Source organism: Triturus cristatus, chromosome 5_2 (assembly GCF_964204655.1).
Source record: "Triturus cristatus chromosome 5_2, aTriCri1.1, whole genome shotgun sequence".
Lineage (NCBI taxonomy): Eukaryota > Metazoa > Chordata > Amphibia > Caudata > Salamandridae > Triturus > Triturus cristatus.
Window position 1 is genome coordinate 952,415,744 of NC_140588.1, and position 72,089 is coordinate 952,487,832.

Genomic DNA, 72,089 nt, shown 5'->3' on the forward strand with positions numbered 1-72,089 from the left:
CATAAGAGAATCCTGCAATGTCAGCAGAAATACTTGGCAGAGATGCGCGCGCAGCCGCATGACGTGTGATTGACGTGCAACTAGAGGGTGAAGGGGACTTGACATTTAGCTCTACATGTGGAGACAGAAGTCTGAGGGGTCATGTCAACCTAATCCCAAATCATATCTAATATCTTATGTTTTAAAGAACTGTATTATCCAAAAGGAAAGGTCTCTCGGACGGAATCTTTTCTATACTGACTGTTAGTGCGTGTACAAGCGTCTAAGTGTCTACATGAGATGCGAGGGGGCAGGAATCTTCCATGGTAACAGGGGCTATGAATTACTTGCATGAGGACAGTGAGGCCTGGCCCTTTGCACGGTAGCTGGAAGAATGTTTACCTAAACTACTAGACAGGAATGCATCGGATGAGGAGCGGAGCAGATAATCTTGAAGGTGAAATACAGTTTTTTGGCAGGCAACAGGCTGGATCAGGCACCGTTAGCCGCGCAGGGAGTAGGACAAAGTTCATGGATACAGATGCATGCTTGGACTGGAGCTTTCAGAGGCAGAAGGCAGGAAAAGGCTTGATGGCAGAATCCAGGGCCTACTCGCCTGAATCTGTAAAATGTGGAAAGTGAACCACATAAAGTCGGTGGCCTTTCATACTTAGGAATGGAATATCTGACCCATTCATGGTGGATCTGAAAGAGGACATGTTGACGGTGGACGCACATGTATTTGCGTCTTCAAAACTGGAGCTGGAGGGAACATACATGTACTTATAACATGCACATGGAGCCGTTGGGGTCTACGATAGGGGACATAACTGATCACAAAATTCATATTTCCTCATTCCCTCCTTGTCCCCTACGGACCCTCAGGAGATATCAATCTTCATCAATCCATCGATCTGTTCATATAGCATCATTTGTTCTTCTTTCTTCTTCCGGGTTTTTGAACGAAAACTTGGAGGTGGGATGCACGATGTGGCACATAGGCCACAAATCGCTGGCCCACATTGTAGACATAAGCAGCAACTGAATAGTATGAGAAAGCCAATACCTAGGAAGGATAGGATCCTCCATCCCCAGGCTGACAACATGCTCCAGAACCAGCCGGACCAAGTCCAGGTGCCTGGGCTCTGGTGTATCTGGCTTATAATCTTATGAAGGCGGGTTATGGCTTTATATACTGACGGTGAATTTTCTGGTATGAAAATGCAGCAACTTGATCCGATGACCCTACAAGCTCCGCCCCTATCGGCCAGGATGACGTCAAGGACAAGACGATTTTGAAGCACAACAATCCGCATAGCAGACTGCTCTTCTGTTAAATTGCCTAAGGCGGAAGTAGTCTCGTTTACTACTGCTTTAAGGGTTCTAGTTAATCTACGTATCAGTTTACTATTAGTGACTGTTCCTATATAAGGAAAGAAACCTTTATTGAAATCTGTGTATTGCTTCCATGCCGTTTCAGTGTAATCGACAATCGGGAGATCTCTCTGCTGTCTATTGTGTACTAAATGGGTATTTCTGTGATAATCAGGAGGAGCTAGGAAAACTGGTGGCAGAAGGAATGCTATGTAACAGGTACCATCCCAATCTAGAGGTAGACGTATATATGCGGTCTGGCCACATATGAAGTAGGAATGACGGGAAGCTCTAAATGTAGATTTGCCTTGATCACTGAATTTTATTACAGTGGTGCATTTACTATGGCCCACGTGTATGGAACCATTCTTTCTTACACATAATTCCCCTTTAACTGGGAATACTGACATAGCGGGCAAGATTGGTGTGGCTTCGGATTCAACATTCAGGATCATGAGGTTAAGTGTAAAATTACCTAATCCATATACTTCATTTTCTAGATCAGTTCCTGTTCTTTTGGGAAGTCCCTTCTTGTTAGGGTAGCAGACTTTAAGCAAAACTAGGTTCAGGTTTCCCCATACCCAGTTGTCTTGATAAACTGCGGAATTTGAATCTAGGGAATTAATCAAACTAAACCATGCTCCACAGGAGCCATTGTGTGTGAACGGATACGGAAAGAGGGGCAAAACTCCCTTATAGTTCTGATAGGGAGGGAGTCGGCCACATATCCAACAATTAGTAGCATTGCTGGTCTGATGGGAATGATGTAACATACTAATGAATGTGTTGTTGCGCAGCGCAAATCTATAGGACAACTCATGCGGAGGTAATTCGCTAAAAGAATGTTCAGCAGTAACATTGTAAGCACGTTTAGAAATAGGGTAATACATATGCAGCAATATACTAAAAATGATGATCAGAAGACTGAGAGAAAACAAAATTAATAATGTTACTGTGCAGTGACTACGAAGTGATTTACAATACGCATGCTTTTTAAGCTGCATCTGTTGATTTCTTTCTCTATTCCGGTCTAGAGGATACATGTCAGAGACAAATTCAACCGATTCACCTTGGAGAGGACTTAAACAATCAAATTGTCTGACTTGCTAGACCGTAATTTCAGTTTATAAAGTTCTGTTTTCGAGGGTTCAACCAAGGGGAGCTTTGAGTCTGTCTGTGAGGAAATGCAGGGCTCAGTATCCACACTGGACGGTAGTCCATAAAATTTCTTGATATGACTCGAGTGCAACCACCCTTTACGTCCCTCGATCTTCACGGCTGTCCTTGTTGCTAGTAGAACAAGCTTTGGCGATTTCCACCTAGGCTCCAGTTGGGTCTTCCGGTCGAAATTCCGCACTAGGACCATATCACCTGGAACCACGTCATGGGGCTTTACCTCAGTGTTATCGGGAAAAGCTGCAGCTACCTGTGAACGACAAGATTGTAGTGCAGACATCAAGGAAGCCAGGTAATCTGTCAGCATATTACAGTCAACATCATTGATTTTGCGAGGTATAGGCGTCCCCCACATATTTGGTGGTCTACCAAAGATCACCTCGTACGGGGATAGCCCTGTTCGAGAATGTGCTACCATTCTCATATAAAAGAGTGCAACTGGTAAGGCTACTATCCAATCGACACCTTTTTCTCTACATATTTTGGACAATCTAATTTTCAGAGTTTGATTATGACGTTCCACGAGACCTGCTGCCTCGGGATGTCGGACACAGTGGAATTTCCATTGGTAGCCTAACAAAAGTGAAACGTGTTTCATTAGTTCGGATGAGAATGGCTGGCCGTTATCTGAGTAGACAACACGTGGCAAACCATACCGTGGGAAGAATTCTCGAACTAACTGTTTGGCAGTAGTCGGGGCAGTGTAATCTGAAACCGGGTAGGCTTCTGTCCAACGGGAAAGAGCACAGACAACTACGAGAACATATTTGAATCCTCGACATCGTTCCATCTGGATATAATCCATCTGGAGGACTTCAAAAGCATGATCGGGAGGTTGAAATCCACCCTGCTCTACGGGGATGCTTTTACCTGGATTAAACTGACAACATATCATACAGGTACGTACTTTCTGTTTGGCTGCTGCTCGCAAGTGTTTGTTGAACCAAATGTTTTGAATGCTGTCTAGCATAGCTTTTTCTCCTAGGTGTGCTGGACTGTGTATTGTGTTAATGATGACTTGAACCATGGAATCGGGAAGAAACCATATAGATTTTTCCTTCGTCATCCATCCTTGATCCGTTTGGATCCCTCCTAATTCAGTCCATTTCTTTATTTCTTCTGGTGTAGCGTGTGTCTGTATGTCAATTATATCAAGGGCGGGATCCTTAACTGTCATGCAATGTGTTGGTGTCGGAACAATTGTCTTTGTCGCGTCAGTCGTATGAGTCTGGTTCTGAGCAGTCTGTTTAGCTGTTCTGTCAGCTAGGTCATTACCCTGGGAAATGATATCGGTAACTTTTGTATGAGCTTTGCATTTCATAATCGATATTGCAGTAGGTAAATGAATCGCATCTAATAGGGCTTGAATGAGGGGTCCGTGTTGGATGTGGGCACCGTGAGAAGTTAAATAACCTCTCTCTTGCCACAGCACGCCGAAGTCATGGACGACTCCGAATGCATAACGTGAATCTGTGTATATGTTGACTTTCTTATTTTTGGCTTGAATACAAGCTTGTGTCAGAGCGATGAGCTCTGCTGCTTGAGCTGACAAAATGTTAATACAATTTGTTTCAATGACTTCAGTGTCTGTTGTGACTGCGTAAGCGGCCACTAACTCTCCTGTACTTGTTCTCATACATGAACCATCTACATACAATGTCAAGTCTGGATCTAATAAAGGGATATCTGTCAAGTCTTGTCTGGGTTTTGTCGTGATAGTAATGACTTCAATACAATCATGTGCTAATGGATCTGTTCCATTTACTGGCAAAAGTGTGGCAGGATTTAACGTATTACAACGTCTGATTTCTATGTGTGGCTGAAACAATGTCAATTCGTAACCGGTGAGTCTCGCTATAGTCAAGTGTTGTGTTTGTGTGCGGTTCAAGAGAACCTCTACTGCGTGTGGTACTTGTACTGTCAATTGATGTCCTAACACTATGGCATCGCTTTGTCTGATTGCTAAAGCTGTTGCTGCCACTGATTTCAGGCACGCAGGAAGAGCCTGAGCTACTGGATCTAATGTACTAGAGAAATAAGCACATGGTTTGTGTGATCCTGCTTGTTCCTGAGTGAGTACTGACAAGGCAGTACCTTCGCGTTCTGTAACAAATAGTGTAAACAGTTTATTGTAACATGGTGTTGCTAAAACAGGTGCTTGGCATAAAGCTTTCTTTAAGTTTTCAAAAGCATGTGTATGTTCTTGAGTCCAAGGGAGGACAGTCGGTGTGGCGGCCTCCTGTGTTGTCAACTGGATGAGTGGTTTTGCTAGAAATGCATATTGAGGGATCCACTGCCTACAGTATGAAGTGAGGCCTATAAAAGCCCGCACCCCCTTTTGTGTCTTGGGTGGTGGCATGTTAGCAATTAACTGGATGCGATCGGGTGTAAGCTGTCTTCCCTCCTTGGACAGCGAGTGCCCAAGGTAGACAACTCGCGGGACACAGAATTGCAGCTTAGAAGGGGACACCTTGTGCCCCTTGTCGGCCAGAAATTTTAAAACCGTCAGTGACGCTGCTTCACATTCAGGTTCGCTTCGGGCGGTGATCAGCAGATCATCGACATATTGAAGCAAGGCAGTGTTAACTGGCATGTGGATACTGTCAAGTTCTCGTTTTAGTGCTTGGCTATAGATGCTGGGGCTTTCTGTAAATCCTTGAGGTGCGCGTGTGAATTTAAAACTTCGTCCATTCAAACTGAATCCGAACAAATATTGACTTTCCGGATCTATCGGGACGCTAAAGAAAGCATTCTTGAGATCAATTACAGTGAAGAACGTTGCTTCTGAATCAATAGCAGTTAGTAATGAAGAGATATCTGGGACCACAGGGTATTGTGGTACAATACACTTATTTAATTCGCGCAGGTCAATAACTAATCGATATACTGGTGACGCTTTTGGATCCGTTCTTTTAAGAATCGGAATTATCGGGGAATTGCATACATTGGAGTCAGTTTCGACAACCACTCCTTGTGCAATGAGTTCGTCAATGATTTGCAGTAAGGCCGCAACAGCATCTGGTGGTAACCTATATTGTCGCATTCGTGGTAGTACTACTCCTGTTTTTAGTGTGACTCGATATGGTGTAATGTTCATGCAACCAACATCAGTGGGGCCTTGTGCCCATAAATGCGTAGGTAAGCTCTGCAGCCGGTGATCCATGTCTCTGGACACGTAGTGACCTTTAAAATCTCGTAAAAATAATCGTACTCCTTCCGGAGAACAACATATTATAGCTCCTAGAGCTTTCAATGTTTTTATACCTAACAAGTTTTCTGGACATGATTTAGTAAGCAATAAATCTGTAGTTCGTGTCAATGGACCAACCGTAAGTGGAAGGGGCTGTGTTACGTCATTAATTATAGGTTTTCCTGAGAATCCAAGGGAAATATTTTGTGAGCCTGAGAGGGGTGCCCCTGGAACTTCACTGCGTCGTATAGTTGTTCTGCTTGCCCCTGTATCAAGTAAAAACTTTCTGTCTTCCCCTAATAGTTCACTATGTACATAAGGTCCCTCTTGATCTACAGGAACCTCAATAAGGGGTAAGCCAACTTCCCTCTCCAGGCTATTTCATGTGTATCGCTGATAATCAGGATAATCTGCTTGTGCATACTGGTACATCTGTTGCGTTATCGCTTGTGTGGCAGCAATAGGCTGCGCTGGTGGTGGTGCTACGGTCTGTTGTGGAGCTGCCTGTTGCGGAGCTAGTTGTTGCGGAGCTGACCTATGTTGTGCATGCTGAGGAATTTGTTGTTGATTCTGATCCTGTCTAGGTGGACGTGGTCTTTCCTGAGTTCTACCCGTGGCGATATTATGTTTCAGAACTGGACAATCGTGTATATAATGACCTTGTTGTTTACAATAGTTACATGTCCCTTTAACTGGACCTGTTGAATCACCCTTTTGGTGACCATCAGCTGGAACTGACTGAGCAACAAGCATTTTCATTTTTGTATCTTTCATACGTCTTTGTTCGTGTTCTTGTTCTTCTCTAATTCTATTGTGGTGATATTGTAACATCTGTAACATCTGTGACGGGGTGTTACCCTGCCAGGTACTCTCAAATTTCAATACTCTATTCTTAACTTGTGGTAGGGAATTTTCAACTAATTTTGTCACAAACAAATGTGGATATGACTCGCTACTTGCTTTTATGCCACTATTTATACCAAAACATTTTTCAAATCGGGAATAGAAATCACTAGTGTCTTCATCTTGCTTTTGTTTACAGGCTGAGATTGCACCCCAGTCCTCCTTTTTCGTAGTTAATAAACGTGGCAGTACCTGCACTAGTAATCCTGGTAGTGCTGTAGTCTTTTCCCCAAGCCCTGCTCCTGCAGCTCGGGCCTTTTCTTCGTTTTCTAATGCTGTCCAATCTATCTTTTGGTCTCCCACCTCCCATTCCTTTTCTTTGAGTTTCTCGTAAATACCGGCAGGCATTAACACTTTCAGTATTTTCATAATGTCGGGGTAGGTATACTCTCCCATGAGTAGCATGTCTTTTATCTCACGGTGGAAACCTGCTGGATCCTTCTCATGGCTGGGTACTACTTTCTTCATTTCTAATAATTCGATTTTAGTTATAGGCGTGTACACAAACACGCGTGTAAAGTTATTACCTTCACCTCTGATTGGGTGTACTTCGCGTAACGGATTCAGTCTATCTATGTGATACATTTTTCTTCCCATAGTGGGAACTGGAACGTGTTCTGGGCACACGAAAGTTATATACTGGTTTCGAAATTCTAGAATTTCTTTAATCAAATCAGTACCTGAACCTCTCCATTTATTCGTGAGTAATTCGGTCAATATGTCAGGTAAGGGTCCAGGATCGGAGTGTTGACTTTTATATAATATAAGGAGGTGTTGAATCATGTATATACTAGCTAAACGCTGTTCGTCTGGGGCAAGATTCAGAAACGTGTGTGCTAGTGCATCATCACTGTATTTGTCGGGACAGTCAACCCATTGTACTGCTGACCTGGCTAATTCTTGTTCATCCATGGAATCGAGCATATGGTACCCCCTTCAGTCTCGGAGTAGTTTATCAGCAGCTTGGAATAGGTGTTCAGGGGACCTTGTATTTAACATAGAGGTTTGAAAATGTCTATTACATTCTGGACGTATCGGACACATCGGATCATTGAGGCCTCTAGTATTATTATGGGGTCTTCCTCTACCTACGTAAGCTATCGTTTCTATTTGTTCTGATTCTTGCTCCTCCTCTCCCTCTGATTCAATTCTGTCTGCTTCTCTTCTTTCTTTATGTATTCGTTCTACTTCCTTGCGGATCTTTCGGCACATAACTACTATGCATGACTGTTTATCATGTTTCTCGTCTGATATGTTCTGACCCCATTTGGCAAGTCTTTGCATGGTATCATGATCTGCCCCATGCCTGTCTTGGTTCCTGATCACGCAGTTTATGAAAAAACGTAGTAGTTGTCTTTGTACATCCACTTTCTGGTATTCCATAGCTTCGTTAATACTTTCTGGGCCTCGCCCTGTTTGGACAAAGTGATATATATTGTCTAGGTGTTCAACCATTCCTGGTATCGTCATTAAATACAATGTAGCTCGTCTTATACGTAGTGATGATATTAGCAATCTGTCCTGTTTACCTGGCACTGGATCGTATCTACAATCCACAAGATGTTCTCTAAACATGTCGGATGTCACTAGATGGGGTGTACGTTGGAGTGCTAAATCTCTAAGGGTCTGTTTATTTCGTGGTGGTGTGGCAAACATGTCTGTCGTACCTCCTGTAGCACCGTCTGAGGTGCTAGGCACGAAAGGATTCGTTGGGCGTAAGATAGAAATTGTAGATGCGGGAAAAACAGTAGAGACGGACGGACCTGTTGGAACTAGTGCCGGAGTTTGTTGCTGCGGAGATACAGACGGATGCTCTTGGTGTTGAACACCATCGGCAAGCGGTGTGTGTGGTATGGTATTAGCATACTCGGGAGCTACGTCATCTAAATAGGAGGAAAGGAAAACGTCCTTTGCTGTTTTAGGATGTGCTTTTATCGGGAGCAATGGAGGAGTCAAGTCTTTTGGTATTTCCGGGGTAGCCTTAGGTAATCCTTCGGCCAGAAGACGATACATACCATTCATAAGAGTATTTCTTTGTCTATCTACTTGTTCTGTTTTTACTCGGGTACCTTCCTCTATTAATAAATTTTCTCGGGTTTTATTCGAATGCTCCCTACCTTTCTCTTCCTGTCTGAGTGCCTTTTCTGTACGTCTATATGATTCTTTACGCCATAATTCAATGGCATCTTTCTGTGACTGTCTGGCTTTCTTTTTCCATAATTCTTCTTCTACTCTCATGATGCAGTCTGCATCCCAGGTCCCCGCTGCGGGCCATCTTTGACTCTCTGGTAAATCCTTGGTGTAGTCCACCCATAAATCAAGAAATAACACGGCATCTAGGCCATGCTTATGATACATAAAGTACCCTGGAGTGTCCCTAGGTGGGATGGGAACAGCTTCTTCGAGTACCCCTTTTCTAGTTTTGATCTGTCTTAATTTCGAAAAGAACGGCATTTTTTTTGATCTGGTTACTTAATCTTAAACAACCTTAATACAAATAAACACAATAATGAACAGTCATTCACACCACAATATATAGAACGTATTAAAACATTTAATATTTAACATTTAACGAATAATGATGACTAATAAGAAACTAGTTACTGACATAATACTAACACTAAATAATACTTGATTGTATGCAAGACATACTAGATATACTGCTAAACAGTACAGATACACTGCTGAAACAGTGCAGACCGGATTTGTGTACCCAAACCCGTCTTGACCGGCACAGACTATGTGCACGTTTAAATGCCTCCCCGGCAATGGTACTCACCGGGTAGCTCGGAACGGAAGGCCTCGGAACTGAACTGAAACTGGACCGGACTGGACTCGACTCGACTGGACTCGGAACTTCGGAACCTGGTGGGCCTCTGTATACCTCGGATCTTGCTCTCTCAGCTAGGCTCTGGTCGAGATACTTCGCACTTCTCACCGCCTCGTCTGGGTGTTGATCGCAGCCTCAGTCACCCCCGCTTGGCCGGAGGGAGATACAGGAAATCCTGCGGGTACGCGTTTTTGTCCGTTCAGCTGTGGCAGGAGACCGGGCCTGCAATGCACCGCCGGCGCGTGAGATGAGAAAGTGTCCCTGTTCGGGCGCCAATTTCTGTGGTAAATATTTCATTACCGGTACTATTTTTTATGCGGTAAAGTCTAGTAAGAATAACTCAGTAAATATAAGAGGCAGAATCCGTGGTATTAGAGGTTCTAAAAGGCTTTATTCCTCTATAAAGGAAATACAATTCGAATTGCAGGCTTCACACTCCATCACCATGAGGGTTCAGGAAGGAAGGGCGTACATTATTGACAAGTAATGGTATTTATATGGAAAGCATTACATTAAGACAGATGCAAGAGGCGTAACAGCTGATAATACAGATATAATACACATACGTAATGAAAAAAAGGCGTAAACATGGGTGTAACTAAAATACGTCATTAAACATGATGTCACAAGTGGGTGGATCCATAAGAGAATCCTGCAATGTCAGCAGAAATACTTGGCAGAGATGCGCGCGCAGCCGCATGACGTGTGATTGACGTGCAACTAGAGGGTGAAGGGGACTTGACATTTAGCTCTACATGTGGAGACAGAAGTCTGAGGGGTCATGTCAACCTAATCCCAAATCATATCTAATATCTTATGTTTTAAAGAACTGTATTATCCAAAAGGAAAGGTCTCTCGGACGGAATCTTTTCTATACTGACTGTTAGTGCGTGTACAAGCGTCTAAGTGTCTACATGAGATGCGAGGGGGCAGGAATCTTCCATGGTAACAGGGGCTATGAATTACTTGCATGAGGACAGTGAGGCCTGGCCCTTTGCACGGTAGCTGGAAGAATGTTTACCTAAACTACTAGACAGGAATGCATCGGATGAGGAGCGGAGCAGATAATCTTGAAGGTGAAATACAGTTTTTTGGCAGGCAACAGGCTGGATCAGGCACCGTTAGCCGCGCAGGGAGTAGGACAAAGTTCATGGATACAGATGCATGCTTGGACTGGAGCTTTCAGAGGCAGAAGGCAGGAAAAGGCTTGATGGCAGAATCCAGGGCCTACTCGCCTGAATCTGTAAAATGTGGAAAGTGAACCACATAAAGTCGGTGGCCTTTCATACTTAGGAATGGAATATCTGACCCATTCATGGTGGATCTGAAAGAGGACATGTTGACGGTGGACGCACATGTATTTGCGTCTTCAAAACTGGAGCTGGAGGGAACATACATGTACTTATAACATGCACATGGAGCCGTTGGGGTCTACGATAGGGGACATAACTGATCACAAAATTCATATTTCCTCAAGTCCGGACGGCAATATTTTTACGGCACCCAAAAAGTGCCGGAAAAGCGAAGTACGCCGCGAAACGAGCAGATTAGGGGGCCCGGTACGTGCCGTACCCCCCCAGCCCCCGTGAGTATGCACCATACCCCCCCAGCCCCTGTGAGTATGCGCTGAACCCCCCCTGCCCCCGTGAGTACGCGCCGAACCCCCCCAGCCCCGGTGAGTACGCGCCGAACCCCCCCCAGCCCCCGTGAGTATGTGCCAAAACCCCCCCCCAGCCCCCGTGAGTACGCACCGAACCCCCCGTGTATGGACACCCGTGTACGTACGAGTCGTAACCCCACCCGTGTATGGACACCCGTGTACGTACGAGTCGAACCCCCACCCGTGTATGGACACCAGTGTACGTATGAGTCGAACCCCCACCCGTGTATGGACACCCGTGTATGTACAAGTGGTTCCCCCACCCGTGTATGTACGGTGCGTACCCCCAGCACGTAGCGCTGGGGGTACGCACCGTACATACACGGGTGGGGGTACGACTCGTACGTACATGGGTGTCCATACACGGGTGGGGGTTCGACTCGTACGTACACGGGTGTCCATACATGGGTGGGGGTGCACACCATACATACACGGGTGTCCATACACGGGTGGGGGTATGACTCGTTCGTACACGGGTGTCCATACACGGGTGGGGGTTCGACTCGTACGTACACGGGTGTACATACACGGGTGGGGGTACGCACCGTACATACACGGGTGTCCATACACGGGTGGGGGTACGCACCATACATACACGGGTGTCCATACACGGGTGGGGGTATGCACCGTACATACACGGGTGTCCATACACGGGTGGGGGTACGACTTGTACGTACACAAATGTGTATCATTGCAAAGTGTCCATCCTTTATTGCATTTTAAATACACAGTATAGTGTCCAGATGATGAAGTAGGTCCATCGTGGAAAACAATAGCCACTGTTATAAAAGTTCTTCCTGAAATTGACACTTGACCTGCCACAACATTTTTAATTTTGGTTTCCAATTTTGTTCTATCTGCTCTGCAACATTGTAGCATTAAAATTATATATTGTCCAAATTTTTCTATAAATAATGTTGACAACATTTCTGATTTACACTGAGTACATTCCATATCTTGATTAGCTGATTTCACTAATTCATTGAAAGACACTGTTTTGCAATCTGGTATTGTCAAATATATGAATCGTTCAGTGTCTATTTTAGTGGTAGATGAAAATGAACAGCTGCCACATGTATGATCCCATATGTAACATAGTCCAAACAGATTTTCAATTTATATTCCTTCATCTTCTAATACTGCAAGCATAAGCATAAGAAATTCCTGAGCGTCTTGCTGAACATTCTGTGTAAATTGTGAAGAACCAGAACATATATCCAGAGGATTACGCATGCCAGAAACAGTATGAATTTTCAATGTTATCAGTTTTCAGCTTTTCAAAAACATAATGTAACAAAGAACAGAATCTTTTTCCTCGATTTTTCATAATTGCATACCGTAGATTTTCTAAATAAAATACAACGTTCACGATTACATTAGCATAGCAGTTGATACCTGAACTATTTTCTAATTGATATCCTACAATATTAGCAACCATGTCCACTTCCATTTTCCTTTCCAGCCTCATCATTCTTTTCAGTTCTTTTCTTCTTTGTAACCTCACTAGAATGTTTGTCATATTTTCATTTTGGACGTATGAAATGATTTTCTTAAATAGGATATTCACCTGTTAGGAGCATAGAGTCTTCTTAACCTATTGCATTCTTTAACACAATTAACATCTGCACTAACTTTTTCCTCATCAAAATTAATCAAATACAATCCAGATAATGTTCTTACTCGAGACAATGCAACATATGCCATACCCTCTTTAAACACAGAACTTCCAATGTTTACCAAAGCATTGTCAACACTTAAACCTTGAGATTCATGAATAGTCACTGCATATGCTAAACAAACAGGAAACTGTTTTCTACGAACATACAAAGCTTTAACAAGCAAGAAACGAACACCACAACGTCCAATCTGTTTCACCTCTTCAATCTGATCAAATTTAATCTTCAAAAATTCAATTCCATCTCTATTTGGATAACTAACAAAGGCAACAACTTTCCCCATTGCTCTATTTACTAAACCTTTCTCAACATCTAAATAACGCCATAATATTACCCGACAGTTTTCAGATACATACAAGGTATTTTCCAAACCAGCAGTCTTAGATATTGATTTTTCCAAAGAGTCTAATTTTAACTGTAATTTCTCTGACAGAAGAATAGTTACTCCTTAATGTTCTATTTTATCAGTAGCTACCATTTTCATTATTGGTTGCTTCTCCAGTTTCAACAGTTCTTCATTGAATGTAGAGCATTATTTCAGTGTTGGCATAAGGCAAATTATAGCCTTCTTTTATGCAATTTTTTTTTAGCTAGTTTCAGGTGCAATGTTTTCTTTGGGAAACAAGTTTGTTAGCAGCTGACTTTCTAAAGCTTCTTTGACATCCTTTGTTAAGACACCAATTGCAATATTTTGGAGAATTTTTCCATAATCTTCATAATTTGCTTGTTGCATGTTCTTAATAAGTTCTTTATATTCAAAATAAGTCCAAATATTCACATTTCCAATACTTCCCAATGATTTTTTAGTGTCTTCATGAAGAAGGGTGTTAAAAACTGGTTGGCCTTTCACAGGTGTGAGTTGTAGTAGATCACCGAATACAATTACATGTTTTCCACCAAATAAAACATCGTAATTTGTTTTTAGAATCTGCTGCACTCTCAAATGTCCAAACGCAAGCATTAAGTTTGAAACCATGCTTACCTCATAAATTATCAGAAGTTTCATTTTCTTTAGTACTCTTGAAACTTCAGAACAAGCTTCTCCAGATTGCTTGTGATGTTCCAACTTGTTTTCATGTTCTACTGGTAACATAAGTAAACAATGTAATGTAATCCCTTTGATATTGTGTGCTGCTAATCCAGTTGGAGCAGTTACAACACACAATAAAAGTGAATACGTTGTTTTTTGTATATAACTTGACAAACATTTAAACAAGAAACTTTTTCCTGTTCCATCTTGCCCACTGATATACATACGAATAGGGTTAAATGATGTACATTGGCAAACACTCTTTTCCTGCAGTAGTCCGTGTTCTATTTGTTGAGTAACTTGGTGATATATTTCTTTCTGTTCAGTATTCAGTTGTTCTTCTAAGTTTTTCAAATCAATATTGTCCTGTTGTGCTTGTTGCATCACTGTTTCCACTTCAATCATTGCTATTGCTGCCTCATTTTCAAGTATGGCTTCTCCTAGTGGATCTTGACTTTGTGCAGCAGAACTCTGACTATCTTGAGAACTATCTCTACCTATTTCATCTGCAATAGTACTTTCTTGAGTAATCTCTTCGTTCAACATTTGGAGATAATTTGGAAAAATTGTACATTCAATGCTATCTTTACATGCATTGAAAGAATCTTCAAGGGAGTCAAAATCTCCATGCAATTCCATTTTACTCCGGCAAGGTTTGAAGAGTTGCAGAAGAGCTAAATAGAAAAACTCCCTTTTATCTGGAGTATCGCAACTTAGTGTCCTGTGATTAATCAAATTTCTTTTGGCATGCTTTACCAAACATCCTTCAGATCCAATTACAGCATATTTGCCTTCATTTATATTTTCCGTAACATTTTTCTTAAAGCTGTAATGTTGCAGTACTTCATATAGCCACATCTTTTCCAGGTGTGGACTTCTATTTGGATAGTATGTATCCAACATATTTGTTTTAAGAATATCTGTACTTTCTTTCTTTCATTCAATACTAAGTATTCAATTTCTTGTACAGATTTCAAAACTCGATTTTGTGTTGCAGCAAGACCTAGACTTATCCAGATGATTCCTCTTGACTTTGAATATAAACTTGCTGATGTAAATCCATCCGAACATTCGTAGGATCCAATTTCTCGATGTGAAAGCATCTTCAAGCCGAAGCTGTCCATTTTTTTGCTAAGTGTCTTCACTTGTGAAATGTCTTCCCATATTTCTTTCAATCCTGTCTTCTCAGATTTCATAATATATGATGTAACATACCGAGCAACAGCAATTGAGTTATCTGCAACATATTGTATATCCATATTTGCATTCCACATCATCAAAATCACTGGATTGTAATTATTAATGTACTTTGATTCTTCTGTTCTTTTTCTATTATAAGTATTTTTGGGTGATTTTCGAGTGATAGTATACCTCACTGCTGACATAAAACTGTTCACTCTTCCTTGAGAAACTACTGGACATGGAAAACCAAATCGACATTTTGTGTAAAATTTTTCCTTTGACTTGTATTTCCCTCGACAATATTTTCGAAATCAATGATTTTTAAACCGTAAAATTTGCTGTCTCAAGTTGTTTCCTGCTTTTTCTTTGGTACAGGTAACATATTGTTCAATAAAAGACAAAACAGTCTCATCACTGTCAGTTACAAATGTTGGTATATTCTTGAGCCAGAACAGCATATGAATATGAGGTGCACCTATAGCTTGATATTCCTTTCTCCAAAAGAAATCAATAACTTCACCTATAGGTGGATTCTTTTAATTACAGATGGAAGACATCATAGTTTCAAACCTATGATTAAAATATCTATACACATTTACAGGATCCAGGGAACACAGTTCTCCAGCTGTCTTCAATTAAATATTCTCAATATTTGAATTTGCGTGTCGTAGAAAATCTAGTAATTCATCTCATGCGTACTCAGCACAACTAAGTGTAACAAACCACGTAGGGGTTCCTAAATTCCTTAACATACATTTCAGTTCCCCATGACGTCGATACCAATATTCATTAGTGTCTCGTTGACATGCCATCAAATTAATTAACTGTGTTTCTAATTGTTCGTCTCTTTCTTCAACTTTGTCCATGAATTGCTTTGCAGAAACATCCGAAATATGAATCCCTGTTATTAATATGTGATTCACTGCATATGAAAGTGCAGAAAGGTCACTTTCAAATAAAAGATGAAACAAATATGGAATACATTGTCTAAATCTTGCATCTTCTGAGTACTGTCGTAAAGTACGATATTCTGAAGCTGGAATCTGAACAGGTCGTTCATCAGATGGTCCACCTTTTCCAGTAGGGAACAGCTGTGGAAAACAGCGAGCTTCCAAACTTTTTTCCCATACACTCATGAGAGTTTATTTTGCTTTTTTCATCTGGAACAATTCAATACTGTCTCCTAACACTTCTTTTGAGTGTAGAGGGTGTATAGTGTAATGTTCATTAATTTCTTCTGTTCTGGACTTCTCCACTTTTTCGATTTGTCCACTTGTAATGTCTGTTTCATCTTCTAAACATATTTCTTGTTCTTTAACATTTACAGTTTTATAGTAAATGTTGTTTTGCACCAGATATAATGTAGCCTTTTGGACTTTGGTGACATCGACTAACTCTTGCCGTACTTTCCTACTCTTTGTAGGTACACCATTAACAAGAATGAATACAGGTTCACTTTCCTCTCTTTCTACACCAACAGTTTCAAAATGTTTCTTAAAATCTAAAGGTAAATACACAACTCTTCCTTATAAACCTCTTTGTAGATCTGTTGGAGGCAGCTTACATGTTTTAGGCTCCATACAAATTATAGCCTGAAACGGGTGCACAGATTGAATAAGGATGGACTCATATGTATTTAAATCTTTAAGTTCTGGAGGTATAGCTACTAATTGTAGGTCATTATGATCAGCTCTAGCTGGCATTTTGTTCTCTTCTAATTTATTGTAACAATATTTACAAATACATTGTTGACTACTCAACTCAAAACGACCTTCCACAAACAAAGAAACAGCAAATTCCCTCCATTTATCATTGTTTTCCATTTCACTTTTTAAAAACACATCTACCATCCTAGATTGAATTTTATAGTGAGTACGTCGGCAACAAATACAAATACAGTTGGGAATTTCACCAGAAACTACTTTAAACTTTGTTATTTCTTTTCCAAACTTCACATCAGAACTATCTTCCATCCCTTCTTCAACACCTACACTTATCAAACTCTCACGTTCACTACACTCCTTTAGACCAGCAAAGAAACATAACTCTATATCATCACAAACTTTTTTTACATCCAACACTGAACCATGCAAAAGAGCTGTATTAATGTCATTTAGACATAATGAAGGACTTTTCCGTAGTATAATCTTCTAACTAACTTCCACATTTTTTAATTATGTACTGCTAACATTATTAAATGATGAAAACAACTTTGACACACTTTCCTAGAAAGACAATCGAGAGAATGACCTTGCAACCCTGTATTTTTTCTCCCTTTGCAAGGATCCAGTCCTTGTAATATCTTAATCTTCTGTTTCACAGTTTTTTCCCATTTTCTCTTAAGAAATTTAGTAATATATCAATAGATTCCTGTCGTATACTACAAATACTACTACAATGTCATGTAAACACTGGAGCCTGGGTATGTCTTCCTTGCACTTCCTCAGCTATTATTTCTTCCACATTTCTAAAAACCATCTTTTCTTTTTCAATTGGAGAACCATTTTTAAGTTCGTAACAACGACCACAGGTAACAACTGCGTGAACAAAGGTATTTTGTTGAAAATAGCTTTCTTCATTAAAAAAAAGGTTCCATACTAGAAGTATGCTTCCATTCCCCAGAAAATATTTAACAAAAGTTAGTTCTGTTTACAATTTGTTTTCTTTCACATTTGTCCTTCATAGACTTCATTATTGTATTTAAAGTTTTCAATCTGTTTAAAACTAAGATAAACAATTTTTTTTCTATTCAAACACGCTTAGAATCTCCTCTTTTTTGTTTGTAAAATGCTGATCTTTTTTGATATCTTACATTTTTTAAAAATTTTTTGTAATACTCTATTTTTATATAATCTTTTTCGAATCTCTAAAAATTGTTTCTTCCTCCTTTCAACATATTTTTTTCTGATAATCCAATTTTCCACATTTTTGTACATTTTTCTTTTCCTTTTGTTTCACTGTACATCTTTTGTGTCTCTCTTATTTATTTTCAGAATTTGTTAGACTCTTTAAAACGTTTTTTTACAAATTCTTTACTTCTCTTACAGAAGGCTTTTTCTTTAAGGATCCATGTTGTACTTGATCTAATTGCTCCCTTGCTGTTTTCTTTACATAGGCCTCTTTTCTTTGTTGTCTTTTTGTTTGCTCTTTTCTTGTCATTGTAACGCTGTCTTAATAATTATGCAAAATATCTGTAAAAAAAGAAGTTTTAAAAACAATTTAGTATAATTAAAATAATTATATTGAAATATTCACATGTTTAATTATAAAAAATATATACAATAATACTACCCCAATGATTAGAGCAGTGGAATGGTACTACCTGGGTAATTGGAAGAGTGCATGAGTAGTGTGTAGGAGATTAGAGTACAGCATGGATAGTACACAGGTGAATGTAGAAGTGCATGGTCAGTACCTGGATCATTGCATGAGTATATGGGTACTGCCTGGATGATTACAGTACTGAAAGAAGAGTGCATGGTGAATTTACAAGTGCTTGGGTATTGTCAGAGTGACTGGATAACTGCATGATACTGGCTGAGTGATTGGAGGAGTGCATGGATAGTGACAGAGCGATGGCTGGAGTGTATATATACTGCTCAGGGGATTGTAACAGTGCATGTATTAGTGCCTGGACTATTTCATGACTACATGGATACTGGCTGGATGATTATAGTACTTCATGATGAGCACATGGTGAATTTATAACTCCTTGGGTATTGGCAGAGTGATTAGAAAACTACATGGTGCTTGATGGGTGATTTGAGGAGTGCATGGGTATTGACAGGGTGATGACTGCAATGCAAGGCTAGTGCTTAGGGGATTATAGCAGTCTATGATTTAGTGCTTGGATCATTGCATGAGTACATGCATACTGACTGGATGATTATACTAGTGTAAAGAGACTGCATGGTTAATTTATAACTGCTTTGGTATTGGCAGAATGTTTGGATAAGTACATGCTGCAGGATGGCTGACTGCAGGAGTGCATGGGGAGTGACAGGAGAATACTTGTGGTGGATAGGTCCTACCCGGGTAATTGGAGGAGTGAATTAGTAGTGTGTAGTTGGTTAGAGGTCTGCATGCATGGATACTGCACAGAGGTTTGTCGCAGTGCATATGTTAGTGCCTCCGTCATTGCATGAGTACGTGAGAAGTAACTGGATGATTACAGTACTGCAAACAGAGTGCATGGTGAATTTATAACTGCTTCGGTATTGGCAGACTGATTGGATAAGTAGATGGTGTGAATAGGTGATTGGAGGATAGCATTGGGACTGCCAGGGGGATTGCTGGACTGCACAGGTACTACCTGGATAATTGGAGGAGTAAATCAGTAGTATGTAGTTGGTTAGAGGTCTGCATGGATAGTGCACAGAGGATTGTCGCAGTGCATATGTCAGTGCCTACGCCATTGCATGAGTACGTAAGTAGTAACTAGATGATTACAATGCTGCAATAAGAGTGCATGGTGAATTTATAAGTGCTTGGGTATTGGCACAGTGATTTGAAAAGTATATACTGCTGGATGAGTGATTAAAGGAGTGCATGGGGACTGACAGGGGGTTTGCTGAAGTGTGTGAGTACCACCTGGGTAATTAGAGGACTGAATCAGTAGTCTGTAGGTTGCTAGAGGTCTGCATAGATAGTGCACAGGGGATTGTAATAGTGCATGTGTTACTGACTGGGTTATTGCATGAGTACATAGATACTGACTGGATAATAACAGTAGTGCAAAGAGAGTGAATGGTGAATTTATAAGTGTTTGGGTATAGTCGGAGTGATTGGAACACTACATGGTACTGAATGGGTGATTGAAGGAGTGCATGGGGAGTGACAGGAGGATTGCTGGAGTGCATGGGTACTGCCTCAGTAATTGGAGGAGTGAATCAGTAGTGTGTACGTGGTTAGAGGTCTGCATGGATAGTGCACAAATGACTATACCAGTGCATGTGTTAGTGCTTGGGTCATTGCATTAGTACATAGGTAGTGACTGAATGATTACAGTGCTGCAAAGAGAGTGCATGGGAATTTATAAGTGCTTCAGTATTGGCAGACTGATTGGATAAGTACATGGTGTGAATGGGTGATTGGAGGAATGCATTGGCACTGACAGGGGGATTGCTGGACTGCACGAGTACTATCTAGATAATTGGAGGAGTGAATCAGTAGTATGTAGCTGGTTAGAAGTCTGCACCGATAGTGCACAGAGGATGGTCTCAGTGTATATGTTAGTGCCTACGTCACTGCATGAGTACATAAGTAGTGACTGAATGATTACAGTGCTGCAAAGAGAGGAAATGGTAAATGTATAACTGCTTGTGTGTTGGCCGAGTGATTGAATAAGTACATGGTGCTGGATGGGTGATTGGAGGAGTGCAAGGATACTGACAGGGTGACGGCTGCACTGCAAGAGTAGTGCTTAGGGCAGTAGTGGCCTGTGGTGGGAGTGCTGCCGGGCACTGATGTGGGGTGGGGAAGGAGCAGGGTGGGGGGTAGTAAATTGCGGAATACAGCCACACAGTGGTAAGTAAATAAACAAATCCATAAAATGAATTTTGTTGCCGGGGTCATTGCATGAGTACATAGGTAGTGACTGGGTGATTACAAAGAGAGTGCATGGTGAATTTATAAGTGCTTTGGTGGTGGCAGACTGATTGGATAAGTACATGGTGAGAATGGGTGATTTCAGGGGTGCATTGGCACTGACAGGGGGATTGCTGGACTGCACGAGTACTACCTAAATAATTTGAGGAGTGAATCAGTAGTATGTAGCTGGTTAGAAGTCTGCATGGATAGTGCACTGATGATTATACCAGTGCATGTGTTAGTGGCTGGGTCATTGCATGAGTACATAGGTAGTGACTGGATGATTACAGTGCTGCAAAGAGAGTGCATGGTGAATTTATAAGTGCTTCGGTATTGGCAGACTGATTGGATAAGTACATGGTGTGAATGGGTGATTGGAGGAGTGCATTAGCACTGACAGGGGGATTGCTCAACTGCACGAGTACTACCTAGATAATTGGAGGAGTGAATCAGTAGTATGTAGCTGGTTAAAAGTCTGCACGGATAGTGCACAGAGGATTGTCTCAGTGCATATGTTAGTGCCTACGTCATTGCATGAGTACATAATTAGTGACTCAATGATTACAGTGCTACAAAGAGAGTACATAGTAAATGTATAACTGTTTGGGTATTGGCCGATTGATTGAATAAGTACATGGTGCTGGATGAGTGATTGGAGGAGTGCAAGGATACTGACAGGACGATGGCTGCACTGCAAGAGTATTGCTTAGGGCAGTAGTGGCCCGTGGTGAGAGTGCTGCCGGGCACTGACGTGGGGCAGGGGAGGATCAGGGTCGGGGAAGTAATTTGCAGAATATGGCCACACAGAGGTAAGTACATAAACAAATCCATGAAACGAATTTCGTTGCACGCGCTGCATCACCAAATGCGATGCAGCGCACGCAACGAAATTCGTTTTATTTCTTTGTTTGTGTACTTACCTCTGTGCGGCCATATTCCGCAGTTTACCAGCCCCTACCCTGCACCTCCCCTGCCCCATGTGAACGCCTGGCAGCAATCCCACCTCGGACCACTCCTGCATACAAAGTGCCTGAGTGATAATATCTCTACAATCATATCTCACACCTCACTTTTGTGCTGCTGCTTTATCATTTTACAACTACTTATAATGTTTCACCTAGCCAAATATAAAGCAGGAACCGTTCACATGTCTCTGCTATAAGTCTCACCATATTCCTGAAAACATGCATGGATATATATATACCTTAATACTATGTACACCTCATATAAATTCACAAAACAAACTTAAAATTTAAATCAAACACAACAAATGATGTGGTATACCTCTCTAAACTCTTTTAAAAACTAGTCTAATTACTAATACTTTAACTGAAGATATACACTACCAACTTGAAAGCAACACCTAAAATTATGCGGTATCCTACACATGTACATATCCACACACTGAAACAAACTACCATAATCAGTAATCCAAATTACACAATATTCATAATACTAGACAGAATCTATATCAAACAACATTTAAATACATAACAACATGTCAAAGTTCATGATTTATATTTTACCTTTAAAAACAAAGCCAACACTTAATACACTTCACAAATGTATAAACACCTTACAAATTGATTTGTAGATATGAAGTATCAGAAACTCAGAAAATATTTTCGTATACACACAATCAATATGTATAGCACGTCTCTCAGCAAAGCAAAACCAAAAATGGCAAAGTTTCCCTCTCTATCTCCACACATATACATGTAAATAACAAATCACATTGCTTTCCAGATTATTTCAAATTCTAAAACACATTTCTATTTGTACACATATCAACCCTTGACAAATGACTTCTAACTGAACCCAAACTGCTGCTGTAATGTTATGAAGTTGCGACTCCACCGTGCTCCGAAGGTGATGGCACCGCGAATCTATAAGGTAGTTCCAAAATATATTACAAATAATTTTACCAATTTTTTTTATAACACACCACTTCAAAACATACAACTGAATTGGAAAATCTTACTGCAATAACATGTTACTTTTATTTTGATAACAAATTCACGTTTTAATGCCACAGTTAACTTTCAACCCTACCCCATTATGCTTAATACCATAGTAACATAGTAACAGTTCATGGAACACTCAACCGAACTCACAGGTCACAAGTTCATACAATGTTGCAAATACAAACATCAGGTGTGGTTGACTTTACAAAATATGAGCTTATTCTATCTACTTTACCTTTCAAATATTTTTTACTAACCAATAAGAAACATGGTATTTAAAAACAGAAACATGCACCCTAATTTTCACTGTACAATGTTCTTACACAACCAATCATTCCTCTTCTTCAAAAACTGCATCTTATACACCATTTTAGATACCTCTCATTCTAGCAACTGCCTACTTCATCTACAGACATCTTTTCAGTGCATCCAGACTTCCCTTCGAGATCCTTAGAGTGTGGATTGTGGGACACAACTATGTTTTCTGGTGCAAAACACAGAGGTATTGACAAAGATCTAGCTTTACCAAATGTGAACATTAAATGGTTTGGACAAAGAGGATTAAAGTGGCATCAATTAATGCCTCTGGTTAAAACCTTTTTACATCTCCAAGCCCCTGACCTCATGATTGTGCACTGTGGTGGCAATGACCTAGGCACATTGACTGGGGTAGTTCTGGACATGCTAATGAAGGACACCTTTGCCGAATTGATGTTGCTTTTCCCCAAAACTGTCTTTGTATACTCTAACATATGCCAAAGACAGAAATGGAAGTGGTCCAATCAATTATGTCCTCAAATTGAGAAAGCTAGAAAAAATGTCAATTAAGCTGTTTCTGCTTATCTCAGAGACCATAGAATAGGCTCCATATACAACAACAATCTGTGTTTCGATATGCGTGGCATCTACAGGAGTTATGGTGTACACTTCACAGATAAGGGAAACAGAGTCCTTCTCAATAACCTAAGGCTCTGCATCGGCACTTACATGTAGCTACAAAAATCTCCCTATAAAAACAAGGGCTCTTTTTAGAGCCACCCAATAACCCAACATATAACCTAGCTTTACAAATTTGTTTTGTTAATTATTTATGCTTGAAATGACGCACCCATCGTGTTCACACTAAGGGGCCGCGCACCCATCGCGTTCACACTAGGGGGCCATGCTGAGAGCTAACATACAGCTCCTCTTGCCCAAAAGCAATCATGCTTTGCTTCATTGAACCGAGAGCAGGTTTTCCTCCTCTTGCTTCAACGAAGCAACCAGGGTTTGCTATGACAGTGTGCGAGACATGCTTCCACCCTCTCATAGCAATCAACAATGTCCCAAGGGTGAGCTCCCCGGGACATTGCAAGAGGAGTTGTGGTCCCCAGGGCCATCAAGGGCTCGAGCAAGGGAGCAATGTGGCCCCCCCTCTATTTTCAAAACCCCGGAGAGGTGGTGTTCCCTAGGGCTTCGGGAAGCCCACGAAGTCCTGCTGCATATTTAATCAAAACCCTGGGGGTGGCGATCCCAGGGGCTTGGGGGGGCCTCGGACACCCTCAAAAATTACAAAACAAGCCCCGGGGAGGTGGCGGTCCCCGGGTCTATCTGGCCCACCTGGGGGCTCATTAAAATGAAGTGGGGCAGCCCCCACGTAATATTTTTTTTGTCCGGATTTGCACACCCAGCACGCATTCTAACATTTTTATTTTTAAATAAAAAGTTATTTTTGGGCCTGGGGGTCTTTGTGGGACCCCCGTGAGCAGGACTAGGGGGTCAGGATATTTTTCCCCTGCCCCCTTTTCTTCTCTTTTAATCTTTTTTCAACTGTTTTCTTGTGACTCGGTTCTACCGAGTCACAAGATGGCTGCCAACACTTCCTGGTTTGGAGTGTTGGCAGCCAATCACAGTGAAGCTTGTGGTCGTGGCACCCAATCACAGTGAAGCGCTTGGTCGGGAGGGTGCACTAACCCACCGCTGCCCCAGATATTGAAACTTTTATTTTTTTAATTTCTCAGCAACTACTAAACGGATTTACACCATATAAAAGAAAAGTCGCTTTCGGAGTCAAGCACCACCTTTTTGCCAAATTTGGTGTAATTCTGTTCAGCAGTTCGGGCTGTAGCCTTGCCTAAAGATTCCTACGGAAAAATGATTTTTTGACGTTTATTTTTTGAATTTCTCAGCAACTACTGAATGGATTAACACCATTTAAAATTAAGGTTTCTTTCTGAACCAAGCTCTACCTTTCTGCCAAATTTCGTGTAATTCCGTTCAGCAGTTCGGGCTGTAGCCTGTAATAAAATTTCCAATGGAAATTAACATGGAGAAAACACTTTTTAGGACCCCCCTTTTTTCTCAGCCCCCACTTGATGAATCACCCCCAAACTCTCAGGATTAGACCTTTTATTTGGAGGATTTCACGAAGATTCGTAAAACGACGCCAAAGCTATTAGCAAATCAAAAAATGCTTTTCCTATGGAAACTAGGTTCTAACTATAACTATACTGGCGACCATGAGCAAGACCCGTGGGGGGTGGAAACGTGTAGGTGGTGGTTTGCTGATGACAATTGCACATTTGCAAAAAAAAAGATTACTTGCAATCTCTGGCGTGCGGTTTCTTCCTTGTGAAGAAGAAGTTGGTGAAGAATTCAATACGAGGAATGGTCTGTCTTCGACACCGGCACCCGCTGTGCAACAGCACGCTTTCCTTGGGGCCAATTGGTGTTGCATATATATATATATTCACTGAAAAAACCATAGGTTTCACACATGTTATAGTTAGCGGAAATTTTACTGATAAAAAACCAGTGAAATTCCCCCGTTATAGTTAGCGCAGGCAACTATAACTCACGCGACCGCAATCCTCTGCTGATGCTAATACTGTATTTAGACACTTATTTGCCCATGTCTTCTTCCATACATTTTTAGCTATACATATATTACAAATATTTTTTTTTCATAAAGACACATATGTCATCAGCAGAAGATTGCAGTCGCGTGAGTTATAGTTGCCTGCGCTAACTATAACGGGGGAATTTCACTGGTTTTTTATCAGTAAAATTTGCGCTAACTATAACATGTGTGAAACCTATGGTTTTTTCAGTGAATTTGCAAGGTTTTTTAAATGCTAATTCCTAACTATAACGTGTGTGAAACCTATGGTTTTTTCAGTGAATTAGTACGGTTTTTTAAATGCTAAGTTTTTTTCCCTTATAATAAGCCCTGTACATTTGGTGGCCTTCGGCCACCAAAAGCACAGGGGGTGGGGTAAGTGTGGATAGTGTTTTTTGCCCTTAACAAAAGCGCTGTACATTTGGTGGCCTTCGGCCACCAAAAGCACAGGGGGTGGGGTAAGTGTGGATAGTGTTTTTTTTATTTTTATTTTTTTACCGTACGCTTACGGTAAGCGTACGGTAAGCGTACCCCGCGAAATTGCCGAAAAAAAAATAAAACCGTTTTTGCACTTGGGGGATGTTTGGGGACTCCCTCAACATGACTATGTGGGAGGGAGTTGTCAAAACAGCCCCTTTACATGTTTTTGGGCTTGATATTTTAAAAATCACTCTCAGTGCGAGAGACAAAATGGCGGCCGCCGCTTCCTGGTTTCGGCCGATTCGAATGTTTACTAAGATCTAAGAGCCAATCAGAATCGCGCTCGCGCACGCCACCGTACGCTTACCGTAAGCGTACGGTAAGCGTACCGTAAGCTGGCTCAGATATATATATTGATTTAAAGGCTATTTTCTCAGAATCTACTGAACAGATTTACACCAAACCTACAAAAGGCACTTCCTTGACCTAGGGACTACCTCTCTGCCAAATTTTGAGTAATTCTGTTCAGCCGTTCGGGCTGTAGCTCGTTCTAAAGGTCCTATGGAAAAATGCATGGGAAAAACGCGTTTTGGGACCCCCCTTTTATCTCAGCCCCCGCTTGACGGATCCCCCCGAGACTTTCAGGGTAGGAGCGGAGCGTAGCGCCCCACCTATTTTGAAAAATTTGCGAGGATTCGTCGACCGGCGCCAAAGTTATTCAAAATAGAATGTTGAGGTTTTCCTATGGAAACGTGGTCCTAACTATAACTACCTACTGGCTATCGCCAGTAGGTAATATATATGTACATATATATATATTAGGAATAAGCATTTAAAAAACATCAGAAATTCACTGAAAAAAACATAGGTTTCAGGGGTGTTATAGTTAGCTGGACTTTTCACTTGTACAAAACCATTGAAATTCCCCCGTTATAGTTAGTTCAGCTAACTATAACTCGTGCGCCCGCAATGCACTGCTGATGACGTCACATATTACATCACTCATGACATGGTCAGTGACATCAGTCATGACATCACTGATGACATCTCAAATGACATCACTGATGACATCACTGATGACATCATCCAGTGAATGTCTGTTTTTCTGAAAATTAAATATGTTTTATATATGTATATCTCAAGGTCGATCGAAGAATAAATGGGTATATAAGTGTCTAAATGGATGATTTGTTTTTAAAAAATTGATTGTCTAACTGACTGATTAAGTGTATCATAGTGAATACATGGCTTAGTGAGTAATGTTTAAATATGTAAATATCTGTATCAGTCTCTCACTTTGTGTATAAGTGGCTGCATGGGTTGGTGAGTAGCTACATGGGTGTCTATATAGGTTATTAGTTGGTTTTTTGAGTATCAGTCTGAGTGTCTGCATGGTTCGGTGGGGGGTATTACGTAGTGCATAGGTGCATGAATGAGTGACTCACTGTTTGTATGCGTTGAAGACAGCATGTGTGCAGGACTGTATGGGTGGATGAGTGTGTGTATGGGTGTGTTAGTGAGTGAATGACTGTCTCAATAGTGTCTTTATGAGTAACTACATATGTTTTAAACTAGTATATGTGACTATTGGTGTATATAAGTCAGTATATGTGAGAGTGAGAGATTGAAAGAGTTCCTGTATGAATAAGTATGTGTTTCTATAAGTGATTGTTTAAAAGACTAAGTATGTGTAAGTTTCCGTAGAAGTAAGTGTGGTGGTGTGTGTATAACTGTATATGCAAGTAAATGTATGTTTGATTCTTTATTAGCATGAGTGACTATGTGTGTGAGTAACTCTATGGATGAGTGGCATTGTGTAACAGGATGTATAGGTGTATGAGTACATATGATGAGTGAGTACATGTATGAGTGACTGTATAGGACTGTTAGTGAATAAGTGGATGTGTATGTGGATCTTAGAATTACTGAAGAGGTTGTTGTAACTGGTATTGGTATGTCCATTGTTTTGAAAATTTTAGTCTCTATTTTTGAATGTGTGTATCAAAGGTTATATTAGGGTGAGAGGAGGTCTGCCACTCTATCACAAGGATGATGTCATCAGTGATGTCATTTGAGATGTCATCAGTGATGTCATGAGTGATGTCACTGACCATGTCATGAGTGATGTAATATGTGACATCATCAGCAGTGCATTGCGGGCGCGCGAGTTATAGTTAGCTGAACTAACTATAACAGGGGAATTTCAATGGTTTTGTACAAGTGAAAAGTCCAGCTAACTATAACACCCCTGAAACCTATGTTTTTTTTCAGTGAATTTCTGAGGTTTTTTAAATGCTAATTCCTAACTATAACGTGCCTGAAACCTATGGTTTTTTCTGTGAATTTCAAAGGTTTTTTAAATGCTAATTTCTAACTATGCCTACAGAGATAGGACATGTGAAGAAAGAAGAAAAAATGCACAGAAAGAAAAAAAAGAAGTGCAGAAAGAAGCAACAGAAGTCCTCAAAGACGAAGAAAAGTGCAGGAAGAAGGATAACGTGCAGAAAGAACAAAAAGAAGAGCAGAAAGAATCCTTGTTGCAAAATCATCCTGTACCCTCAACTTTTTCAGACTGATACTGGTGGTAACTGAGTCTGACTAACAAGTCCTAGAGCCAGTGCTATGTTAAAAGACACTTAGAATACAGTGAAAACACCTACATACACTAGGGAACATTATGCGTTGGGGTCCCCCTGTGATTAGCATGACCTCCTCTGTAAGCCCCTAGTATATAATAGGGCAGGGGGATTAAAACTACCTCTTAAAACAGGCCACAGGGCGTTTTTGCACACATTAACTCAGGCCCCGTCCCCTCCCTTCACCACTGTGTAAACACGCCCTGTGTCCGTTTTTAGTTGAGAGATTAAGTTCATTTGAATCCTGAGGGTCCCTAGGGTTCAACTAGCCCACTAGGTACCTCCAGTAAGTGCCACAGAGCTGCGTTGCAGAGAGGTGTAAAAAGTGGCACAGCCTGGACCACCTCTCTGCAATGCAGCTCAGTGGCGCTTACTGGAAGCACTTGGTGGGCTAGTTAGCCCCCAGGGGCCCTCAGTATTGAAGGGAAATTATATCCCCAATTTAAAACGTGCCATAGTGCGTGTTTGCACACGTCACCTCAGGCCCCGTCCCCTCCCTTCACCACTGTGTAAACGCGCCCTGTGGCTGTTCTAAGTTGAGAGATTAAGTCCCCTTGAATCCTTAGGGTCCCTAGGGTCAAACTAGACCACTAGGTACCTCCAGTAAGCACCACAGAGCTGCGTTGAGAGGTGTAAAAAGGGGCTTGGCCTCAGAACACCTGTCTGCAGCGCAGCTCCCTGGCGCATACTGGAGATGCCTGTTGGGCTAGTTGGCCCTCAGGGACCCTCAGTATTGAAGAGGAATTCATTCCCCAACTTACAACTCGCCAGGGGGCGCGTTTGCAGAGTGCTGCAAGGAGGGGGCGTGGCCTCCGGCACGATGCCAGTCTTTTATTTATTTTTATTTTTTAAGAAGGGGGGACCCCCAATCCCCAGGGCCGGCCACAGTTTTTTATTATTTTAAAAAAATATATATTTATAGACACACCTAGGACATGCTGGACAAACCGTACGTACCTATCACCATGACGATTTGAGTGATGTTCATTAAAAGGTGACTATGCATACAATGAATCCACGTGGAATGTATTTACACCACTAGTGAAGCTCTGACATGTCTGATGCCCTACCGTGCCTAATCCCGGTAGACACCCTTGTCGTTTATTTATACAAACATGGGTAGCTATTGACGGGCACATTTAATACACATGCACACCAAGCCTATCAAAGGGGATTCGACAAAAATTCGACCAAAACTATGTAAGATACCCCACTCACGGTTAATAAAACACACATCCACTGCCGGATGTGTAATACTTTTTATTTTACTCTCTGGAAAGTGGACGAACATCACTTGAGAGTCACAGCGCGCTCCTGGCAGAGCCCAATGCTGTGTTACACCTACCATTTGCCTGCCGAGTGCACACACACCTCTGTGTTGTATTCCACCAGCTAGTGCATATGCTATGACACACTCTAGCCCATGTGCACTGTAACACCACCCCGTGAATATGTCATGCCACACTTGTCTTTGCACGGGTTATATTGCCCCATCTAACGTGCCTTCCTCGATGCCTATGTTATAACGCACAGTGCTATGCCATACATATTACAATTTGGGATCCATATCTTTGTCACAGTGCATATGCAACATTACACTCCCCAGCACATATTTTATATTACAACTTTAGAGACTAGTTAGGTTACACAACGCTGCCCTGTGCATATTACACTCCAAGGCGCACATCGCATAGCACGCGCTAGTGCCTGTGCTATCTCGTGCTCTCCAATGAATCTGTCATTGCGCACAATGTATTGCATATTATATTTCATGCCCGGTTCAACTTTTATCACACTTTTTGGTGCATAATTTATACCATACACTATATCTAGTTTTCATTTTCAATCGTGCTCTCAGGACTATGTTCTATATAACACTGTGTTCACCTACCCTTTTCACAGGCATTACATTTTGCGATAGGGGGTGGAGGGTCAGGGGGTGTTTCTGCCAAGTGAGCCCGGAGTCACAGTCACAAACGTCATCTTCTTCCTGAATAAAAGTGAGATTATGCTGCATACTTGTTCATATTTTAAGTAGTTCACACAGGCACACGTTTTAAAAACAATAAAGTTCCTAACACCCGCCTTCTCTGAACAGTTAGCTTGCTGCCCCATCCCCCTCCTCCCTATCCTCTGTTGTGTGAATCCATGGACTAGCCTCCTCCCTCCTGCCATGCATGGTCTGATGTGCTGCCACTGCCCTCAATTTAGTATGATGTACCAGTCCCCTCCTCCTGCCCTCCATTGCCCAATTCTATGCCCCATCATTGACCTCCGGCTTAAACTCTGTGCTTAGCGTGCTGCCCCTATTCTCCTTCCCCCTTCCCTCCGATGTCTTTGTGCATGCCCCTGCTCCATCCTTTTTGCCCACCATGTTCCATGGACCTGCCACTCCTATCTACTCTGAGTGTTCTGTTGAGCTGCCACTCCCCTCCCACCTGCCTAGCATTGTCAGATGACTGTAACCTGTCACTGCCACCTCCACCATGCCTGTCCACATGCCATGCCCCTATCCTCCTTCTCCTGTCCTACATGGTCCGTTGTACTGCCACACCCTTCTGCCCTCCCTGGTCTGTTGTGCTGCAACTGCTCCTCCTGCCTGCCCCGTGCGGTCTGTTGTGAGGCCCCTTCCCCTGAACTTTCTTGTCTGTGCACAGGTCCTGACCCTCCCTTCTATCCTCCATCGTCCTTTGTGCATGCCCCTGCACCCTCCTTCTTGCCCATCATAGCCATTGTGCTGCCACTAACCCTCCCACTTGCCATGCATGGTCTTCTGTGCTGCCATGGCCCCTCCCACCTTCCCTGTGTGGTCAGTTAGCTGCCCCGGACCCCCCCACCTTCCCTCCATGGTCTGTGTGTATGCCATCACAGTCTCACTGTTGCTCTTCATGGTGTGTCTTGCTTCTAGTGCCCATCCTGCCTGACCTCCATGGCTATCTTGCTGCTCCTGCCCTGCCCCCTTGCCCCCAGCCCTCTGTTTACATGTGCAGACCCCTACTCCCTCCCTCCTGGCTTGTCTGTTCCATTGTAATGCCCCTGATCCGTCCCTCCTGCCCTTTATGGTCTGTTATGCTGCATCTTTCTCTCCTGTCTGTCCATTATGGTCAGCTAGCTACCATTGCCTCTTGCCCCTCTGTTCTCTGTTGTCCATGTGCATGGTCCTGTCCCCTCCCTCTTGCTTTCTATGGATTGTTGTGCTGCACTCCCGTCCCGCATGCCCTGTGTGGTGTATTGTGCTGCTGCAAACCCTGATGCCTGCCCTGCAGGGTCAGTTTGGTGCACCTCTCCATGTCCCTCCTGTCCTCTGTTATCCAAGTCCATGTCCCTACCCCATTTCCTTCCATGATCCAATGTACCATACTTGCGAACATTTTGAACTTGGTAAGAGGGAGATTTTGAAAAAAAACTGGGGTATTGATTTTCCCCTTTGAGTTACATTGAAAAAGAGGAGATTGTAGACAGGAGACAGATCAAATAAAGCCCATTTGAGCTTAAAAACATTGGACGTTTCCTGGCTGAATCGGGTCTGTTGGCATGTATGGTTGTACTACCATTGCCTCTTCCTTCTGCCCACAATGGTCTATTACATTGCCACAGCCTCTCTTGCAAGTCCTGTATTGTTGGTTTGTTGCCCCTGCCCCCCTTTCCACTGCCCTCCATAGTCTGTTGTGCTGCCATGGCCCTTCCTGCCTGCTCAGTGTGGTTAAATTGTTGCCTTTGCACCCTCCTACCTGCCTTCAATTTTCAGAGTCTGTGCCCCTGGCCTCTGCCTCTCAACAGTATCCTAATGAACAACTAGATTGCTAACATTCGATATTCATTACAAAAGTGTGGAACGCCTGACGTCATCTTGATGTAATCAAAACTGTAATACCTAGAGCATTTCCTTTAGAAATTACATATATGAGAGGGTCTTATTGGCATCAAAATTATGGTTAGTGCTCTAAAAGACTAACATAAGGACATATTTTCCGAGTTTTCAAATACCGACAAAGCACTTTTAAATTATTTGTTATCTTTATGTTTTTTTATCCAGTTGACCACTTGATTAAATGTTGCACTTAGGAAAGAGGATGTGGTGTTACTTCCAGAACTGCAGACTTTGCAACTGGGGAACCAGGTTGGAGTTTCTGCTTCAGCTCGACATTCTGTGATTCTGGTCAAATCACTTGGTCTCCCCATGTCTACAACCAAAATGAATTTGTTCTTGTGTGATGTAACCAAAGCCCATGTAAAGCACTCCAATACCTGACAAGTCTGCACTATATAACACTGCAAAAACACAAAATAATAAGTGTTTTGCACAATTCTGTCATTGGGCTATATTCGGGCTACATCTGGGTGATTTTGGGCTACATTTGGGCTCTTTTGTCTCCGGTGGCCATCTTGGGAGATTTATTTGTTATGAAGTTTCCTAATTTCCTCATGTACTGCAGTCTCCTCAGTAGGAAATGCTTTCAGTTTTTTACTTTGATTCCATCATGAAGGTATTCAGATATGTCACACATTTTCCATAAATTCTGAACGTTAGCACTCAAGTTGCTCATTAGATCACTGTAGTAAAACTACTGTTCACCATGGAAGTCTGCTCCTGGTATTAAAAGTGCATGTTTCAGTCTGCATGTCAGAATTTTTTAATGAAATAGAAGAGGATTTGAGAAGTCACTCAAAATGTGCCCTCATTTTCTTTCTTCAGCATTAATCATAATTTCTATGGCAAAATGAACCCCCTCATTGTGTTCCTTTTTAAATTAAATGTTTTAAGTGTTACCAGTTTATTCCAATCAAGATGGCTTCAGGTGTGCCATACTTTTGTCATAATGAAGACAGTAAGCGCTCTAGTTGTTTTTAAGAACACTCTGGTACATTCTGTCATTAGGCTATACTTGGGCTACATCTGGGTGATATTTGGGCTACATTTGGGCTCTTTTGTCTCTGGTGGCCATCTTGGGAGACTTATTTGTTATGAAGTTTCCTAATTTCCTCATTTACTGCAGTCTCCTCAGTAGGAAATACTTTCAGTTTTTTACTTTGATTCCATCAAGAAGGCATTCAGATGTGTCACACATTTGCCATAAAATCAGAATGTTAGCACTCTTTTTGCTCATTAGATCACTGTAGTAAAGCTACTGCTCACCAGGGAAAACTGCTGCTGGTGTTGAAAGTGCATGTTTCAGTCTGCATGTCAGAATTTTTTAATGAAATAAAAGAGGATTTCAGAAGTCAAAATGTGCCCTAGTTTTTCTTTCTGCAGCACTAATCATACTTGTTATGGAAAATTAACCCCCTCATTTTGTTCCCTTTTAAATTAAATGTTTTAAGAGTTACCACTTTAATCCAAGCAATATGGCTAAAGGTGTGCCATACGTTTATCATAAGTAGGACTGTTAGCGCTCTAGTTGTTCTTTGGAACACTCTGGGAAGCTGCAGTAGAACACAAAGGAATCAACTGACAGTCTCTGCCCTTGTTGGATGTACATGTTTTACTGAGAATGTCAGACTTCATTCTCACATGACTGAGAAAGATAATGTGAATTTACAGAAAATAAGCTCTCAGTTTAGCTTATAGATCACCTTCCAAACCTCTGTGGGAAAAGCATGAGAAAATATTTTTCTCTCAATCATGATATCCCAGCAGAAGGCTTTTTCACATGTGAAATCACCTTAGAACATACCCCAATTCCTAAAATGAGTATGGTACCATCAACAAATGATTTATAATGTAACTAAAGTCTTAAAACCTTCTATTACCTGCAATGCTTTTTAATGAGGTGCTATCATGTATATTGGTCCCAAGATGGCTACCAACACTTCTTGGATGAAGTGCTGACAGCCAATCAGATCTCAGGATGAGATGTGTGGTTAGGCTCCGCCCACATATATATATGATTTTACTTTTGATTTTCTCAGGAACTACTTAACAGATTGACATCAGACCTGCAAAAGGCACTTCCCTGAGCTGAGGACTACCTCTCTGCCAAATTTCAAGTAATTCTGTTCAGCCGTTCGGGCTGTACCTTGGACTAAAGGTCCCTATGGAAAATTGCATGGGGAAAACGCGTTTTGGGACCCCCCTTTTTTCTCAGCCCCCGCTTGACGAATCCCCCCAAGACTTTTAAGGGTAGGAGCGGAGCGGAGCGCCCCACCTATTTTGAAAATTTCGCGAGGATTCATCAACTGGCGCCAAAGTTATTCCAAATAGAATGTTGCGGATTTCCTATGGAAACACTGTCCTAACTATAACTATCTACTGGCGACCGCCAGTAGATAATATATATGTATATATATATATATATATCCGAGGTAACCTTTTTCCAACAGATTCTAATAGCAGGCGAATCGGAAAGCAGGAACGGACACCTCTTGTATGGTGCAGAATTTTTATTATTTAATGCGCTAAGCCGCCATGACGCGTTTCGGTCTCCCAAGACCTTGATCACATGACGCGCTGACATCCCTTTCCTCAATTTAAAGTGCTAGTGCAGTAAACATGGACAACAGACATTTCAATTGGAATCAACCTTGAAACACATATTCCTGTTAATACATATGTAAACATCGGTCACTGTGCAAAAATGAGCATATATTGTGCAACTTGATGCGTTTTATAAATAGGTTAATCAAATCAATAAATATCAATTTAAAAACCATGATTATATATAAAATCGCACACAATGTTAAGCAGATCCTTAATTGATATATTTACACTGTGCAATCCGAGCGTTTTTTGTGCAAAATAATGCATTATATAAATAGGTCATCAAACTTAATAAATATCAAATCTTAAAAACCATTTATATAGACACGAATATCCAGCTAAAATGTATATAGTGGACCTTCAATTTATATATTTACACTTATTAATTCCTGCATAATGCAAAAAAGATACATATATTTTTACTAATGTGTGAAAAAAGTATCCGCTATGCGTTTTGTATTAATTGCATGACCAATGTCTTACATATACGTTAGTCCGTAGATCACTTGTACATGCTATATATATATATTCCACACAAAACTGGATGCCTGCTATGAAATCCACCAGCCCACTCCAACAAGTAAGTAAAGTTTTGTTTATTTTAAATTGACAAGAGAACACGTTTCGACCACGTCCGTGGTCTTGGTCACCTGACCCTTGTGCTGGTCAGAGCACCTTTAAAGAATCATGAGTGGCCAAATATACCAAGTGCCAGTTTTAATAAACACAAACAAAATACTCGCATTTCTGTGAGAGTAACATGTGTTTGAAAAGAATGTTGCAACCATACGTAATATGAATTGGACAGATATTGAGACATATTGTGTGTTCTTGGTTGTTCCTCATCCTGTATGTTTCTCACGCTAGAGTTATCGGTTTAGTACTCTGGTATGAAGCGCTAGAATTCTCATTGTGAAATATACAAAGATGGAAGTGATAGTGGCATATTGCTAAGTGCATGCTTGTTGTGCAATGTGAATTATGGTGGTCTGGTCTTTTATCACAGCTTTGTATAGGTTTAGTACCTATTTTGTGCATGGTGCATATATGGTGAACTATGGATAGGCTTGTGATTTACACTATCAATGAGTGCCGAATAGGTGGGTCAATCTTCCACTCTAGGTGCTCATACATTTATTGCAGTTATGTGTATTCCTCCAACACCATCCACGTTGTCTCCCTGTAAATAAGAGTACAAACATATGTGTTTCATGTGTGTCATGGGAAATATTCAACACATTACACCATAATTCTTGTTTACTGTACTGCCACTTACTCTAATATTTCAATATTCACTCAACAAGATTAACAAGTTAAACACATACTTCCTGGTTGCAAACAATGTTTGTGTGCCTATTCACATGTGTGAGACAAGTGGGGAAGAGTGAGCCGGTATATAGGGACAAGGGGGAAGGAAGGGAATGGGTGTGTGAGGCTTGTTCTAACTGATTCTGCTGGTGGTGTAGCGTATCAAAGATGAAAATGCATTTCTTCATCTATATATAACTCTCCGGGAAAGTTTACTGCCTGATTGCAGAATGAAACGTGACTCCAGTTTTCAGAGAGCTCCCACCCTGTTGCCACCTCTGGGGTTCAGGTTTATACTGTCAAGTCCAAAGAATTTGGCTTTGGTCCAATCCCCGTAGTGTTTTGCTGTGAAGTGTCTGGCTGTGCTATAGCAATGATCTTTATTTGTTATAGCTCTCCAGTGTTCGAGGATTCTCTTCTTTACTAGAATGGTGGTAGAGCCAATGTACCACAAGTTGCAGGGACAGACTATGACATAAACTACAAATTCAGTTTGACATGTTATAAATTTGGAAATTTTCCATGTGGCTTTGATTAATTTCAGTGTGGTTTCCGTTACATTTTCGCTATGTTTACATGCTTTGCAGTTGCCACATTTACGAAAGCCCTTGGCTTGTTTGAGCCAACTAGATTCTTTAGTTTGTAGGTGGCTGTGTACCAACATGTCTCTCAGTGAGGTCATCCTTCTATATGTGATAGAGGGGTTGGGTCATATTTTGTTCCTAAGTATGGGGTCCTGCCTTAAGATACCCCACCTGCTTTTTAGAATCTTATGTAAATGTTTTGCCTGACTGCTATATCTAATTATGAAGCGTACCGGTTCATGACCTCCCTGATTTTTATCAGCTGATATTGTGGATTTGGGTAAAGGGTCTACTCTTTGTGAATCTTTGACTCTCATTTCTGCTTGTTTAAGTGCCTTCATGAGGTAACCTCTCTCCCTGAATCTGGTTTTCATGTCTCTGGTTGTCTGTTCGGATGTTGCTGGGGTGCTGCAGTTTCTCTGTGCTCTAAGGAACTCGCTGTATGGTATCCCCCGCCTAAAACTGGGTGGGTGGCTGCTGCTTCCATGGAGGATGGAGTTCCCTGCGATCTTTTTTCTGAATAGGTGAGTATTGATCTTTCCTTCTTCAATTGATAGTTTTAAATCTAGGAAATCTATTGTATCCTTGCTGTAATTTCTGGTAAATTTCAAATTCACATTGTTATCATTCAACAAGTTAATCAGTCAGTCAGTCAATAGAGCTTTATTATCGGCCATAGACCATGAAAGCAATGTAGGCACAAAAAGAAAAAGTACAACAATACCAACATACCATCACAAAGGATTACAAAGACGAATAACAAGTACATTTAAAAAAGTTAAAATAGGGCCAAATGATCCTATACAATAAAAACATAGTATATACATAATAAAATCAATTCATATTAGTACTGGGTCTATAAGGACGCAGATAACGGAAGTAGTTGATGTTTAATTTTGGCACTTCGAGCGCACCACATGGCCCATAGATATCTAGAAATTGCAAATACAATTAGGGGTCTAGTGTCAAATTTTAATATCCTAAAGGCTTCCCTAAAATCTCTCAAGCCCAATAGATTACAGAGCGGGATAATCCATTTTGCTCTGGCCCTAACATAAAACTGGCAAAAAAGCAAGACATGCAAGTCTGTCTCCTCACACCCTACACACCCTACGCATAGGCTAGAGTCCGCTGGAGCAGCCGGCCACTTATTTGTCACAGCCCGCAGAGGAAGTGACCCATGTCTCAGTTGAACATACAACTTCTTTGCCAAAGGAGGCTGAATGACATCCAGACATTTCTCATAGGAATAGTGGTCTTTTGCCTCCAGAAACCTGTTAGTCAACCTGCCCAAAGACGGGTTAGTAAGGAGAAGATCCAATTGATGCTTATTAAGTAAAGTGACCAGATCTCTCCTAGGCAGTGAAGGGCACACCTGCTCGGGAGCGGACCAGATGTCGCCCCTGCCCAGTGACTGGCACGCTTGCATAACGTATTTTAGCCAGGGAATTTTCCCAGCCCCCCTTAGGGACAATAAATCCCTTAGATCATCCCTATTACTTTGCAACTCCGGGGTAGACCAGAGCCGCCTCCAATACAAGACAGGGCGATTCGAAATAACCCCCTGAATGGGGGATAAACCCAAATCTAGGCGCAAGGGGAGTAATGGTGTGCTCTGCGGAAGGGCCATAAGGCGCCTAATAAATATATTCTCAGAGATCGTCAGAGAATTAGCGGTCAAATGGCCCCATAACTCCACCCCATAAAGGGCCCCGCCTCTCGCCTGGGACCTATACATTTCTAGAGGCGGGCCCAAAGATTTAAGTGGAGACTCACTAAAGACTTTTAGAATACCACCAGAGGATTGAGCGAGCTTCAGATTAGCCTTGGCGACCTGGGCCCCCCACCCCATTTTGTCGTTAAGTGTTACACCTAGGTAATCGAAGGTGGATACTCTCTCCAACTCCACTCCATCCAGATGGGGGTGCGTACAGCTTGAGATTTTTGCGTTAAAAACCATGAATTTGGTTTTGGCCATCTTAATCTCCAAATTCCTAGATTTGCAAAATGAACAAAAAGCCTCCAGTGTTCGCTGTACACCCATGGAGGTTTTTGATAACAATAGGGTGTCATCAGCGAACATCAGGGCAAGGATATTCCGAGCTGCCAAACTGGGGGAATCCAGATTCCTTGCCCCCAGGAGATGGTCAATTAAACCGTTAAGGAAAAGGGAGAAAAGGGTAGGGGCCAGCACACACCCCTGCCTCACTCCCCTTTCCACTGGAAATGGGGCCGTAAGCTCCCCATTTCCCCCGTACCTCACCCTAGCGAAAGTGCCATGATGTAGCTGTTCAAATAAATTACACAAGTATATAGGAACTCCCATCGCCCTCAGGATGGCCTAGAGCGTGTCCCGCTGAACCAGATCAAATGCAGACCGGAGGTCGACAAAGATTAAATACAAACTGCCGGCCCCAAGGGTCACCATTTTCCCAAAAACCAGCTGGAGTCTAAACAGTTGGTCTATAGTGGAGACCTTACGGCGAAAGCCCGCTTGTAGGGGGTCAGAATTTGTTGGTCATCGATCCAGCTCTCCAACCTGGTTAATAGGATGCGAGCAAACAATTTCTGCAAGACATCAATTAAACTAATTGGTCGGTAATTAGCCGGATCAAGGGGGGAGGCCTTTTTATGAATAGGAATGATCTCGGCCCCCAACCATGTTGCTGGGACTTCCATACCTTTTAAAATGGCGTTAAATAATAACCAAATATAGGGAACCCAAACTCGCTGCTCACTCAAGAATAAATGCCCAGGGATTCTATCCAATCCCGGGGCTTTCCCCGGGGCCAAACGTTTGAGGGCCAATTTAATTTCATGTATTGAAAATGGAAATCACTCATCCTCCCCCAGCAAATCTGGAGGCAATGGGTTCCCAACAGAGGGGCCTTGGTCCACCACCGAGGGAGCATTCAGGAGGGCGTACAATGGCCTAAAGTGGGCTAACCAAACCTCTTCACTTAAGTTTGGTGAGAGAGCGGAAATCCCTTCTGTCGACCCTGATCTCACTAAAATCCAAAATGCTCTATAGTCATGCCTATCCAGTGCTTCTTTTATGTTGTCCCATCTTAATTCCTCCCACTCTGACTTAGCCGCCACAGTTATGGCTTTATATGCAGTTCTCGTGAGCCTAATGCTCGAGGCAAGGCCAGTTTTAACCGAATTACCGAGGAAATCCCTACCAGGGGTTCGAAGTGGGAATTAAAATCACCCCCGATAATTCTATGAGAGGATGGAAGAGAGCACGATAGAATCTCATCAAGGGCCTCTAGCATAGATAACCCCAACTTATTGGGGGGACGACGCAAATATAAATTAATAACCAGCAATGATGAACCATCCAAGAATATAAGGGCAAGTGAAAGGAGATCTGGGGAACGAGAGTCAACTACATTCACTGAACACCCCAGAGACAAAGATACCCAGATACACAAACCCCCTGAAGGTCTTCCTTGAGGGCCCTGAACCGCAGGTACGTGGAATGAAGCAAAACCCACCCTATTCGGCGGATGGAGCATCCAGGTTTCTTGGAACAAACACAGATCATATTGGTCCATAACTTCCCCCACTCTGGCACACCCAGCTTGGAGCTCAGCCCTGCCACGTTCCAGGAACCCACTGGTGGGCCTAAGGAGGCCTCTGATAGAGGGCTGGGCGGGGAGAGGGGAAATAGGGATAGGTGAAAACTCTACGCAGCTGGCCAACTCAAGTCCCACCAGCGGCAAACTTGTGCATAGGTTGGGACCAGTTAATTGGAAAGAAACTGGTCTCATAACTACTTCCTTATTTACTACAACCTCCTCAGAAACCCCTAAGGCATGGGAGCCAGATGTAATAGGCCATGGAAGTTGCAAGAGTCAATCTACGCAACTCAAAGCACTATAGCGATTTGCTATGTGTACTTGATAATTGCCCGCCAGAGTGTCATTGGAACTGCGAAGTGGTCTAAATCCACCAAGAGAGGAAACCCTGGGATAAAAATACCTCAGAGGTAGAGGGATAATCTCACCCATATCACCACAACCACCCCAATCTAAAATATGCTTAACCACACCAGGGTCCTTAAAAGTGATAATCACACACTCCCCACCGATGTCCTTCGGTTTTGCCCCCAACCAGGTTACTCTTGTAACTAAGAGAATTTCCCCCTGACCTGCTCTCATTAAGGGTCTGTGTCGGTTTAACCAGTGAATTGTTTTGTTCTTTAACTCAGTATGAGATTCACCATGTTCCCCCGACAATGGGGACACACCTGTAAGCACAACCACATATGGAGAGGCCTCGGAGGGTAACTGAGGGTAAAGAGTTAGTCGGAAATCTCCAACATTTGAGGGGTTAATATTTAAATTTTGGAGTGCCCGGCCCCCGGTCCTCTGTTGGTTACTAGTGGAATTATGGGATAAAGGAGAGGCCAAAATGGGTAGGGTAACTTTATCCCGTAAAACCCTGGGGCTGGTAACAGGACCAGGCTTTAACATGTTAGAGGAGCATCCAGGGATGTTTGCTGTTGACAAACCCGACATCTGGGAAGCGTTTCGTACCCCCTGGCTCGAGCTAGGATCGTGTATCAGATTGTCAGTGTTTCCTGCAGCCATTGTTGGCTGGTCATTCCTGCATGAGGCTGACAGGAGGGCTCCCCCTTGACACTTATTATTAATCAAGGAAATAATTTTGTCAATTCTACTTGATAACATTTTAAACTGTGAATTGATGAGCTGTTCCATTTGTGCTTGCAGGTCAATAAATAAATGAGTAACCCAGATCGGGGGGCTAATGGTGAAAAAGAGGTATTTGGCTTGTCCTGGGCAGGTTCTGAAACAGGAACAGTGGCCTTCGCTGACTTTTTTTTTGTTTGTTTGGTTTTCTTATTTCTGTGACAGGACTTATATCTCATTTTGGTCACTAGGGGCCCTTGATCTATAACCAATTTAGAAGGGTCTGGCTCGATATGGGCAGTAACTTGTCCTATCTGAGCACAAGGAAGCCCAACAAAAGAGGGGGCTAGCAGAGAATCAGATGATATATAAGAGGCTGAAGAGAAATTTCCAGAAAACAATGCCGGGGTATGACTGGAGTAATAGAAAGACGTCTTTCGGTGTTCTCAATGGCAGTTGCTACTACCCCTATGGTTTTTTGGAGCATTTTATCAATGGCGGTTAGGTTTGGTAATTGGGACGCTGAGGCTGGGTTTTGTCTGGTGCACGGCCGAGAAGTAGGAGGATTTTTTTTGCCCATATTGCAACAAAGAAAACAAACAGTTCATATTTAAATTTAAAACCTAGTAACTCGGTAATTCACGACTAACAAAAATAGATAATAAATAATATTATGTTTGTTATTTAAATACCTAATAACAACAGTAGCAATAACAAGTCTATAGCACCTAGCTCAGACTAGACAATTAGATGTTGTATACAATAATCAATGTGGCTAAAAAGGCCTAGACGAAGTCCCACCTCAGACGCTTAAGGAGCCGTCAAGAGGGGCAGCCCGTCCCAACCTCCTTCGGTCTCTGACGGCCGCAGACGGCCCCGCCCTTGTCCCGGGCTTCTCCCGGCGCATCCCGCGCGCGTCCCCGCGGGGCAAGGGAGCAGGCTGTCCTTTATGCGCCTCCTGGCGCTACAGTGGCGTCCTGGCCCAGGGGATCCTGGGTGATGTGGTTTACGAGACCGGCAGAGCCAAGCACGGCCGGTCCCTCGATCCAGAGTCGTTCGCTTGTCGATGGGGGCGGAGCCAAGCCCGGCAACAGAGACGGCAGCAGGAAGCCAAACGGAGGCAGTAAAACACCTGAGGGAGACAAGGGGCTCTGCAGCAGGCTGTCCGTTATGCGCCTCCTGGCGCTACAGTGGTGTCTTGGCCCAGGGGATCCTGGGTGATGTGGTTTACGAGACCGGCGAAGCCAAGCCCGGCCGGTTCCTCGATCCAGAGTCGTTCGCTTGTCGATGGGGGTGGAGCCAAGCCCGGCAACAGAGACGGCAGCAGGAAACCAAACGGAGGCAGTAAAACACCTGAGGGAGACAAGTTAATAAACATATTCAGCTCCTGTTCACTCCCCTCCCACACAAAGAAAATGTTGTCTATATACCTCAGCCATTTATAGACATTACGGTACCATTTTTCTGTGCGGTCGTTCCACAGCACCTGCTTCTCCCACCAGCCCACCAAGAGATTGGCATAGCTGGGGGCGAAGCATGTACCCATGGAAGTACCCTGCAGTTGTCTGTAATGGTTCTTCTCAAATATGAAAACATTTTCTTTTAGACAGATACTTATCATTAACATAAGCATATATGTGTGTTGAAGCAGATGGATATGCCTGTTTCTAAGGAAAAAATTACATGCTTTAAGTCCATCCTCATGTCTGATGCTTGTGCAAAGTGACTCTACGGCTAGGCTCACATGCCTGTTATTGTCGGTCAAGACTACGTCCTTGATTTTAGTTAGAAAGTCGCTGGTATCTCTGATATAGGAATTTAAGTCTCTGATATATGGGAATAAAAAGTGGTCAACGAATGTTGATGTCTTTTCAAGGAGACTATTTTTGGAAGATGCTATTGCTCTTCCTGGGGAGTTTTGGGGGTTTTTGTGCACCTTAGGTAGTAAATAAAAGGTGGGGGTGGTCGGGGTCTCATTCCTCAGGAATTTCGCCTCATCCCATGTGAGGAGGCCACCATTATGCCAGTCATCTAGTTTTCTGTGTTGTATTTGTTGTAAATCGGTCAGGTATTTCCTCTCTACTCTGCCATAGCATTCTTGGTTGTTCAATTGTTTGCATGCTTCCTCAATATACATGGTTCTGGTCAGGAGGACTACGTTACCACCCTTGTCTGAGGGTTTTATCACTAGTTCTTTGTCATCTTTGAGTCCCTTGACTGCTTCCCATTGGGATTTGGTCATGTTCCTGTTTTTAGGGGGAATTAGTGTCAATTTCTCAAGGTCTTCAGCTACCAGGTCGCTGAAGATATCTATATTATCTTTCGGTGTTATAGGTATGAACTGACACCCAGTCCTGAATTTAGTTTTCATGGTGTCCCCTATCTTTATTCCAAGTTTATGTGTCACTTCTTGGGCCTGTGTCGTCCTCTAAGTCAGTCAGTACCGCTAACATGGGTATATCTCCAATGGTTAGACTGGTCCCTGTGCTTGATATCTCAGTGTGTCTGGTTTTCCCTGTCTCTGTATTTTTGTTGTGGTGTAATTTATACAGTTTAAGTTTTCTTTCGAATTTATAGAGATCCACTCTCGTTTCTGCAAAGTCAAAACCAATGTCTGGACAGAAGGACAGCCCTAGTTTTAGGACGTTCTCCTCCACTGTTGTTAAAGTTCTCTCTGTGAGGTTCGTTACCGTAAGTTGGGTGGTGTTGTCCTCCATTATGGTTTCTTGTTCCGTTGGCCTCGTGTTCCCATGCCAATTCTCTTTGGATTTTCTCCTTCTGACTCTTCTTTTCCAGTTTTGTCTCTTGTTCCGCGTCCTAGCCCTTTGGCTTTCCCTCTGGTAAAATGTTCTTTTGTCATTTGGACTGTTTTCTGTTTTCTTGTATATGTATATATATATATATATATATATATATATATATATATACGCCACCGCGTCAAGACCGCAGGACTCCTCCTCGCTACCACGAACAAAGGACACAGACCTCAGGTAAGGGCAAATTCAATTTATTTCAAGTATGCTGCCATAACGTTTCAGCTCCTCTGAGCCTTGCTCACATGACAATGTGCTTTTAGAGAGTGCAGAATTTAAAGTGCCAGTGCATAATACTGGCAATCACGTGGGAGATGTGATCAAGGATACTGAAGAAATACTATCAATCGTAGTAAGACAAATTACATAGTTATGACATCTCATGTACCTTACAAGGTAATAATAAATACGCATATAACATGTCCAAATGTAAAAAACACTGTAATAAAAATGCACATTTTATATCCTTAACGACCAGATAGAATATTAGCAGCTTGGACATAAAAATATGTGCAAAAAACGCTGATGCCAAATCTAATGTGCAAAATAATGCTAAAAAAGGCCTCAATCAATGCATAAATGCATAACGAATAGAATAGTGGAAGGGTATCAGGGCTGACTAAGGAAGCCATAATGCCATGACTACAATAAGCCTTATGCCAAAAACCCTTGCATTCTTTAACTAATAGCAGCATAATACGTGGTACAGATGTCAAAATTAATGATAAAAACATTTTTATGAAAAGTCAAAGTCTCCCATACGTGAACAAATGTAAAGTATTATAGTGATGAAAAATCAAATGGTGCCTGTTAAATAGTTCTTCACATAAGTGTAGACAGTTTCAGATATATTTGATAGTTACATTGGTAGAAATACGGCTGAGGTAAACTAGGAGGGATTGCGGTAGCTATAATCATATCCAAATTTCCCTGAATGGTAATGGCTTAGTTAAAAACATGAATAAGGTGAAAAGATAATCATGTTCCAATGTGCAAAGCATTGCATACAGTACTGGCATAATAAATACATAAATATATACATAGAAAAATAAATAGGTTTTATAAAAAGCAATAAAATACTGTATCATACAAATTACCTAGAGAAATACATGAATATATATAAACCATATTAATTATCTCATTTATCTATATAAAATATCTTGATTAATTAAAACCAATACCATACAAGACACAATAAAACCTGAATTTCAAATAAATAACGAGCCAAAAAGAAAGTGGGAAACAGATAGGGTCAGTGCTAAGCGATAGGCCCAGATTGGTACATGACAAACATAAAAAGCATGTGATGTCTACCCTAAACACGTATGGAGGTCCTCTGTAATGTTAAGGCCTCCCAGGGACTTAGAGTCTAGTTGAAGAATATAACGTGTCTCCAATCTGCGTAATCTAGACTCCCTGTCCCCACCTCTTCTACTTGGTGCAATGGTATCAATGACATAGTATTTGAGGCCACTGTTATTACTTTTGTGTGCCTCCTTAAAATATCTAGCAACAGGGTAGGTATTATCTTGATTTGAAATTGCACGGAGGTGCTGCAATATGCGTTTATGTACATCCAATTTTGTACTTCCGACATATCTAAGCCCGCAGGGGCAAGTGGGGACATACACTGCATATTCAGTCTTGCAGGTTAAAAGCTTGTTAATCTTATGTTCTCTGCAACTGAAGGGGTCTATGTATGTTTTAGTGTTTGTCCCATGGAGACAAGCCTTACATGTTTTGCATTTGTAGAACCCACTGTTAGTTTGTAATCAGGTAGTTTTATCAATCATTTCAGGTTTAGTGTTGACCAGAGAGCCCCTCATTGAGGGTGCCCTGCGATGAGTAATAGACACCCTCAGCGGAAGCATAGGTCCAATAACAGGGACACTGAGTACAGTGGGCCAATTGTGATTGATGATCTTATGAAGGCTAGAGTGTTGTCTACTGTAACCCATGATAATTTTGAAGGGGTTGGATGTATCGTCCCCTCCCCTTACTGTCATGACACCTTGCTGCGCTACAGTATGTACCACTGTCCTGTTGCAAACCAGTAGCTCATCCCTACTATGTCTCATAGATTTCATAATGGCACTATCAATTGTGTGTTCAGAATATCTCCTCTCCCTGAATCTCTGTTTACTAAAATGTTGTGCTAGTTTCAAATCCGTGTCATTGCTGCAGATTCTTCTGAGACGTAGCATCTCCCCATAGGGGATGCTACTGATAAGATGTGGCAGGTGTGCACTGCTCGCATGTAATGTCGAATTCCCTGAGGTAATCTTTCTGAACAACCTAGTTTCAATGCTATCGTTGTAAATGTAGACCTCAGTGTCTAGAAATGTTATACTCGATTGGCTCATGGTGGCCGTAAAGTGGAGGTTAAGGTCATTGTCATTTATCTCAGCAATACATTTCACAGCTTGTTCACTGGTGCCATTCCATAATACAAAGAGATCATCAATATAACGTAGCCAGATAACCACGTTATCCTAAAAGATTTTTACGTACTGGTTTTTGAGGACCAGTTCCTCCCAGCGTCCCATGTGCAAGCAGGCGTAACTAGGGAGAAACTGGCCCCCATAGCTACACCCCTCTGTTGTTGGTAAAGAAGGTTGTTGTACATGAAATTATTGTTCTTGAGGCAGTGCTCCAACATCTCCTCCAACATTTCATTGTGATCCCTATCTTGTGGAGGTTTTTGAGATAGGTAGTACCGGATAGCTTGAATGCTGTCTTCATGTCTAATGCTAGTATATAGGGATGTCACATCCAAGGCCAGCATCCAGTATTGTTTTTTCCATGTCACTTCCTTGATTTTGCGCAAAAAGTCCCCTGTATCTTGTACATAGGAATTTAAAGATTTGACAAAGTCTTGTAAAAAATAATCAATATATATTGAAGTTTTTACAAGAATCCCATCTCTGGCCGCAAAGATAGGCCTTCCAGGGGGTTTATCAATATTTTTGTGAATTTTAGGGATAAAATATATTGTAGGAGTAACTGGATTGTCTTTCTTCAGGAATTTATATTCGGCTTCCGTGACAAGATGTTTGTTTTTCCACTTTGTCAATTTGGTATGATATTCCTTGTTGGATGTTTTTATAGCAGCGGAGGTAGTGTGTATATAGCAGTCCCTATCATTCAGTTGGGAATAAGCTTCCCTGTCATAATCGTCTCTAGTCAATAGAACGATGTTTCCACCTTTGTCACTCTCTCGTACAATAATATTTCTTTCTTGCTTAAATTTGCGCATGAGAGTCTCACATTGTTGGGTTTGCTTGTTGTATCTACATTGTTTGTTCTGTGTCTCAATATGCAACTTCTTAATTTGAGCTGTCACATTGTCATGAAAAATATGAAGCGAATCACGTGGCATAATGGGGTTAAATGTGGAAGGAAGCCTGTATGGAGTCTCAGGAGCAAACTGACCAGTGCCTAAGGCAACATCACCACTAATTCCAATGTCATTGTGGCTATTTGGTATGTTGTACCCTGCTCCTTCTGTTTCCCATAGTTCATGCATTGTCATCATTAAGGGGGCATCTGATTGTGATGAAGTCACTGTTGGCCCTCCATTGCCTTGCGCAGTGTGTTTGATGTTATTCAACGTGTGGAACTTCTTTAATTTTAATTTTCTGTCCACTTTGTACATATCTAATCTCGTGGCGGTATAGTCAAAATTTACTTGCGGTGCATAGGATAAGCCTAATTTTAAAATTGATTCTTCATCCTCTGATAAATTAAATTGTGTCAGATTTACAATGGTTTTGTTGCCACCTGATTCAGGGCTTATTTTTTCATCCATTGACCCCTTCCCCTCTTCTTGTTTTGATTTTGGGCTCCTCTTCCTCGCCCTGCTCCTCTGCCTGCGCTTGCAGTTGGCACGCTTTCGTCATAGTTTCTTGGTGGCCTCGGGCGAAGGGTTTGTCTCCTCTCGACACATAAAAAATTAATCTCTGCGTCGGGAGCAGGTTTGGGTATTTGACCTATCGCTACGCCATTGCATAAGTCTGAATCGCAATCACTGCCCCCCATTGAGCTCAGGTGTGAGTGTGAGGTATCAACTACATTGATGTTTCTACTGGGGACTTTGGGATTAGTTGCACTTTTGGTTTATGGGGCTCGTATAGCGTCATATTTCCTGGCAAAAGTGAATATCTGTTTCAGTTCGTAATCGTTGCGGTCTCTTTGAAATTTGAAGGCCTTTCTCTCCATAATTTTCGCTTCCTGTTTTTTTAGTCTCATTGTCATTTCATTGATTAATTTAGACTTTTCCTCAGTTGTCTCGATTTTGTCTAGTTCATCATTAATTTCAGGTATCTCTTTCAGAAGTTGTGCTCTATCAATGTCCGCATATTTTATAAGAATCAACACCAATCTCCGTGATGATTTCAAGTTCCTTTTGGCCCATTCACGCATGAGATCTGGATTGGGGTTCTCATGGCTGGGGGCCGTTAATATTCTAAGACCCTGTGGAATTCTATTGACATCAATGTACCGTTGGAGGGATCTTGATTCCCACCACTTGCTCTGCTCACTCCGTAACTTTTTCTCCAGTAATTTGCATTTCTCTTTGAGGGAACTGTCAACATTGTTGGTATCCGCATAGATGGTATCAGGATGCTGTCAGAAAACATGGTCATGGCTGCAGCCTCCCGTTCTGGTACATTGTCGGCCGACATTCTGTATTAATGAAAATTGCTTTTCGGTCAGGGGGGCTAAATGGATTTACTGGTTTTTCTACCGTGGCCACCCCCGCACTGCACAAAACTCTCCACCCCCGGTGTGAAAGTGCAGTTTTGCCCACAGTGAGATGGTGCTGAGGTGAGGTACCGGTACACTCGGGGATAAAACCATACGCCTAGGCCATGAGCTGATTCCTGTAAACTGATGTGCTCTGGGCACTGTAGCATAGCTGTGCAAGTGGTGTTAGTATGGGTTTAGACTATAGCGGGAGTGGGAAGCAAACTACTCACCCCTACCGGTGTGAAGACTCGAATGCAGTGTTTTAGCAAGCAGGAATAAAGAAATAATCGTGAATAATATAATGCAGAATGTTGCAATGACACAGAAGACAAATGGTGAAATCGGGTGTGTCTAAGAAAGTGGCTGTGTGTAATAAAGCAATGGAGTCTGCAAGTTATATAAAAAGTGTCTTTATTTAAGTGCCATAAATGGACCCACTGGTGCAAGAGCTAAGGCATCCAGCTGAGGCAAACTCCAACCGCTTCTGCTGTATTCAAACCTAAGCTTCTGCATCAGTGAAGTCCACATTACATGTTACAGTTCCATGTGACAAAACACAATACCTATTAGGCATGAATGACTCTAAATTCTATAATGAAAATAAAGGTAGGATACCATTACCACATGTATCCTTTAAGAAAACAAAAAAGAAAAAATATTGCAAAATGTAATCATCAAACTTCTTATGTACCCTGGTACTCCTTTTTTGTAACACAAAATTATCAACAGCAGAACAGTCAGCAATCTCTTCTACAGTAGATTCAATCTGGTGCGTGTCAGAATTGGTAATAGAGCTAGGCACATCAATCAATCAATCAATTTATATAGCGCGCTACTCACCCGCTAAGGTCTCAAGGCGCTGGGGGGGAGGGGTCCGTTACTGCTTGAAAAGCCAGGTCTTGAGTTGCTTCCTGAAGGAGAGATGGTCCTGGGTCAGCCGTAGGTGGATGGGGAGGGAGTTCCATGTCCTGGCCGCCAGGTAGGAGAAGGATCTTCCTCCGGCGGTGGCTCTACGAATGCGTGGTATGGTGGCGAGGGCGAGGCTGGTCGATCGCAGCTGGCGGGTGGGCGTGTAGAAAGTGAGGCGGTTGTTGAGGTACTTGGGGCCCAGGTCGTGGAGAGTCTTGTGTGCGTGGGTGAGGAGTCTGAACGTGATCCTCTTGCTGACGGGGAGCCAGTGCAGGTCTCTCAGGTGGGCGGAGATGTGGTTGTGGCGGGGGATGTCCAGGACGAGTCGTGCGGAGGCGTTCTGTATGTGCTGGAGTCTTTTCTGTAGTTTGGCTGTGGTTCCCGCGAAGAGGGTGTTCCCGTAGTCCAGTCGGCTGTTGACGAGTGCCTGGGTGACTGTCTTCCTGGTTTCGGTGGGGATCCATCGAAAGATCTTTCGGAGCATGCGCAGGGTGTTGAAACAGGATGACGAGACGGCGTTGACTTGTTTGGTCATCGAGAGGGAGGAGTCAAGGATGAAGCCCAGGTTTCGTGCGTGGTCCGTTGGCTTGGGGGTGGTGCCCAGGGTAGGGGGCCACCAGGAGTTGTCCCAGGCAGAGGGGGATGATCCCAAGATGAGGACTTCCATCTTGTCTGAGTTCAGTTTCAGGCGGCTGTTCTTCATCCACTCGGCGACGTCTTTCATTCCTTCGTGTAGGCTGGCTCTGGCGGTGGCGGGGTCGTTGGTGAGGGAGAGGATCAGCTGGGTGTCGTCGGCATAGGAAATGATGTTAAGGTTGTGTTGGCATGCGACGGCTGCGAGGGGGCTCATGTAGACGTTGAAGAGGGTGGGGCTGAGCGAGGATTCTTGAGGTATGCCGCAGCTGACTTCGGTGGCCGTGGAACGGAACGGGGGGAGGCGGACTCTCTGGGTTCTTCCGGCGAGGAACGAGATGATCCACTCCAGTGCCTTCTCTTGGATTCCGGTGTTACTGAGGCGCTGAATTAGTGTGCGGTGGCAAACTGTGTCGAACGCTGCAGAGAGGTCCAGGAGGATGAGGGCAGCTGTTTCCCCGTTGTCGAGCAGGGATCTGATGTCATCGGTGGCTGCGATGAGAGCGGTCTCAGTGCTGTGGTTGGCTCGGAAACTGGACTGTGAGGGGTCGAGGGATCTGTTCGTCTCGAGGAAGATGGCGAGCTGTTTGTTGACGGTCTTCTCGATGACTTTGGCAGGGAAAGGGAGGAGCGAGATGGGGCGGAAGTTCTTGAGGTCGGTGGGGTCCGCTGTCGGTTTCTTCAGGAGGGCGCTGAGCTCGGCATGCTTCCAGCTCTCCGGGAAGGTGGCGGTGGTGAAGGAGATGTTGATGATGTCCTGGAGTTGGGGTGCGATGATGGAGTCGGCCTTGTTGAAGACGTGGTGGGGGCAGGGTTCGGTTGGGGATCCGGAGTGGGATGGTGTTCATCGTGCGGGTGGTGTCTTTGGTGCTGACCGGGGTCCAGTTGCAGAGGGTGGTGGTGGGGGGCATTGGTTCGGTGGTTGGGTGCGTGGTCTGTGCGCCGAAGCTGTTGTGTATGTCGGCGATCTTGCGATGGAAGAATGAGGCGAGTGAGTCGCAGAGGTCTTGCGAGGGTGTGATGTCGTTGTTTTTGGCGCTGGGGTTGGAGAGCTCTTTGACGATGCTGAAGAGTTCCTTGCTGTTGTGGGTGGTGTTGTCCAGTCGTTCTTTGAATGTTGTTCTTTTGGTGGTGCGGATCAGCTGGTGGTGTATGCGGGTGGCGTTCTTGAGGGCTGTCATGTTTTCTGTAGTCTGGTCGTGGCGCCAGGCTTTTTCGAGGGTGCGGCAGTTTTTCTTGGATGTTTTGAGTTCGTTGGTGAACCACGAGGCTTTCTTGCTGCTGGGTCTGCTGGGTGGGTTCTTCAGAGGTGCGAGGTCATCGGCACAGTTGGTGAGCCACTGTGTGAAGTTGAGGGCTGCTTCATTGGGGTCCGTTGCGCTGGCGGGAGGGTTCTGGCTGAGGGAGGTGGTGAGCTGGTCAGCGGTGATCTTGTTCCAGCTCCTGCGGGGAACCTGTTGCGGGTGGTGGTGAGTCGTGGTTCTCCTGAAGTTGAAGTGGACGCAGCTGTGATCAGTCCAATGAAGTCCGGTGGAGTGGCTGAAGGAGATGTGCTTGCTGGAGGAGAAGACGGGTCAAGCGTGTGGCCGGCGTAGTGGGTGGGGATGTTCACCAGTTGCTTGAGTCCAAGGTTGGCGAGGTTGTCCAGCTGGGTGGTGGTGTTGCTGTCCTTGTTGTTCTCGAGGTGGAAGTTGAGGTCCCCTATGAGGATGTAGTCAGAGGAGGTGAGGGCGTGCGGGCTGATGAAGTCTGCGATGGCTTCGCTGAATTGTGTGCGTGGTCCCGGGGGTCTGTAGATGAGAGTGCCTCTGAGGGTGGTCTTGGGGTCGGTGTGTATCTGGAAGTAAAGGTGCTCAGCGGCGGTGAGGGTGTCGTCGGAGTTGGTTGTGATGCGGATGGTGTTCCTGTGGACGATGGCGATGCCTCCTCTGGTCTGGTTGACGTGATCCCTCCGGGTGATCTTGTATCCGTCCGGGATGGCTATGGCGATGTCGGGGGCTGAGGAGGCGTTCATCCAGGTTTCCGTGAGGAAGGCGACGTCTGGTGATGTTGTGTCGAGCAGGTTCCACAGTTCGACGGCGTGTCTGTGTGTGGACGGAGCGGGGGTTGAGCAGGATGCACTTGAGGTGGTTGTTGCTGGTGTCTGGCCTTACAGGTGCGGTGCAGGTCCGGAGGCAGGTGAAATTGCAGGCTTGGCAGGTGAAGGGTCCGTGGGTGCGTTTCGGGGTGGCTCGGTAGCAGGTGGGGTTTCGTCCGTGTTTGAGTGCGTTGAGGGTGGCGGCATCGTAAGTCTGTAGTGTGGGCTGGCATCGTCGGGGGCCAGGGGTCCTGGCGCTGGGCGCGGTCCAGGCACGGACTGGCGTAGACGGGCTTGCCTTTGGCGCGCCTTCGGCGCACAATCGGCGCACCCGCTGGGCGTGAACGCTGCGCGTACGTGCGGTCCCCGCCATTTATGGCGAAGTGGGAGGGAGGAGCAGCTGGGAGGCGGGAGCGGGGTGATGAATGGGGAGGGGGAGACAGGAGAAGGGGGCGGGGCCACAGGAGAGCAGCGGCGGGGAGCAGAGGGGGGTTGGAAAGAGCGGGAAAGCGGAGCGGGGAGAGCGAGGGCAAGCCTGGGCAAGCCTGGAGAGCGAGGGCAGGCCTGGGCAAGCCTGGAGAGCAAGGGCAAGCCTGGAGAGCAGGGGCCCTAAGGAGAGGCGGCAGCAAGAGGGCCAAGCAGGCAGCGGCAGCAGAATCCGGGCACACGGGGGCCGTGCGGTAGTGGAGCGACTGGGTCAAGGGTCACATCGGAACTTTGAGGAGGAACACAAACAGTGTGCTTCTCAGAAGCACATTCGGTACCCTTCTCGTCAAATCATACATTATTGTCTTAAAAAACTTTCTTGTGCAAGAGCTAAGGCATCAAGCTGAGGCAAACTCCAACCGCTTCTGCTGTATTCAAAGCTAAGCTGCTGCATCAGTGAATTGCAGATTACATGTTACATTTCCACGTAACATAAACAATAGCTATTAGATGTGAATGAGTAAACTCTATAATGAAAATAAAGGTAGGATACGATCACCAGACTGTGCCAACTAGTTCCTTAACAATGGCGTGTTTTTTTATCTTGATCGCCAGCTTGTGAGCAGAGGCTGAGGATGAGCTAATTTGTGTGAAAGGGCTTCGTGGATAACAGGCAGGCAGAGAGACGTGTGCACAAAAAATAGATAGTTTCAAAATGGATGTCGGGTTTAGGCTAATTTAGCAAGTAAATAGCAAATTTGCATAGACCATACATCACCCATCCCTGGTTAGGCTGGAGATGTAAGGGGCAGTAATGAAAACAGAGTTCAAATGCCTGAGTATACTTAGAAAGTTATTATATGAAATTAGTTCAATTGAAGTGTATTAAAAAATGCCATAGGAAAAATTCAAAAAAGTTGGAAAAAATCAATCCAAGGATAAGGTAAATTTCTTACAAGTCTTGGAGATTGCAGTCTGGAAGTTCTTCAGCGGCTTGAGATGCGTAATGTTCCAAGAGGCGATTGTTGCCATCGTGTGAGAATAGCAAAGCGATCCAATTTATATCCTCGAAGGGACAGTAATGTTTCTCAAATGTTGGAGCGGCAATTTGAATTGGCAGGCAATCTGCGATGTTGTCAAATGTCGCACATTGCAGTAGATCTTTCGCAGCTGTGCAGAAATCCCATTCCGCCAGGATACCTTTTTGCGTTGAGTCTGCGATTGCTCCACTGCCCGAACAATCAAGTTCATGGTGTTCAAGATACTCCTTTACCTTCTGGATATCGGGAGCGATTGTTGGGATGTTGGCAAGGCATAGATCCATTCGCCAGTCGAATGGGCAAGTTTTGCAATAAATAGATGGTTCCACACAGATTGCATATGTGTAAATAAAAATCATGTTGTAGCTGGCTCTGATAATAGATAGAGGCAGGCACCCGAAAAGTTGTTCTATTTTTTCACAGTACTGATGTAGCTTTGCTTAGAGGCGTATTCTGTCGGACATGATTGTTACTTTGTGTGGGTGGGAGGGAATAGACATTGCCACGGGAAGTTACTCGGTTTGAAACAGTAAGGACATAGGGTATGCCATCTCACATTCCGTAGCAGTCCATGTTATTAAGAACCAGATAAGTGCTGTTAGAAAGCTGTGTGAATGTTGGTCTGTTTGTGGGAGTTGACGTGCTTTTAAGAAAGCACGCAAGATTGGGAGCTGTAAGCTTAGAAGCATCGTGCAGTTGGACATTCTTGCATAGTAATGTATGACTGCCATTGTGGTCGCATTTTTCACCTGTGAGAAAAACTTCTGTTAAGACAGCGATATGTAAATGGGAGAAACCACTGCTCGTGAATAAACGCGCTACCTTATATAATCACATACAAGATGACAAACAACATGTACAACTAGCAGACACAACGACACTATGTACTGTGGGAACAACGGTTAGCCATGTACACAAACCAAATATGGCATGGCACCTCTGCCACACAATGCAGAATGCGGGGAGAGATGGGAGCAAAGTGTGTGCGAAGGTGGCAAGTGATTCTCGATTCTAAAAGTATACAATGCAGAGTGTTGAGGGGATGTGCCAGAGAGACTTGAGTATGCAGAGCACAGACATGTACATGTCAACATACACTGATGGTCTATTGAGTCAAGTGGACAGTGAATGCAACCATAATAGTACAGTCAGTAGGGAAGATTACGAAAACATAGCACATACGTGTCCAAATCTTTAGCGTAGTGGGCTGGCTCGGCGTACGCAAGGCTAACGTAGGGGTATGAATAAAAGGCACGTTTCTCTGGGTGTGGTCTGTGAGCTGGGAAGACTTCTGAGATCAAAGTTGGCTACCGTGACACAGGCACACAGCGCCCAGCCTGAGGCCCAGCACCGTGGAGTGCTCTGTATACTACAAACGCAGTAGTCCAACAGGTACCAACAGTGGAACGGTGTCTTGATCCCACAATGTACGATGTTAGAACTGCATCTGAGAATGAGATGAAGGTACTGCCTTCAACTAGGTGCAACCAACTCTAGGTCCCAACAGTGGAACGGTGTCTTGATCCCACAATGGACAAGGTTAGAACTGCATCTGAGAGTGGAAATGAAGGTACTCCCTTTGACCAGGTGCAAGCAACTCTAGGTCCCAACAGTGGAACGGTGTCTTGATCCCACAATGAACAATGTCCAATATTACCTGCTGCTTGGTTTTCACAGAAATCCCTCCGTTGAGATGCATCACACTCTGGGCTTCCGTAGCTAACTGCTGCACATGATTATTGGGCTTGGTTAACTGTAGTCGCTGGATTACACCGTGGTACAGCAGGTCCGAACAGTGAAACGGGGTCTTGAGTCTATGATTGACGATGTCAGATGTTAAAGTCTGTTATGATTTCTGTGTACACCCTCCGATCAGGTGCAACCAACTCCGTGCTTCCGAATCCAATGGCACGTGCCTGTGAGGCATTAATGACCACTGCCTCTGGCCTACACTGCGGTTAGAAGGTCTTACAATTCAGATTGAATGGTGATTGTTAAATTACGGAATCCAGTAGGCAACTAACTACAACGTCTATTGAAATATACACAATATCCTTTTAGTATACTTGCTTGAAGAACTTTTTTTAGATGAGTTATAGGTTTAGTATAATGACCAAATTCTTCTTGGTAGTGGAAAAGAACACTGAATAACAATCTACACTGTGGACACCAGAGATCGCAATTCAAATTGTTTTGATGTATTTATTGCAGAGTTTTTTGTAAGCTATGTTGTGAAGAGGAAGTGAGAAAATGTATTCATGGATCTCTGTGCTGACTACTGCCTTCAATTTACACTGCAGACAGCAGTGTTCACAATTCAGATCGAGTCGCTATTGTAGATGACGCAGTCCTGTAGGCAAAAGACATTGCTCCAGTGCGCTCTGTCCGCACTACACATACGCATCACCGCAGGCTCCGCATACGCTTTTTGTTGCTTCGTGTACTGCAAACAGGACAGCTCAAGTCAATGCCACGTGGTTGTGGGACCTTGCTGACCACTCTCTCTGGCCTACACTGTAGACAGCAGTGTTCACAATTCATATCAAGTTGCTATTGCAGATGATGCAGTCCTGTAGGAAACAGATATTGCTCCTAGTACGGCCCGCCCGCAGCACGGATCATCGCTGGCTGTGCACATGCTGAATGCTTTTGATGTGGCTATCTGAGTGCACTAGAACTGATGGACCCTTTATGATACAATCTTTTTGTGTATTATTTCAGAACTACTGCCTGTATCTCAGTATACCACAAGTTATGGTTCTTTTACAATAGAATCTTTTGTGTATTATTTCACATCTACTGTCCCTACCTTACTGCAGCACAAACTATTGACCCTTTTTTTATTGAATCTCTGTGTGTGATCCAATAATTACTGTTGTAGTTGATGCTAGCAGCAATCATTCCCTGAGGGCTGGGTTACACTCACCCCACACGCATTCAGCATAGACGTCACTGGATATGTGACCCTGGTAATAAAAAGGGGTCGAGCACACGTGCCCGAACCAACTTCCACTATCTATCTGTGTCCGTGTGTTCATTATCTATGCATGATACTGCCCTGGGCCGTACCACATTACATTGTGCTGTGCAAACATGTTACCTCTGGCAGTGGGGAAAACTTTGGTTATGTAACTTTTAGGTGCATGGCTATCACAGGTGGAAGGTTATTTTACAGACCATGAATATTGATGAAGATGATGGTTGCATGTTGTATGTAGTGTAAGATATGTGTACATAGCAAAAAGTTTTCCAAAAAGCTCTCTAAGCAGAAGAGGTGTGTCTCCTCAAATGCTGTAGAATGTAATGTCACATGGCAATTGCGCACTGAGCGCGCAAGGAGGACGCACCCGACGCAATTTTGAGAAAATATATTTACCATAATATAATTTTATTATAGTTAGAAATATATAAATGTTTAAAATATTTTAGATTATCGCTTGCTCTAATATACACTTTAAACGTATTTAGATATAGTTTTGAGACATAAAAAAATGAGGGAATGGCGTACCTGGCACGCCACCATACGTCTATGATGTAACACAGGGCCTGGTAGCGTGCACTCATCGCATACGTAACACGCAGCAGGCGCAACCCCATACATACATCACGTAACGAACGGCTTGGTACTGCGTACCCGTCGCATACCAAAGTAGCAGCTGGCACGACCTCATATGTATATGATGTTACGCGGGACGCGGTACGACGAACCCATTGTATAAGAAATGCATATCATTTACGAGTTTAGCAATATGGCGGATAAGATTTGCGTGCTGATGGAGCTTGGTACACTACCGGTATGGGACTACAGTTTTCTCACACAAAAAAAAGATATACATATTTTTTTTTGAAGATATAAAACAATACATAATTTTTAAAGTAAAACAAGGAAAATAGAGTTTCAAAATATTACAAAAAAATTGACAAAATATAGGTTTTATAAATATAAAAATATGAAATTAACATTTAAATAACATTCGAAATTCACTGCAAAAAACATAGATTTTACAGATGTTATAGTTAGGAATTAGCATTTAAAAAACCTTTGAAATTCACTAAAAAACCATAGGTTTCAGGAATGTTATAGTTAGTTGGACATTTGACTCATATAAACCATAGAAATTCCCCCATTTTAGTTAGTTGAGCTAACTATAACTTGCGTGCCAGCAATGCACTGCTGATGATGTCACATATTACGTCACTCATGACATGTTCAGTGACATCACTGATGACATCTCAAATTACATCACTTATGATCGCTGCTCTATGTTTTATTTATACCATGACAAGCAGAAACAAGATATTTATGAAAGCATGTGTATTGTTGCACTCCTTAGTTAATTATAGAGAAGTGAGAATCTTTCAGCATGTGTCTAGCTTTTTTGATGTGTTTAATTTTGCAGTACAGACTTTATTGTTATTCCTCATGTTTGCAAACATGCTCTCACTTTCATATGAAAGAGGTACACACAAAGGATTTAAATGTTTTGCTTGAAAGGGGATGGTGTGATCATGTATGATAAAGAATAAAGCACCTCCCGACGTACATATTAAGGATATAGCAAATCACCTTTGAGTTCTGTAACCTTTTAAAGGGACTCAGCCTATGTGGTCATGGAATGCCTCAGCTCCTTCCAATACACATATAATGTATGGCAGTGGGTATTTTATCCCATTTATTATTAATATTACTACTATTACATTTTATAAATGAGGTTCTAATTGGCATTTTAGTATTACCTTTATGATTAGCAATATTGATTTTGCTGTTTCCTTTCATTTTGCTATAAAAAATATTAATTATAATAATATTTATAATAACAATAGTTGTTATTACTAGTAGTGCTAGTAGCAGTATTCCTAACACTTGTGGGGTTTGTGGCCATGATGATGTTGAAATGATGATTACGGCTAGCAATTTGTTATCATTCGAATTGCATATTGTTGATATAGTTTAATAATAATAGTAATAACAGTGATGATGATGGTGATGATAATGATAATAATATCCATGATCAGAATAAAATCTCTGAGACTCTCAGGCAAGCAGGGATCAAAGAAGATAAGACATCAACCATTAAGCAAGGACATTACATCCACTAAAGTTGAAACGGTAGTGAGTCCAGAAGACTGGCTGTCCCATTTTGAGAAACTGTTTAACCCATACATGAGAATATTGAGATAGATGAAAACTGCAATATCATATCCCTAAGTGTTGCTAAGATAGGACCCATTATCATCAAGAAGATGAAAACCACCTTAAAGAATAGTGCCAGCAGTAAAGCCGCAGGCCCAGATGGGGTCCCAATTGATATTTTTGAGTATAATGTTGATTTCTGGTCTCCTATTTTTGTTAACTTTTTTAATGCTATCATTAGTGGGATTCTGCCTATAACGTGGGCAGAAAGTACAATTGTCCCTATTTTTAAAAAAGGCGACAGAGTAAGCGCAACATGCTACCGACCAATATCCCTTCTGGACTCTACGTCTAAACCAATGGGTAGAATTATGTTGAATAGATTGGAATGTTGGGCCGAGGAGAAAAATATTTTAACAGCAGCCTAATTTGGTTTTAGAAGGGGTTTTGGCACGGTTGAGCAATGTGTCAATCTTGAGATGCTAATGGGGAAATACACAATAGTTAAGGAAGGTCAGCTTCATTTATATTTTGTTGACCTAACCAGTGCTTTTGATATAGTGAATCATGCCAAGCTTTGGCAAATGCTGGATGGGATGGGCACCCCACACGATATAATAAGCCTTTTATCACCGCGATATGCCCACTTAACATCAAGGATACGTTACGGCCCTAACGGGGAATGTACCACACAATTTAAAGTTACCAGTGGAATTAGACAAGGCTGCGTCCTAGCGCCTCTTTTATTCTCACTATATATAAATGATATTGACTCTTTAGAACATAATGTAAGGACTGATGCCCCAGTTGTTGGTAAACGTATAACCCCAGTTTTACTATACGCAGATGATGCAGTGCTAATCTCGAGGACTGCAAACAGCCTACAAAGACAGACTTCATGACTGTAAAAGACCTCAAAATTAACTTGAGTAAAACACTATTCATGACCTGCGGGAAAAGCAAAACTAAGAATAGAAGACATTATTTTGATGGAGTACCCATCGAACGAACATCTACTTTCTCATATCTGGGGCTTCTTTTTAATAGTAACGGATCATGGAGCGCAGATAATAATTTATGCAATCAAAAATGTATAAGATCAAGTGAGGCAATTTTTAGATTTTCTCAAAAAATAGGCAGTGAGCCAGTGCGTGAAATCCTCAAGCTATACGGAAGTAAATGTATAACTGGGGCTTGATACGGTGGCACACTATGGGGTAGGACAGACACCACTGTATTAGAAACCCTTGAAAACAAAATTCTAAGGAGGGTACTAGCAGTACCAAACACAACGGCTACCCTAATTGCTCACAAAGAATTAAACGTTCCTTACATTAGTGATCTGATCAGTATGGCTGTGCTCACACAGTGTTACAGAATTTGGCCCAAAGATGAGATGTATTTTACTAAAGAGATAATAAAGGATTGCCTTACACTTGATCAATATAGGAAGATACCATGGTTAAAGTACATTCATAGCTTTTTATCTGAGTGTAATGTGGTAATCGATCCTCGCAACCCCAACACTGTTTTGAACTATACTAAAGGGGAGTTAAAAAAGAGATTATTGTAATCCAGAGAATCTGTAAGAGAGGTGGAATCAAGGAAAAAACACTTGTAAGATTTTATTGTGAAGGTCCGATTTCAGCGGGTGCCCAGCCATATCTTATAGCCATAAGAAATCCACAACGTAGATTCTATTTAACTAGGCTTAGACTGAGTACTTTGCACTTTCAGATCGCCTTCCCTAAGATGGGCAAGTAGAGTTTTAATCTACCCAAATGCCCATGTGACGGTAAAACACCCCAGTCCACTTTGCACTTTTTAGATTTTTGTAAATTTTATAGGGCCATCAGAAAAGCAATTTTACGACCTCTTTTAATTGATAACAGATTGTTTACTTATAAATCTGCCTTTTATCATACATGTAATTTGGAAAATGTATCAACATGCAATATGGTCATCGTCTTTGTTCAACTAGCTATAAAGTGAAGAAAGGCCCTTGCACATTTGGAATTGTCGAGTTATGAAACTGAATGGTTGCTCATCTTGATGAAATTGTTATGCATTCTCCAATTACTTTATCTTTTGATAGTTCTGTGATGTCAATTTATGACAATAACTTTGTCTTATCTGAATTTCTCTTTAAATATTTCGTGTATGGAATGCCCTATTTTTAAACATCAAATTAATTTTATGAATCGTTTATTATGATGAATTGTTTTTATGTAGTATGCTTTTATAGATATATTGTATATATTCCGAATAAAGCTGATTTGATTTGATTTGACATATCGTTGTTATAAACACCAACCATAATGCAAAGTTGTGGTATAATGTACCAAAATTATGAAATGCATTGCAAGCCACACTATCGAAGAAATTAAATTGAATAAAGTACACAAGTCGATCAAATAACTTTGACTTCCAAAATTATTATCATCATTGAGGTTAGAAATTGATCACTACCTCCTAAACTGCACCTAAACTCCTTTGATTAATTACTCTCTACTCACTTTGCTAATGATGGGCCACATCTGAATCTTTAAGTTTCAGCTCTTCCAAATCACTTTCTGTATTAAAAATACAGATGAGGAGAGTCAAGTAAAACAAAGCCAGTTGTTCTGTCTCTTTACTAGAATAAGTTATACTTCATTAATTGGCAAGTCAGTGCAGGTGTGAATGGGTGAGTTGATGAATGTGAGAATGACTCAACTGATGTTTGGGGATGGATGAGCAAGTACAGGAATGAGTACAATGGTGAATGACTGAGAGCAACGTCTCCTGTGCTCACTCAATTTGTCAGCCATATATCATTGCCCTTATTGCAACCATCCTTACACTTGTTTGTGCAGATAATTGTCAAAATACAGGAAATAGACATAGGCCCAGGTGTACTAACATTTTGCAATAGACATGGGTATAGGTTTATTAACACTTCTTTGGCCTGGGTTTGCATCACAGCCTGGGGCAAAGTGTTGAACTGGGACTTACTTTCCAGAGCAAAACTTGTGTGGTGCTGGAAAGTGCACCTAAAGTAACGCAAAATAGAGCTATTCACTACTTTGATTCAATGGAGAGTATCAAGGGCGGTACATAGGCATCAAAAGCAACTATCCAGTTGAAAGCAAATCCCTTTGCTCGCTGCTTCGAAGCAGGCTTAACTTTGAGGAAAAGTTTAATTTTCACCAAATGTTTCCAAGTTTGCATGTGTACAGTACAGCACACATGCAGTGTTTGAAAAATATTAAACAATATATAACCATACCCTTGAAGTGCAAAACCTATGCTTGACATCATGCACAATATCATTCATCATGGTGGAAGTGTGTGTGCATTGGCGCAAGACAGTCAAAAGTGCACCAGCACAGGATGAGAGCGAATCATTGCCATATCATAGTAGATATGATATTGTTCTGCTGTCTCCCTTTGACACAATGCAGGTCAGATATCTTAGTAAATTTGCCCCGTTGTATCTCTTAATTACAAAGGCCCGCTTTATTAGCAGTTAGTGCCAGGTCTGTTAGCACACAGTGTTGAGTTGGTATTCACTTTAAAGTAAAATACTTGTTTTGGGTGAATACCAGTAAAAAGAGGGTTACATCCACCAAATATGGGTGACTTGAGGGATATGCTCTGCGTCCAGCCTGTTGTCAAATGCTATGTCCATTATCCCATGATATCCATGATGACATCATTGGTGAGAGATAATTGCCCACAAGTGCAGCATATGCAATTGCTTCAAGTCACAGATCCTATAGGACACTCAAAATGACTGGAAGATGTCAACAATTGATATCGTTAGTGATGTTGAGACGTCATCAGTGATGTTTTCAATTATGTATTTTAACATTTAAAGCGTGAAGGAATATGTGAGGTCCTAAGCAGTGCATGTTGGGGACCCAAGTTATGGTTGCTTCCGTAAACTATAATTTGTGATTTTCACCATTTGTTTTTGTTTATAAACATTTGTTTGCATTTCATTTCAACAACTAACTATAATGTAACTTGTTCTTTCAGTGATTTTCAGGTTTTTTCAACATAATGGGAAATCTTATCACTATGCCTAACGATACATACTCACTTATATATGCATCTCACATTACTTGGAAATTATTAGCCATTATATCAATAATTGTTAATGAATATCCTCACAGACTTGATCTGTCATTTAAATACTCTATCGCCACGAACACATTTAGAAGAAAGGTTGCAATTATATTTTGGCACTTGGCTTGTGAATTGTCTCACATATATCTGTCTAAATGTTGTTGCTTAGTGTATTTTTGGCCCATTAGCTATTTTCAGTTATTGAACACGCTCTTCTGGTTTTCAAACCTTGTTGTGAAAGCAATGTTTCTTGAGACATGTGGGGGCAAGGTGAGCACAACCCAACCACCAGGCATCGTAAGTCATCGCACAGATAATGGGCTTTATTCTGTCTGGATTTAGATTTAATTCAGGCATCTGGTTGCTTGCAGGGCTGGATTGGAAAGGCCAAGAAATTGTGGAACACAGGGCAGTGGTGATTGGGCTCATGAAGACACTAGACCACACATCACAGCTTGACTTAACCTATGGTTTATTGCAAGCACTTCAAGGATGTGGGATTGCTGATGCGTACTGCATTCTCAAACATTGAGTTGAAACCAGGTATTGTGTTGTTTAGTTTGACCTCAATTTGAATAGGTGCTTCTTTAGTTGCTGTGGTTTCTATGCTTTGCATCAGTTTACATCCATGCATCCGACTCTGCACCTTTGCCGTCATCTCACTTTCTGGTCCTTTGCTTTTAGGTTTCTCATTAGCTTGCACCCATTCATCCATTCTTGCACCTTTGCTGTTTTTCCTCTTTCAGGTCTCTGCTGATCTTCTGGCATCCTGGGGTTTCCACCTGGTATCCAGGAGTGATGAGAGCTCGTTACAACAGCATTCATTGTTATGATGGTTAATCACTATTCTATCCTTCGAAAATACTTTTAATCTCCAGGTGGTACTGTATTCTCAGCCGACCAAGTTTATTTACCTTTTATTTGGTCCCTACTCTCTCAATGTCCATTGAATCTCATCAGAAGTCTCCACACTGAATGAGATGAATTTACCCAGAGGGTAAATCTAGGCCAGGATATCTTTTTATTCTTTTTCAACCTTTGTCTTCTGAAAGCTGTATAATTTTCACGATACCTTCGCTCAGGGATTTAGCAAGAATGTTGATGGGTCTGAATACATAGATCCTCACAGCTTGTCAGACCATGGAACTGTCTAAAATCTGCTTCAGGCAATGTCACCAGATATCGATAAAATACAGGAATAAGCAGTTAAGACCTGAGGGGAATAGAATTCTCTCATAACCCATGTAAATCTGATGACTGCTATGCAACCCACAACCACTAGCTCCACCAGACCCACTGATACCATTCCTATGGCAAATGGTAATTCATACGAAAGTAGTAATATGGCAAGAACATAATCAATATTGAATGCTTCCCTTATTTATTCTTTAAACTGAGTACACCCAGAGAAGGTTAGAGGGGTGTTTTTTTTTTTTTAGCGTGGTGCCAATTGCATTTTTTGTCACAATAATTTGTCCTGGATACAGCAGAAGTGGCTTACATGGTCTCATATTTAACTAAGGACTCCATGACTTAGACTACACCTTTAATTTGGAACCAAAGCCCTTGGTTCTCTAATTTGGACCAGTTTCTTACACAGTTCTGATCTATTTTTGGAAAATGCTAAACTAACCTGGCTCCCTACAAGCCTGTTAACCCTTAAGCAGGGAAATAAAAAGCTCTTCTTCTATATCAGCTATTTGAAACAATCGGCATCGGAGACAACTTCAGCTGATGAGGTGAGCCCAGTGGCCTTTTATCATGTATTACAAGAGAGTTAGAAGAGCCATTGTCTTTAGTAGTAAACCAGCACACTCTATCTACAGCCTTAATTGACATAACTCTTGAAATTGAAATCCTCAAAAAGCTTGCAATGCGGAATGGAGAGTTTATTCTTGATGCCCTTCATATACCAAATCTAACAAAACCCAGGCAAGTAATTTCTCAACAGAAGAACCCATGCAGATGGGGGGAGGGGTGAAAAACTCAGAGGGGAAGGGAACGAGAAAAGATGGATGGTAGGGTTAAGCCTATGCTCCTATTGATCAGCAAAGCACAAACAACCATCCTCAACACCCCTATTGACGCTGCCAGCTTCTGGACATCTAGAAACATGCCACGGTCCTATCCCAGCTGAAGAAACCATCCATTGACCCTGCCACACTTTGCATCTACAGACCCATTTTCCTTCTGCCATACCAGGAAAAGTTCTTGGAGAAACTAATCAACCAATGCCTCATCGACCATACGGGCAACCACCAGCTCCTCCAAGCCACTCAGTCTAGACTCAGGCCCAACCACAGTACAGAAATTGCACTCATCACTACCACAGATGACATTCAGATGATCCTCGACAGAGAAGACACAACAGCCATCATTCTCCTAGGCTTCTCAGCTGCATTTGACATGGTATTATACCCCATCCTCATGAGGCACCTGCACGAGATTGGCATTCAAGGGTCCACTCATTTGGATCTACTCCTTCTTAATGGACATAATACAAACTGTCACTAGCACCTTACTCCTAGGGGGCCTGCAACCTCATCTGTGGAGTGCCTCAAGGTTCATTGCTCAGCCCCTCACTCTTTAACTTAGACATGATTCCTCTGGCCAATGTAATCTGTGCACACAACATCAACTCTTACGCTTTTGACACAAAACTCATACGCTCTCTCTGGATCACTGACAAAATATCGATGGACAGAATATCGACGGCCTATCCCTACAATGGTAAGTAAAAAAATAGCGAAACTAAATTGTTGTTTAAAATATCGTTGTTTAAAATATTGTTTTTTTAAATGTCTTAAAAATAATATAAAAATCATTAAATAATAAATATAATTAATAAAAACATAGTTAGAATTAATGAAAAATGTTAAAAACGGATAAATGATAAACGTAATATAAAGAAAATTAAACATACATATTTTATATATATATTAACTTAATAATACTAATAAATAATTATTTCATTTAATTATAAAATGTTTGAAACATAAGAAAAGTTATAAAAACACATATATACACATAAACCTGTAATATAAATATTAAAATACCATATATATATTACCTACTGGCGGTCGCCAGTAGGTAGTTATAGTTAGGACCACGTTTCCATAGGAAAACCTCAACATTCTATTTTGAATAACTTTGGCGCCGGTCGACGAATCCTCGCGAATTTCTCAAAATAGGTGGGGCGCTACGCTCCGCTACGCTCCGCTCCTACCCTGAAAGTCTCGGGGGGATTCGTCAAGCGGGGGCTGAGATAAAAGGGGGGTCCCAAAACGCGTTTTTCCCATGCATTTTTCCATAGGACCTTTAGAACGAGCTACAGCCCGAACGGCTGAACAGAATTACTAGAAATTTGGCAGAGAGGTAGTCCCTAGGTCAAGGAAGTGCCTTTTGTAGGTTTGGTGTAAATCTGTTCAGTAGATTCTGAGAAAATAGCCTTTAAATCAATATATATATCTGAGCCCGCTTACGGTACGCTTACCGTACGCTTACGGTAAGCGTACGGTGGCGTGCGCGAGCGCGATTCTGATTGGCTCTTAGATCTTAGTAAACATTCGAATCGGCAGAAACCAGGAAGCGGCGTCCGCCATTTTGTCTACCGCACTGAGTGTTATGTATCAAACATGATGGCCAAAAATATGTTACGGGGATGTTTTGACAACTCCCTCTCACATAGTCATGTTGAGGGAGTCCCCAAACATCCCCCAAGAGCAAAAACGGCATTATTTTTTTTTCGGCAATTTCGCGGGGTACGCTTACCGTACGCTTACCGTAAGCGTACGTTAAAAAAATAAAAATAAAAAAAACACTATCCACACTTTCTCCACCCCTTGTGCAAATGGTGGCCGAAGGCCACCATTTGTGCATGGCTTATCAGAGCACAGAAATTTCCCATAAAATTTCAACAGATTACCTATCACAAGGAAGCGCATAATATGTCCTCCATGTGCGCACGGTGCGCGAAGCGCATCGTGCGTACATGGCCCATCTAGCGTAACGTGGGCACGGCACTAACTGCGTAAAGTGGGTGCGCGGTGCGCGAAGCGCACCGCGTGCTCACTGTGCGCGCACGGTGCGCGAAGCGCACCGTGCGCGCACGGAACGAACTGCGTTAAGTGGGCGCGCACGCCACGAATGGCGTAAAGTCACTTAGCATTTAAAAAACCGTACAAATTCACTGAAAAAACCATAGGTTTCACACACGTTATAGTTAGGAATTAGCATTTAAAAAACCTTGCAAATTCACTGAAAAAACCATAGGTTTCACACATGTTATAGTTAGCGGAAATTTTACTGATAAAAAACCAATGAAATTGCCCCGTTATAGTTAGTGCTGGCAACTATAACTCACGCGACCGCAATCTTCTGCTGATGACATATGTGTCTTTATGAAAAAAAAATATTTGTAATATATGTATAGCTAAAAATGTATGGAAGAAGACATGGGCAAATAAGTGTCTAAATACAGTATTAGCATCAGCAGAGGATTGCGGTCGCGTGAGTTATAGTTGCCAGCACTAACTATAACGGGGCAATTTCATTGGTTTTTTATCAGTAAAATTTCCGCTAACTATAACATGTGTGAAACCTATGGTTTTTTCAGTGAATATATATATATACATATATATATATGGTATATTCAAAAAGTAGCGTGAGTGCAACAGTAGGGAAAGTGTTGGATAGAGGGTGGGTAAAAAGGGTGGGTAAAAATTACTATTAACACTCCAGTGAGCGCAACAGTAGGGAAAGTGTTGGATAGCAGAGGGGAATAATTTACTATTCCCACTCCAGTGAGTGCAACAGTAGGGAAAGTGTTGGATAGCGGGTGGGAATAATTTACTATTCCCACTCCACCAAGTGTAACATTAGTAACATGTTTAAGACAATTAACAATATAAAATATTAATTAGATAAATATTAAATAATAACATTATTAATATTTACTTATAATTAAATTACATCCCACCAAATTCCCCTATAAACCCACAACCCGCTACGGAACTAAAATACGCAAACATTAATTAACATAAAATGTATTACTTTTAACACATATACTAACATACAAAACACTAAAATAAAATCGATATTATTAACAGCGATATTTTTACTAACAATATTACTAACATCGATATTAATTAAAACGATATTTCTTACCTGCATGTCGATATTCTGGTCGACGATATTCTTGATGGTCGATTTTCTGTCATATCGATATTTAAACATCGATATAATGGTATATCGATATTTAGACTTCGATATTATGTCTGCATACCACTTTCTCTCTCTCAGACAAGCTGGACCACTGGACCAAGCAACTCACTTGAAAAATACGAACCAACCAGAACTCAGTAGTCAGACTCATCCTCAACCTCCCACACAGAACTCACATCACACCTCATCTCAGAGAGCTTCACAGGATCCCAGTACACAAAAGAGTTCATTTCAAACTCCTCACACACACATTCAATGGATCACAGAATTTATGCCCCACCTACCTGAACGGTCTCACCTCCTTCCACCAGCCACTTAGGCACATCCTCTCTGCAGGACTCTTACTCGCACACATCCCAGACATACTCAAATCTAGATCAGGATGGCAGGAATTCGCTTACATCACTTCTAGAGCCTGGAACGGTCTCCTATTCCACATCAGAGCCCCCTCCTCTTGTCTTGAATTCCACAGGAAAATGAAGAGCTGGCTTTTCAATTAAGTAAGCTACCATAGGCAGGGCTAGGCACAGGCACATGCCAGGATACCCTACTGGTTGATAGTGCACTTTACAAATACATATAAGTTAACATAATGGAATATGATCCCCATCTGCTCATAAACAGATAAACTCATTCCTTTGGAAAAGGATGAGGATTGATCAAAGTAATAATTGAAGTGCCAAGTAGCAATAAGGCTCAATTCCATCTAAAATCATTCCTCAAGATCCTCTCATAGTCTTTGCTTTAGTGCATTCCAGTTTCTTGGTATGTTTAATGGATTATGCCTTTCAAGATAATCTACACATTCTGACTATGGGAAAAGACACACCAGGAAAGATAAGGGTATTTATTGCATACATCGTCTTGAGGCAATATCTCTTGAGTTATTGTTTCTCTCTTGATGCCTAGCCAAACTGGTCAGGTGAAACAAATAAAGTTTAATGTCATAAATACTTTGCCCTTCCCTTTTGTGCTCGGAACACCATAGTTAAAGATCCACATATTGGAAGACTCCTTCAATTGTATTTGATATCTGAACTGCAAGGAACATTGTTTGTTGTTACAGAAAACAGAGAATATGTTCATAGTATTTGTTTTAAGGGGAGCTCAAAATCTGGTAAGCGTGTGTGAGGGAAATGAGTGGAAAACTGTCAACAAATGGCACAGCTAGTTAAAGAGCCTCATCATGCCGATTGGCATCTGTAGTGCCCCAACTGCCCTCCATCACCTAGTCAATTATATATTTTGTGATCTTTTGATAATCTACCTTTTTATGCGGATACATTGGAAACAACTCTGTGGTCATTAACAAGCCGTTCTCAAAAAACATGCTTACCATGCTATGGCAGAAAAATATCAGTTTTCAGTAACCTGTATAAAGGTTTGGGGATACAGGGTTTCTGGAGAAGGCATTGGCATGAATTCTTCTAAGGTAAAAGCTATGTTGTAGTGGCCTTCTCGTCAATCAATAATATTGATTTATTATCAGTCAATACTAAGACAGGTTGTAAGGTTTTCCAGCAGTTGTTTAATGACTTCTCTGCAATCTTCTAGCCCATCATAAAAAATACTAAAAAAAAGTGTACCTTATCATTAGGAAGAAGAAAAAGAACAGATGTTTCAAGAATGTAAAACTGCATTCACAATGGCTCCCATATTAAGAGTCCTTAGTGGTTTTGTTATTGTTTGTGGTGGAAACAAATGCCTGTAAAATCTAGTAGATACAACAAGCCAAAAAGTGGTGACATTATTCCCCAGCAGCCCGACATCCTAGTCTGAGGATTCCCACATCTAAAATAGTCATCAAAGCATTGTGTCCAGTAATGTTTTGTATGTGCTCAAACAAAAGCCTCATACAACCTTATGGTTACTTTAACCCTTGCCACCTACTACTCTGCCATGGACCATGATGTAAAAGAATGACATCATGTTATTGCTCCCCTCGAGTGGATGCACCACATTGCAGATAGTGGTGGATTATTTCACCAAAGTAGGACACTGCACCACTCATACTACAGTGTTAGAATTGGCTGTAATTATCTCAGTTCAATCAATCAATGAATCAATCATTTGTAGAGTGCACTACATACCCGCGAGGGTCTCAAGGCGCTGGGAGGGGCCACTACTGGTCAAACATCCAGGTCTTGAGTAGCCTCCTGAAGGTCAGCAGGTCTTGGGTCTGTCGTAGGCTCAGTGGGAAGATGTTCCAGGTCTTGGCGGCGAGGTTGGAAAAGGATCTCCCACCGGTGGTTGTTCTTCAGATGTGAGGGACGGCAGCGAGTGCGAGGTCGGCAGAGCGGAGCTGGCGGTTGGGAATGTAGAAGGAAAGTCGTCTGTTGAGGTAGGCTGGGCTGGTCTAGTGAAGTGCCTTGTGTGCGGAGATGAGGAGCTTGAAGGATATCCTCTGGTTGACGGGGAGCCAATGCAGGTTTCTCAGGTGGGGGTGATTTGGCTGTGGCGAGGTATGTCGAGGATCAGTCGTGCAGATGCGTTTTGGATGCATTGCAGTCATTTGATAAGCTTGGTAGGGGCTCCCGCGTAGAGGGTGTTTCCGTAGTCGAGTCTGCTGCTGATGAGGGCGTGGGTGACTGTTCTTCTTGGATCTGTCGGGATCCACCTGTAGATCTTGCAGAGCATGCGGAGGGTGTTGAAGCAGGAGGAGGAGACGGCGTTGACTTGCTTGGTCATGGAGACCGTTGAGTCGAGGATGATTCCCAAGTTGCGTGCATGGTCTGTGGGTGTCAGGGCGGCCCCCAGTGCCATCGGCCACCAGGAGCCATCCCAGGCTGAAGGGTTGGAGCCGAGGATGAGGACCTTCGTCTTGTCCGTGTTCAACTTCAGTCGACTGATCTTCATCCAGTCAACGACGGCCTTCATTCTTTCATGGAGGTGGGATTTGGCGGTGATGGGGTCCTTGGTGAGGGAGAGGATCAGTTGAGTATCATCGGCGTAGGAGATTATGTTGAGGTCATGCTGTCGGGCGACGTGTGCGAGCGGGGCCATGTAGATGTTGAACAGTGTCGGGCTGAGGGAAGATCCCTAGGGTACGCCGCAGATGGTCTCGGAGGCTTCAGATCGGAATGGGGGGAGGCGGATGCTCTGGGTTCTGCCAGAGAGAGGAAGGAGGTGGTCCATTTCAGAGCCTTGTCTCGGATCCCTACGGTGTGGAGGCGTGCGCGTAGTGTGCGGTGGCAGACGGTATCGAAGGCGGCGGAGAGCTCCAGGAGGATGAGGGCCGCGGTCTCACCGTTGTCCAGCAGGGTCCTGATGTCGTCGGTGGCGGCGATGAGGGCAGTCTCGGTGCTGTGGTTGCTGTGGAACCCTGACTGGGAAGGGTCCACGATTCTGTTTTCTTTGAGGTATCGGGTTAGCTGTCTGTTGACAAACTTCTCGATGTCCTTGGCCAGGAACGGAAGCAGAGAGATGGGCCGGAAGTTCTTGAGGTCTCTTGGGTCCGCCCTGG